General features: G+C 38.8%; 5 protein-coding genes across 6 annotated transcripts in view; 2 read left to right on the forward strand and 3 right to left on the reverse strand.

The window, feature by feature from the left end:
* Positions 1 to 21802: 21802 nt before the first annotated feature.
* On the reverse strand, positions 21803 to 34358 carry LOC134217744 (putative neutral sphingomyelinase). Of its 2 annotated transcripts, none has more exons than XM_062696553.1 (5): positions 34243 to 34358; positions 33984 to 34138; positions 33715 to 33888; positions 33461 to 33644; positions 21803 to 22940 (listed from the first exon to the last, which is right to left on the reverse strand). In XM_062696553.1, exons 2-5 carry the CDS (start codon positions 34019 to 34021, stop codon positions 22074 to 22076), a joined length of 1263 nt encoding a protein of 420 aa, XP_062552537.1. In that variant the 5' UTR covers positions 34022 to 34138; positions 34243 to 34358; the 3' UTR covers positions 21803 to 22073. The 2 variants fall into 2 exon arrangements, with proteins under 2 accessions (XP_062552537.1, XP_062552536.1); XM_062696552.1 differs by having other exon boundaries at positions 34203 to 34310.
* A 9285-nt stretch (positions 34359 to 43643) lies between these two features.
* On the reverse strand, positions 43644 to 44092 carry LOC134217746 (ejaculatory bulb-specific protein 3-like). The gene has a single exon (XM_062696554.1). It carries the CDS (start codon positions 44055 to 44057, stop codon positions 43680 to 43682), a length of 378 nt encoding a protein of 125 aa, XP_062552538.1. The 5' UTR covers positions 44058 to 44092; the 3' UTR covers positions 43644 to 43679.
* A 342-nt stretch (positions 44093 to 44434) lies between these two features.
* LOC134217747 (ejaculatory bulb-specific protein 3-like) lies at positions 44435 to 44812 on the forward strand. The gene has a single exon (XM_062696555.1). It carries the CDS (start codon positions 44435 to 44437, stop codon positions 44810 to 44812), a length of 378 nt encoding a protein of 125 aa, XP_062552539.1.
* A 9903-nt stretch (positions 44813 to 54715) lies between these two features.
* On the reverse strand, positions 54716 to 55214 carry LOC134217748 (ejaculatory bulb-specific protein 3-like). Its single transcript, XM_062696556.1, has one exon. It carries the CDS (start codon positions 55161 to 55163, stop codon positions 54780 to 54782), a length of 384 nt encoding a protein of 127 aa, XP_062552540.1. The 5' UTR covers positions 55164 to 55214; the 3' UTR covers positions 54716 to 54779.
* Positions 55215 to 71582: 16368 nt separating this feature from the next.
* The window catches only part of LOC134217749 (ejaculatory bulb-specific protein 3-like), a 575-nt gene continuing 68 nt past the window's right edge, over positions 71583 to 72089 (forward strand). Inside the window, exon 1 of the mRNA XM_062696557.1 lies at positions 71583 to 72089. This exon is cut by the window's right edge and continues 68 nt beyond it. Coding sequence (XP_062552541.1) covers positions 71664 to 72050 — 387 coding nt within the window. The 5' untranslated portion in view covers positions 71583 to 71663 and the 3' untranslated portion in view covers positions 72051 to 72089.

The following is a 72089-nucleotide window of genomic DNA, read 5'->3' on the forward strand; positions in this document are numbered from 1 at the left end:
ATTCAAAGTGATAAACATTAACTCGCACACACGATTTCGGTTCATCAGGAATTCAAACCCGTGAGTGTAGTGAGAACTTGACGTCATTCGAGCAAATAATGTTTGTTTTCTCTGCGCAAACGCACGAGAGTTTTTCGCCCGATCGCACATTTAAGTCTCCGGGAAAAAGTCGGTGTTTGTGCACCGCCCGGATTCGGTGTGTTGTTCTGCCCGCCTGTAGAAGATCATCAAAAATGTTGACTGAGGTGATGATCTCAAAAGGGCATTGGACGCGTGCTGGTGGCCGTGCCCCATTAGCCTAATCCGCTAGCGGGCAGCTGAGGTTAAAATTAAATTTTATTATCTTCTGATTACGCAAGGCATTATTTGGGATTTCAGTCTCAACCTTAGCTGTGAAACGCAACTTTTTCCAGGAGGCAATGATTCTTATTTTTATTACTGGCTAAGGGCCAATGACTTTACATCCGCCTAAGATTTATCTTTCCATAGAATAAGAAACATTCGGAAACTTCTTTTCTACAGTTCTTCACTAAGGTTCCACCAAATTCATAAGCTTAATAACTCAATAACTTAAATAATAGAATTTGTGCTTTTACTGTCCTCTATTCCAGAAATAACACTGAGTATTTTATCATTACTCTTGATTTGTGCTAATTCTATTGTAATTTGACATGTATGTGGGAATTAATAGGGAAATAATCATTTTCGCAAAACAACAATCCGTGAGGTCACTGTTTTGAGTCAGTTTGTGCTCATCATCAGACAACGAATGTTAGAGAAATATTTGAATGCCACAGGTATTTCAATCAGATGAAAATATTTTTTTTTGTTTTGGAAATTTCAAATCTTGATCATCTGTATATATAACAGGATGGCATTATCAATCAATTAAAGGAAAAACTAATCTGTTTTCCTTCCAGATTATTACCAAACTGCAAAAAAATTAAAAATCATTTTGTAGAACTAATTTTTTTTTCTAGATAAATTGTGTAACGCAACAAATTGTATCAGAAAATTGATCAATTTTTAGCGAGACAAAGTTTGCCGGGTCAGCTAGTTATATAATAATTATTTTTTTACTGAATTTTAGCTGTATAGCTAAGACATTACCGCCTCGTAGCATCGTTCACAATTATCAACTACGAAGTTTCTAAGCGAAGAACTATTTATGCATGCATATGGATAACAACAGTCTCGTACCTTGTGAAGTAGATAAAATTTCCCACCGCAAATTTTCTAGACCAGATTGAGGGTCCAGTCCTGCCACCTTCCGCTTGATAGCCGTGATTCTTACCGCTGAGCTACAAAAGGATCCAATGTAGCAGCTACGTGATACTAAGCCACATTTATATTTCAATTACATATGCTTATATTTCCTATTCAGACTCGTTCAGCAAAGTGAATAATAATAAGGTGTGAACTATGATTAGAGGTAGACTGTACGCAAATAAAGTCTAAAAATCCCCTACAGATGATTCATGTATAATTGTGTCGAAAGAAATTGTTTATGAGAAAAACTGAATGTTTGCTGCCACAGATATCACACAATGATGTGAAGACAGTAGTGGAATCAATCCTATACACAATTTGGAAAGCTTACACACAACAGTCTTCAGCAGCCAAAATACGTCCCCACGCCATCAACGATATTGATACGAAATTTTGAACAGGCAGCCCTGACTTTGTACCGTTAAATGCGCAAAAACGATCAATAAATTTTTTTAGAAAAACGATCCACAAATAACATCTGAATGTTCTATAAAACGCTACCATAAATCCATAATGAATAATTTCAAGATCCAAACCTATGCTAAAACTCAGCCATTTAAAGGAAAATATGTAACGTTAGACACATGACACAATGTATAGATCATCATTACCACTAAAATTGCACAAATTTGAAGTTTTATGGATCAAAATATAGTTTTTATGGATCATTTTTCTAAGATTTATGGATCATTTGTCCTACGTTCGTGGGAAAATAGCAAGAATGTTATTGTTTTACTTGATTTTGTCTAACGGAACATATTTTCCTTTTAATCGCCAAATTTTAGCTTAGTTTTGGATCTTGAAATTATTCTTTATGGGGGTTCCCAAACTATTCTCTAGACTTTTGGTATCGTTTTACTAAAAAATCTGGTGTTATTTACGGATAGTTTTTCATGTTTTTTATGGAACATTCTTTATTACTTTATTTAAACACAAGAGGACTGCTAACCAAATTGGACGACGTTTATCTCGCTGCACTCGATGGCGAATACGATGTGTATGTGTTCACTGAGACCTGGCTGGACGAGAGGATTAATTCCGTTCAAATGTTTGGTACCTCCTTCAGTGTGTACCGAGTCGATCGAAACAGTTCTAACTGTTGATGTTTGCAGACGATCTCAAATTATACATCGTTATTCGAAACCTGGCGGACTGCCAAGAATTGCAGAAGCTCCTGGATTTATTCAAATGTTGGTGTGAGCGTAATATGATGCTCCTGGCTGTTTCAAAGTGTTACGTAATAAGCTTTCATCGCACTGCCGAAACCGTGGTTTTCGATTATAGTATCGCAGGAACAACTTTACAACGTGTGGATCATGTTAAAGATCTAGGCGTCGTGTTGGATGACAGGCTAACTTTCAGACGCCATTTTTCAACTACGATCGACAAAGCGAATCGCCAGCTTGGTTTTATTTTTAAAATCTCAAATGAATTCCGCGATCCTTTATGCTACAAAGCCTTGTACTGCTCATTGGTACGCTCTCAACTCGAATTTGCTTCTGCTGTCTGGAATCCATATCAAGCTGTTTGGACTGCTCGGTTCGAAGCTGTGGAACGCAAGTTCGTACGATATGCCCTGCGCCATCTCCCATGGACGGACCCGCTGAATTTACCACCGTATGCTGATCGCTGTAGTCTGCTGGGGCTAGATGCTCTTGATAAGCGGAGAAACGTGGCGCAAGCCGTTTTCATCGCCAAACTTCTATTATCCGAGTACGACGTGCCAGATTTGTTGGAAAAAAATCCATTGTATGCACCCTCACGATCCCTTCGACCTCGAGATTTGCTCTTTGAAGAAAGGCATAACACTAATTATGCTGCCAATAGCTGCTTTGTCGCTATGATCCGCCATTTCAACGAGGTGTCGGACCAATTCGACTTCAACATCAGTTCATCCGCGTTTCGTCAACGGCTAAACAGATTTTTTATCAACTGACCTTTAGTTTTAAGTTTTCATGTAGACGACACAGTCAGATGAAATAAGCAAAATAAATAAATAAATAAATAAATTACTTATATACAAAAGTATGTTTTGTCTTTTGAAGACATAGGGTAGAATACGGCATTGGCAGGGTGCGACAGTTGTTGGCACCCTCAACAATATTTGCGTTTTCCAGCAAACATACACTATTTATGAACATAATCTTGATTCAATCACACAATTTCAAGTCTAGGCTTTCATTTGAATAAGTTGTTTGTGTAAAAGTAGCAAGATTTGATGTGCTAATCACCGAAACAAATTTGCACCTACGAAATTCTTGCCATTATTGTATTGCCAAAGAAAGCAGCGCACGAAAAGCAAACTGTTACTTACCTTTTTTGGATCGCCTGTTCTCCTCTTAATTGCGTATGACATGACAAATTAAGTACGTAAACTACTTTTTACACTTTATCACCACTTGATTATCACCACAAAGAGCAAATTTAAGCAATATTTGCTCTATGTTTCACTAAATAAAATCGGGACTGTTCGTTTTCTTTGACAGCAGCACACTTCGGAATAGAGCGAGAGAATGTGTTTGTGAGCATATCAAACACACGCTAAGGAGATACCACGCACAATTCTATGTGAGTAGATTTTAGCAAAAATACAAAGAAAATATCCGGCGATGGCATTTACTTAAAAAAGTGTTAAAATACAAATGCTTCATATTTTTTACGCAAACCATGCATTATATCAAAAGTGATAGTAACACCGTAGTATTTTAACCCTTATGTGGCTGACAGGACCGTTTTCCTTTTGCAACTTCAATACTTTCCAAGCTCATCAAAAAAATCATAACCATTCCCGTTCCTACATAGCGCATTTCAACCATAAATAATTGCCTACTTTTAGGGTATTATCTATTATTCAACTGTGAAACGTAGTGTAAGAATGGGGTGGCTCCAGCGTCTGGATAGGACAGTGCTGCCCATTATTCAACATATGAAGACTTACTTACTTATATTCTACTATTGTTAAGGTGAAGCGTGGTGACACTCAAATTGCTATGTGATTGTGTCATAAAAATCATCAACCATGGATTTGTAGTGGTGGAAACTTCCAATACCAATTCAGTAAGCATACACGTGGGATTTATTTTTTGTTAACATCCGACAACAGTAAACATTGCACGCATTCGGAAGAATTCAGCTCAATTTATGAGCAGTATTAATCAATACAGACTAAGCATAGGTTTAACTGATGGAATTTGTCAGAAAAGCATCAGTTTTTCATTGGTTTAGGTGAATATTTATGAATTATGTTTCCACGATGCTGGCTGTTTATGTTTACATCCTCAACCGTTGTTGCCAGCTGCAGCTCAAACGCACCAATAACAAGATCATTTTTTCATCGATTTTTCAATTTTCACAATGCACCCCAAAACAGAATCAATAAGATATTATTATTGCATCAGTACATAATGCGTTAGGAAAAGATTGATTAATTAAATCGATATTTTACATGTTTTCGCTATGATTTCACAATAGTTCATGTCGACATCACTGTCTGCTGCTGATTAATGATTGCTTGCATACGACGCTACCGACAACGTGCAGAGTGTTGAAACCGGCGTCGTCGTTGGCATAGTGCGTTACTGGGGGAATTTTTTCACTTTGTTCACTTGCTTATATATCTTCCCTAAATTAGCGCTATGTGATAATATCATCATACCGCCGCATAGATTGAACTTAGAACTAAGTCCAGATTTACTTTTTTAGTGAGAAGATGGTCAGGTATGTAGGTAATGTATGAATTAAATTTATCTGTGCATATCGGGGTGGGTGGGGTGGTTGATTGTTTGACTGTGTTGGTAAGCCGCAAGGCAGCCATTCTGAATGACATGTCATGAAGCCTTAATATACTATACTACCAGAACCGACGAGCTTCGTTTCACCTAAAATTGATTAATTATATATTTTTTACATTATTTAAAAGAAGTATTCGAAATATGCAAATTTGGATTCCATTTTTTAGATTAATTTTCGATTACAGCAGAAATTTGTACTTTATTTGTATGGGAGTCCCCCCTCCAGAAGATGAGGGGTCTAATACCATCATAAGAATCTTTATCGTTCCCAAAAACCTGTACATACAAATGTTCATGCCGTTTCGTGATCTATAAGGGCAGACAGACAAAAATTAATTCTTATGTGTATAGATTTGGTTTTAAGTAGTTTACGTCGAGCGGTCGTGTCTTGTACACAACCACCAAGATTTTTTTTGATGAAACAAACATATCACGTAAGGACCGCAAAGAGCAAGTTGTATATTTGAAACTGGTTGATAGACTTTTGCTTACGACTCTAAGGCATTACAAAAGACAAAAGATGTAAATCTTGGCAGCGGACAAAAAGCATATAAGTTCCCTTCTCCAAAATGGCCAACATTATTCAAATATGTTGAAAATGGTAAAAGTTATGGAAATGTCAATATCTGAATACACTAGTACCCTATCTGCCATTCACGTCTTTTTTTTGTTGGCTTCATAAGGGTCAAATTTGTTTTACAATGTGTTTAAATGCTTTTGCCTATCTGTCTACATGACATAAAATTGATGCCAAGGCTAAAAATTCATGTTTTGTTTTAAGCCAGTTTTGATAAATAATAAAGTTTGTTCCAAAATTGAGTGAAGCGAGATGAGCGTGCGGCCGATTAATATGAATGAATTTTACTACTGGAGGATATAAACAAACAGCATTTGGCACCAATACATTACCACTTTTCTACTTCCATGTCTAGCTGCTAAAGGGAGCAAACTCATTGCTAATAATAGAAATTGCTATGCCAATAGAAGAAACGTTGACCTGTTACTTTATATTAAATTTACTGAGTTTGTGGTAAAAGCTGCTATATTTAGTGAATACCAATCTTAAAAGAAAGAGCATTCAAATGTATACCAGTTAAACTGTACCTGTTTTTTAGTGTAATTATTGATTATTTTTATCATTCAATTTGGTGAATGTCTCAGACTGCCAAGAATATGTATTTTCTCCTATTATAAAAATTAGATTTATACTAACCGTTGTGATTATTTACACCATAGCTTCCATGGACCATGTTTGTCTTATTGAACATCTATTGATTTTTTTTTTTCACTTAACGATTTTATTTATTTTGATATGATATATAGGATGGCTTAGACTGTCCGTGCCCATATGAAGACAAAACGCCCTCTAACGCCCAAAACCGTCTTTTGACAGAGTAGTTTAATTACTGTTTGAAATTTTCATTGATCAGATTTCGAATAGTTTTTGATGTCGATCAATAATATAAACTTCAACCCATGTTGCCTGGAATCCAAAACTAAATTCACTCGCGTTTTAAAGGGCACACCACTTAATACGGAAGCAACGTACAAGTCATACTTTTATTCCAGTTTTGCTGCCAAAGGCAATAAAAATGACATTTATCCATTGCTCTCGTATTGAGTGGTGTGCTCTTCAAACGCGAGTGGAATAAGTCTTGGATTCCGGAAGGCTTGTCCTTAAATGTGGTTCAAAGCGAAGATAAAGTGGTCTTCGGTTCGAAGTTAATTTTTAAAATTGTACACTTCATGAAAAATTATTTAAAATTGAGTAATTTTTTGTTCTTCCATGTTTCCGCTCGTATACCTTTGTGTGAAATATTTTTCAGTTTAGTAGACGGCAATAGTAGTGTACGATACACTCTGCAATATTTATCCAACTTCTAATACGGATAATAAAAAATAACCCTGAAAATTTAAAATAAATAGCAATAAATCAACATTGAATGGGAATTTTTAAACTATGTATAAATTTGTTGGAAATTAAAAAAAAGATGCATAGATTCAAGAAACTATTTTATTGGATGAAAAACTCAAAATACAAAATTCTAAAAATCAAAATGTGAAATTGTTGAAATCGCGAATTAAAAATTTAAAAAAGATAAACAGATTTAATAAATTATTTTATTGCTTAGTTTAGCTTTTAGCTTTGACTGACTGTACATATCTATGGTTGCTACTCCGTGATTGACCAGTATCAGTGAATGAAATTGCACAAAGAACCAACTGAACGGCTGACTGGGATTAGTCAATCATTCTCACTGTGCAAGTTTCACTAACTCTATAAATACAAAAGTCAATAACGGCGCCAGCCACGTCCTTACAGTCACGACATCCCAAACGTTTAAGAAAGTCAAAATCATGTTTATCTATTCTTTGAAGTGAAATATTTAGCATATTTCTAGTCATATCTTAGATACTTACAGGAAAAACTAAAAAAAAGTATTTTATCAATACAAACTTATTTATTAATGTTACTGTTATGGGGAAGGGTCATTTGGCCGAAACCCATTCGGTCGAAATCCATTTGGCCGAATGCCGTTAGGCCGACCAAGCCATTAGGCCGAATCCCATCGGGCGGAAAGGGTCGTTTGGCCGAAAGGGTCATTTGGGCGAATGGGTCATTTGGCCGAATGGGTCGTTTGGCCGAATGGGTCATTTTTCCGAAAAGGTCATTTGGCCGAATGGGTAATTTGGCCGAATGGGTTATTTGGCCGAAAGGGTCATTTGGCCGAAAGAATCATTTGGCCGGAAGGGGTCATTTAGCTGAAAAGTTCATTTGGCCGAAAGGGTCATTTGGCCGAAAGGGTCATTTGGCCGAAAGGGTCATTTGGCCGAAAGGATCTTTTAGCCGAAAGGGTCATTTGGCCGACAGGGTCGTTTGGCCGAAAGGGTCATTTGGCCGAATAGGACATTTGGCCGAATAGGTCATTTAACCGAATAGTTTATTGAAAAGTGAGAAATTAGGAATAAGCAGAGAGACGTCTCACTACTCACTTTGCGCGTCTCACTTTTAACAGCGAGAAATGGAAAATTAGGAGTAAGAAGTGAGACGTCTCATTTCCCTTTCCTCATTTCTCACTGTGAAAAGTGAATAGTGAGAAGTCAGTAATGAGACGTCTCACTGCTCACTTCGCGCTTCTTACTTTTGACAGCGAGAAGTGAGAAGTGAGACGTCTAATTTCTCATTCCTCATTTCTTGCTTCTCGCTGTTCAAAGTAAGAAGAGAAACATTAAGAGTGAGAAATGAGACGTCTCACTTCTCACCTCTCATTTGTCACTTCTCGCTGTAAAAAGTGAGTAGTGAGACGTCTCACTACTCACTTTACGCTCCTCTTTTTTCTAGTGAGAAGTGAAAAATGAGGAGTGATAAGTGAGACATCTCACTTCTCACTCCTCATTTATCACATCTCACTGTAAAAAGTGAGAAGCGTGAAGTGAGTAGTTAGACGTAGCACTACTCATTTCGCGCTTTTTACAAGAATTGATAAATGAGGAATGAGAACAAAGAAGTCTCACTTCTCTTTCCTCGTACAAAGTTGGTAGTGAGACGTCTCTTTTCTAATTCCTAATTTCTCACTTTTCAAAATGACATAGGCAAATGACTTTCGGCCTAATGGTCTGTTCGGCCAAATGGTATATTCGGCCAAACAACTTTCGGCCTAGTGGATTCGGTCAAATGACTTTCGGCTGAATGGGTTTCGGACAAAAGACCCTTCCCCCTTTTTTTAATACATCTGATTTTATTACTGATGACAGACATTTTGAAGTAATATGACACCAGAGGCTGCGATGCGGTGATCAGCATAGCATTTTAGGCAATGGCAAACCTACCATTGAAGTATTTCATACACAATAGAGCTAGAAAAAATAGCAAACACATTTTACATAGCAGGTGACAACCTAGGGGATCCTTCTGATGCCATTTTTAGGAAACCCTTCATTTTAAATGGAGGTTTTTCATTTTAAGTGGAAAGAAACGAGACTCATTACCGGCCGCGCAATGCAGAACACAAAATTTCGGCAAATCGCGTGATCGTTCTGCCGTCCGAAACAAGAACCAACTCGCACTGAACTGATTAACTTTATTACCGGCCGCACAATCAAGTTCCTTCTTCTTTAATTCTGAAAAAAAAATCCCCTCAGTTAATTTTTCAAAATTCCTTCTTCAGGAATTCTGGGAAACTCATATTACAAGAATACAGAGTTATTCTTTTCTAGAAATTCTGGCGTATTTCATGACAGTAGTTCTAAGGATTTACCCTATTAGAAATTATGGATATGTTTAGGATTTAAGGATACTTCGCCTTTTTTCGAATTCTCGGAAAACTGGGTTTCCAAGCATTCTGGGTTCTTCCATCTCCAGGAACTCTGGGTAAATCTTTCCTTTGGAGTTCTGAGGACTTACTCCTGCAGGAAATATGCGGAATTCTTCCACCAAAAAATCTAAAGAACTTCAGTCTACCCTCCTTCCTTAACACAGGATTTCCTTTCTCTCGAATTCTCATGAAACTCCAGATTTTCTGAAAAATTTCTACTTCACAAATTATGTGCAGTCGTTCTACAAAAATTGTGGAACATTCTTGCTTAAAGATTTTTGTAGAATTTCTCCTCCAGAAACTCTTGGAAATCCCTCCTTCAAGAATTCTTTCTACAGAAGTTTAGGGCACGAATTTTGGGGGATCACTCTCCCAGAACTCAAGAGAAATTCCTTCTTCAGAAATTAGAACACGCTTAAAATCAATAACACAGAGATGTGTTTGCATCACACAAAACGGACCTAATGCGGAACATCTTTTAGATGAGCGACAGTTACACAGACACAAAAATGGTTGTTTAGCAAAATTGATTGGAATAAGCTGCGCTACAACTTTGTAGAACATAACATGTCAATATTCCGATAAATAAAAAAAAATATTTTCTAATTTTTTTTATATGATGGGCCACCCTATTTTTTGGTAAAACCATAATGATGGCCTTACTATTTCGAACAATTTTGTAGAACAACAGTTTTTTCTAAAAAATATAGTTTTGGCGTAAAATTCATCTTTCCGCGTAAATCTGTATCCTGGACCATAGTGCACTGGCTGATCATCTGAAAATTCCTCCGGGAGTTCCACCAGTAGTTTCTCCGGGAATTCATTCAGTCTTTCTTTCAGGAACTCATTTAGGCTTTCTTACGGAAGTTCATTTGGGAGTTCATCCAGGAGTTCTTACGAGAGTTCCTCCAGGATTTCCTCCGGAAATTCTTCCTATAGTTCTTCAAGAAATTCCTCCAGAAGTTCCACCGGCAGTTCCTCCGAGAATTCCTCTGATAATTTCTCCGAGAATTCCTCCAGAAATTCCTCCGGGAGTTCCTCCGGAAATTACTCTGGAAGTTTCTCCTCAGAGGAACACCCGGGGGAACTGCCTGTGAAACTCCCTGAGGAACTCCCGAAAGAACTGCCGGAGGAGCTCCCGTAAGAACTCCCAGAGGTATTTCAGGAGGAACTCCTAAAAGAATTTCTAGAGGAGCTCCCGGAGGAATTCCCAGAGAAACTACCGGAAGAACTTTGGGAGAAATTTCCAGCTAAGTTTCTGAGGAAAGCCCAAATGATTTACTCAAAAAAAGCCTGAATGATTTCCTGGAAGAGCTACTGGTGGAACACCCGGAGGAATTCTCGGATAAACTCCCGGATAAATTTCCGGTGGAATTCCCGGAGGAACTCTCGGAGGAATTCTCCAAGGAATATTCGAAGGAATTTCCCGGCGGAAATTCTGGAGAAATTCCCGGAAGAATTTTCATAGGAACTGCCGATAGAACTATATATATTCTGGAGGAATTCTTGGAGGAACTGCCGGTGGAACTCCTGGAAGAATTCCCGGAGAAACTCCCGGAGCAATTATCGGAGATACTCCTGGAGGATCTCCCAGTGGAAATCTTGAAGTTTCCACCGGCATTCTTTAAGGATTTCTTTGGGAATTAATCTAGAAATTCCTCCGAAAATTCCATTGTTAATTTCATTTTCGGTATAATTTCTGTATAAATTTTCGGTGGAATTCCTAGAGAAATTCTTTGAAATTTTTACAAGAAATTATTCGAAACTTTCACGGAAAATTTTACGGAATTAACACCAGAAATTCGAAGATTTTTCGCGAAATTCTTAGGAATGTTTACTGGCAGTTCTGCGGAATTTCCACGGAATATTCTTAGAAATTCCACTGTGCAATTTTTCATAATTTTTTTATCAGAAACAGCACGAAAGAATTATCTGAAGAATTCCTGCAGACCCTGTAAACGAATTCGTGGAAATTTTCGGATCAATTCTCGGCGAAATTGATGGTGGAATTCCTGAAGACATTGCCGAAGAAGTTGCTGGAGGCATTCACAAAGAATCCCTAATAGAATTCCTGATAGAATGCCTGGAGCAATTGTCGAAGGAATTCCTGGAGAAAGCTTGCAGAATATAAAATCGGCTATAACAATTATTATAAAAATCCTGCATTCTTCCATAGTTTTAGAAAACTAGAACCATACATCTCAATTTCTAAACAAATCCTCTCTGAAATAATATTTATTATAAAATAGGCAGAAAAAACAATATTTCTGCCTATTTTATAATAAATATTATTACGAAGATCTGGAAATGCCCACGGCCACGACTCTGCCATGCTGCACATTTATTTTGCAAAAAGTTAAAAAACATCACAAAATTTCAAATTTTCTTAAGGGCTGTATGCATATTTAGTTGATTAGCCGAATATTGACTGTTATATGGAGCAACTTTGTGTGCATGCTTTTAGGTGAGACTCAAATAGTTGTATGAATGTGTAAAGTTGCACATTTTGTTTTCCTTAAGATAACCCAGAAATTGAGTAAATAGTACTATTCGTTTTCTGCAAGGGCCCCATACGCCTGTCACTGGCGAACAAAGCTCGTGTACTCTGCATCGAAGCTTAGAACTAGTGTTAGGGCGCAATCGTTAATGCGAACGTTTTTATATTCGGTTAGTTACTGCAAATAAATGCTTTTTCTAGTCCCTTTAATCAAGCAGGCAACTCAAGCATACCACATCGTTATATTGCTGCATGATTGAGTGTTTAATTTTGATAAAATATCGAAAACAAAAGTGTGTATAAAAATTGCCACGCCATAACAAAAAGGTGGTAGAGAATTAACACTGTTGTTTACATTTTAGAACCAGCACATGTCGGGGTAGGGATTCAGTGCTCCGCCTTCTCCCCCTGGTTTTCTGTTAAATATTTCTAACGAAACACTGAAGACGTTTTAATGGAAGAAAACTAAATTCGTGGGCGTTAATATAATTCCGCGGAATTTCGTTTCGAACCACCTGAACCGAATTTTTTTGAAATACCGCGTATGCTAACTAGTGGCGCTGTAGCCATTTAAATTATTTTGCCAAGTTATGTTTAAACAAGTTTCATTTGGCCATAATTTATGCATCATGTTGTAGTGTATGTTTGGTTTCATCACAATCATCGGTTTGACACTTGTAGTACCGGTACTTTGGCTGCCAGCTCGAAGAAACTTAGATGTTAGTCACGCGAACAGGAACGACATACTTTTGAATTACTTTTGAATACTTTTTGTCCTAAAGGAAACGATTATAAAGGTTCCCCCAAACACATGCGACGCGACAATCACGACGCGATTCTATCGCTTGGCGACTGCGATTATGTCACTTTAGGTATGGAAGCGTAAGTGGAACATTGCCTGCAGGTCTGGGGGAGCCTTAAAGGGGTTGGTAGGGTCATTCGGAATGGCGTTTTGGGTTAAGTATTAGTTAGAAAACGTATTCAGTATAACTTCTGAAGCCCATAACCGATTTACACCAATATTGGAACACATATTCTCTATCCTTAGCCGACGATTATAGATGGGGTTGGACGGTCATTGAGAAAAGGGAGAGGTGTGTAAAAGACATTTGGTAAAACGGTCATTTTAGAAATTAGACGTTTATCGCTAATAAGGCAACGGTGGCTTTGATCCCTGCTTTAAAAGTAAGTGTTTGTTCGGCATCAGGCGGCGGAAATTGTGATTTCTTCTTCGGAAGTAGACGTTTGCCTGCAATAAGTTATTGATGGATTATTTGGAAGTAGTTCTGCCGTTTCGTTCGTCCGTATTTCCAAAAAATGCCTACTATCAATCTATATATATCAAAATATATCATCGATTTAATTTATCTATGCGAAAAACACATCAAATGACCCTTTCTGTTTCATGCTGCTATTCGAACATATGCGTTAGTGCACGGATGCTGGTAGCGGCGCGGTAGGAAACCAGCCACTGTTAGTGATTTGTTGAAACATGCAAGTCACGTGTCGTGGAACAGAAACAACTCCTATGCAACAGCATGGAAGTCCCACAAATCTTAAAGGTAATAGCTGCTCGCTTTTGCTCTGCAAACAACTTACAGCGAACCGGCGCGGCAGTTTAATGCTCCAGAAAAGCGGTTATTCCGATGACTCACCTTATGCCACTTCATCACGGATGAGTGCGATTTTTCACACAATCGTTTCCATCGCCGGCACAGACGGCCCTTTGAGCGTACTTGACCTGTTCTTGTTTATCTAATTCCGCAAGATTTCAAGTCTGTATTTGTGACAAAAAGTCTGTTAATTGCCAACCAGGCTATGCAAAACACTAATGCCGGTCGCGGTAACGAGTAGACGGCGGTGTAGTTTACACGTGTCAAGACAGGCAGTACTTAGTATGACAATTTGCCACTATCTGGAACGATAATCGCTTTAACAAATTAGATGGTTACTCTCGTGTTGTCGAAGCCATTGTCATTGAGAATGACCCTATCTGATGCGATTCTTTTAAGGATGGGTATGCGGACGTTTAGACGATGTTTATGGCTTCACACAAAATGTAAACCGAAGGGCTTAGTTCATTATCGTCAAGGACGGGGAATGACCAAACCTCTCAAAATCATTAACAAGATCGACACTACATACATTACTTGTGAACGATCAAAAAAGGTATGATCAATCCATTTCGCGATTGCAATGGAATAATTGTAATAATCTGTTCATCACAGTTGTTTGTCAGCTGCTTATTCGGAAGTTGAACCGGTTCTTGAAATCTCGGTACCTTATTGTGGAGTCAAGAGCCAGTATTGCCCATGTACCAAGAAGTGCTTTTTAATAGTGGTAATAAAACGTAGCGCACTGATTGACTTCACAACATTGCCGTACTATTCACTACAAGTACACAGAAATGGGACAAGGACGTATGGGGTCGTTCAAAAATGACGTCACTTGTTTTAGGGAGAGGTCTAAGATTTTGTAACAGTATACTATGTATAGGGGAAACTGGACACACATGCCCCCCCCCTGTTTTCTTGGAAATTAATCACATTTTTATACCAGTGATATGTGCAAACGAATCCGTTAGATAGATTATTGAATCTGAGTAACATTTGATATTAGTTACTTTATGTATATGGGTTTTAGAGATGTTTTATTATTTAAGCATTCTCAATCCTTTTTGTCTTCAAAGGAGAAAAGTTTAATAACTTTGAATATGTCCAACCAAAACGTACCAAATTTTTACTGGACAACGTTTTATTATTGTAGAATTGAATAAATTCATTCAATTAACTATTGCTTATTTTCCATTGAATACAAAAAACAAAACAAGATAAATACTCAACATGGACACACTTGATTCCCCACAGTTTGGACACACTTGATCCCGATATTGCATATATTAAGGCGTTTGTGGTATACCGTCGCATATTATTGTATTATATGTAACTAATTGATCTGTTAAAATTCTTTTGCATTTAAAAAGTATAGATAAATTTAATTTCTCTTTAATTTTGTCAATCAGACAATACACGCGCAATTTGAATTTCTCAATAGCCTTATTTCATTAACCAGAACAAAGTGTAGTTGAACATACTTAGTTTTGATGAATTTTATTAAATGCATTTTAACATTATTTTCAATGAAAAAGAGTGTAAATCAAGCTTTGAAAATACTCAACAAATCACAGGGCTTAAACTCAGTATTGTTCGATCTGGTATTATTTTTTTTTCGTCTGAGCTAGGAGAAGTTTGTTTACAATCACCATTTATTTGTAAATCTTCTTAAAGATTTTTTAATAATAGGCTCATTCAACATCTTTTGGTCAGTCGTTTAAGAGAAATCGCATTTGTGTAATAATACCACGAACTACAAAAATGATGATGCGTGATAGTACCATATTGATGTATGAAATTATCATCCTGGTATGATCACGGTTGTGGTATTGGTAGTAGTCTGGCGATCTCGATGTACCGTCGTCGGAGGAAACAATGGGTCAAATAGGGGTGAGAATGGGTCACTGTTTCAGCTACTTAGAATACTTGTAGAATAGATTGAATGCATCTGAGGGCAAGAAGACCAAAATATGAGAGACCTTTTTGAACAATTTTGTTCTACTACCACTAAACTGCCGGTGAGAACGATGATCCATTCTCACCCCCAGACCCATTGTAACCCCCGATGGCGGTATCACAGTCTTTTTTCTCTTGCGAACATCATGGTTGTCGTGATATGATCACTGTCTTTGAATGGAGTAAATGGTTTGCAGATAAATCATCATCGCCATGCCAATTTTGTTGCTATAGCAGACATTCTATCTGTCAGTATTAGTCTATTCGAGAATCAAAAATTACCTTTGCTTAATACAAACAATATTGAATTTTCGCACGACTGATATTACGGCAGACTATGAAGAATTATTAGGATTTGAGGCTAGACCAAATCAACCTTTCATTAGACTTGCAAGACCCTAAACATGTTCAGCTCATAAAGGGATCAATTTCCCCCTATATGGGGATCAAGTCTCCCGCAAGTTTTGAAAATGTCAAATTTTCTATCTTTCGGCAAAATCGATTTTTTGGTAACTTTCATGAACAAATAATTGCTTCCAATGACGTTTTTGAATAGCTTATTAAATTCTTTATCAAGTTCATCAAGAAGCGTGCAAATCTGTGCATGTTACTTTGAGAAATATCCTAAACAAAAAGTGGAGATCATGTGTGTCCAGTTTCCCCTATGAATAAGCGTGACAAAGGAGGAAGGAGGGTCTAGAAATCTAAAAAAGTGTACGTCATAGTTGAAGCCCCCCAGCATGCCGAGTAAACTGAACTTGTAAAAAAAAAGCTGGCATCGATTTCAAATATTAGGTATTATATTTTGAAAACAATTACATTTATATAATAACATGTGTTTTTTTTTAATTTTCATTCCTACAATACTACTTCTCCGAGCAAAATTCGACATCAATCGATAAACAACTTTAGTCATATGAACTTTTCGTCATTCATCGACGGACACCCTCAAAAACCTCGTATTAAAATTTCATCCAAGAATCACAGAACACATCACAAGCTCAAGTCCAAAGAAGAGACACTTAAAAATTTTTTCTTCGTGTATTTTAATGGGGTGGGATTCACAGGTCATTGGCATGCAAAAACAAACTCCTGTTTTATTTCAAACACAGCTCATCGTTATTTGTCACCACAATTCGTTTGCCCTGTCTTGTGTGGGGTAGGGCGGAAATTTAAATTGACCCGGCAGAAACTTTTGGTGCACTTTTCTATTTGGCGCAGAGTAAAAGTTCAAAGCGTGAATCTTCTTGTCCAACGTCGTGGTTGTGGACGTCTTGGTTTTTTTTGTTCGGGATGAACCACTGCGTCCATTTCATTGAACTTTTGTAGTATACCCGTGTCATTTGTTTAGTGCATGCCTTTCTGCTCCATTTCTATTGAGATTTTTGAGTCATTTTTTATTCATATATTTCTCAAGCTTAAGGTAAGGCCTCTTTAGATTAAGGTACCGCTATTTATACCCTTCGAAAAATGGCTTATGCCAACTCTCAAAGGCGCGCCCCTCAATCAGTTTCGGCTCAACAATAAGTGGGATAATACTAATTTTGACCATGCATCGGTTAAAAAATATTTTTGCTTCTTCTTATGAGTTCCGAATTCGTTTTTGTATAGAGATCTGATTTCATTGCGTTTGGCATTTCCGAATCTCACCTTTACACAGAGCTCTAATCAGCAGATCCACCAAATTCGTATCCGCTTCTTTCCTAATTAATCAGCGCTCTGGAGCTTGGAGATTCATGTCGTCGGCTTCGAAAACCAGCCTAAGGTTGAGTTACGTTTTTACAATTTACTCCATTGACTCCATCCAAAAGGAGCAAAAAATGGGTCATCTAATAGCAAATTATAGTCGTTCCATACTCTTCCGACCATTACTCATAAGTATTAACAAAAATAGTAAAAACTAGAGCACAGTGTGGTAGATCTTACTCCGTAATGCAACACGAAGAGTGTCTACCCAGCATTACAGGCTCCGTTAACTGCCTGGCTAATTGTTTCACCTCCCAGGCCATTCATCCCCTCGGCACGGGTCGCCTGACACCTTGAGATTCTGGGTTAGGGACGTCATATTGTCAGCTTCAGTGTTGTACCGAGCCTGGCGATATGACCGGATTTACACCGTTACGCACTACAAATGAGGTTGATTGGAGTGATTGGAAGAACACGTCACGATATGGACATACCTCCATAAGTGGTAGTGTGAATTCCACAAAAACCTGCCGAGACCGATAGAACTTAATGTGAAACAGCACAGCACATGGGGAAATCGTTGCCTGGATCTTTTTACCTGTCTTGGCACGGTGATTTCCATACCATTAACCAAGCCGTTCACAACCAGGACGTTAGGCAAGAAGATTCACGCTTTGATTGTTGTGCTGTTCAATAGATGGTCTTCAAACCTTCCTTTTAGATTATCTACTCCCTCATACTTTGAGTAGAACCACCGATAAAGCCGATAAAGAAATCATTTATTTCAATAACGGTCGTAAAGTCTATTCGAATTATAAAAATAAATAGGGACACGGCAGGTATTTCCGTCCATCGTCGTAGGGGCTTAAACCCACGATAGTAACGTCCATTTGCTAGAACTTCACTATAGCAGAACGCTTCTTCTGAGCTTACGATTACGGATGAGATTGGCAAAAAATTGTCTCTTTTATTGGTTTTCAAGACTATGACGAAAAGACGAAAATACCTGCCTCAACCCTATGAATTGATGAAAATAGTATCCAGCATTTTACGTGCGCTAATGGCCGCCACAATTTTACTCATGTTCTGGTGGGGTACAATCGATTTGACGTTTGGCTTGTGTCGTTTGACATCGCAGCGATCATCATCATCATGATTTAATCATTTTGATGATGGAAACTTATCGTTTTTGTGTCAAACGACACAAGCCAAACTTCAAATTGTTTCCACCCCACCAAAAACTGAGCTTGAGTGTGGCGGCCATTAGCGCTCGTGAAATGCTGGATATCCTCCTAAAGTGCTATTATGTGTGTGTGTATTTTGTTTTTATTTTCATAAAGCGCGAGAGAAGGAATCGTTTGGCTGAAAACCGTTCGGCAGAATGTCACTTGGCCGAAAGTTATTTGGCCGAACAGATCATTTGGCCGGACAGATAATTTGGCTGAACAGGTCATTTAGTCGATTAGGTCATTTAGCCGAATGGGTCATTTGGCCGAATAAGTCATTTGACGTCTCACTTCTTACTTCTCAGTCATCATTTCTCAGAAGAGAGACAACTTTCTTCTTACTTCACTCTTCCCACGTTTCACAGTGAGAAGTGATAAGTGGGAAACAAGGAGTGAGAAATGAGAATTGAGACGTCTCATTTCTCACTGTAAAAAGTGGGTAAAGCGAAATAAGAAGTAAGACGTCTCACTATTCACTTTTCACAGTGAGAAGTGAGAAATGAGTAGTGAGAAGTGAGATAATTTTTTTCTCACTTCGCACTAATCATTTTCACTTCTTACTGTTAAAATAAAAAGTGCGAAGTGAGTAGTGAGACGACTCACTACTCACTTCGCGCCTCTCACTTTTTTCAAAAAGTAAGAAGTGAGATATAAGAAGTGCAAGGTGAGAAATATTATTTTATTCTTTTATTCAGACTAAGGCCGAAGTGGCCTGTGCGGTATATAAGAGTCTGCTCCATTCGGCTCGGTCCATGGCTACACGTCGCCAACCACGCAGTCTACGGAGGGTCCGCAAGTCATCTTCCACCTGATCGATCCACCTTGCCCGCTGCGCACCTCGCCTACTTGTGCCCGTCGGATCGTTGTCGAGAACCATTTTCACCGGGTTGCTGTCCGACATTCTGGCTACGTACCCGGTCCACCGCAGTCGTCCGATTTTCGCGGTGTGAACGATGGATGGTTCTCCCAGCAGCTCAGGCAACTCGTGGTTCATTCGCCTCCTCCACGTACCGTCCGCCATCTGCATCCCACCGTAGATGGGACGCAGCACTTTCCTTTCGAAAACTTCAAGTGCGCGTTGGTCCTCCACGAGCATCGTCCAGGTCACGTGTCCGTAGAGGACTACCGGTCTAATGAGCGTTTTGTAGATTGTCAGTTTGGTACGGCGGCGAACTCTTTTCGATCGGAGCGTCTTGCGGAGTCCAAAGTACGTACGATTTCCAGCCACTATACGTCTACGAATTTCTCTGCTGGTTTCCGCTTGGCTTCCCTCTTCAGTCTGATGTAGGCTTCCTCCATCTTCTCAAAGTTACGTGCCATAATATCTATGTCGTCGGTGAAGCCAAATAGCTGGACGGACTTATTGAAAATTGTACCACTCGTGTTAATCCCTGCTCTTCGTATTACCCCTTCCAAAGCGATGTTGAATAGTAGACACGAAAGACCATCACCTTGCCGTAACCCTCTGCGCGTTTCGAAGGGACTCGAGAATGCCCCTGAAACTCGAACTACGAACATCACCCGATCCATCATCGCTTTGATCAACCGTGTCAGTTTAACCAGAAATCCGTGTTCGTGCATTAGTTGCCATAGCTGGTCTCGATCGATTGTATCATATGCGGCTTTGAAGTCGATAAATAGATGATGTGTGGGCACGTTGTATTCGCGGCATTTCTGCAGTACTTGGCGAATGGCGAACACCTGGTCTGTGGTGGAGCGTTCGCCCATAAAACCCGCCTGGTACTGTCCCACGAACTCACTAGCAATTGGTGCTAGTCGACGGCATAAAATTTGGGAGAGTACCTTGTAGGTAGGTGAGGAGTAAGAAGTCTCAATTCTCACTTCTCACTAACAATTTTTTACTTCTCACATCCCACTGTAAAAAGCGAGAAGTGCGAAGTGAGTCGCGGACGTCCCACTTCTCACTTCGCACTACCTATTTTTCACAGTGAGAAGTTAGAAATGAGAAGTCAGAAATGAAAAATGAAAAATGAAAAATTCTCACTTCTCACTTCTCGCTGCGAAGCGCAGAGTGTGCCTGGGTATGCCAACTCAACGATGCCGGGGAGCGTGTTCACCTCGTATATCAGAGTATAATAGAATTTGTCTCTCAGTCCCAGGATCTCAAGCTTCATGTGGCGTGCCTCATTGGCAAGTTGTGCCAATTTACCCTGCTGGACTAGGGTTAAAACGTTCCATGTTCCTATTCGTGTCCGTTATTTAGCCGTTGCCGTGAAATCAGTCCGTATTCTTTCATTATCGGATTCTCGAACAAATTGATTTTTCGGGAACAGTAGGTTGTTGTCCCAAGGTTCCCTATCCACCGGGATGGGGCTGCCATCTTAGGTATAGCTTCCGGGGAATAGCATTTCATACTCAGCCCCTGGATGCCAGAACAGACGCTGTTGGAGCCTCACCTCCTTGGTGAACAAACGCTCGATCAGTCGGGTCGAATTTGTTATATCCAGAAGATGTCCAAAGTTTTTTGATGACCAAAAGCTCTTGCAGAACAACAAATTCGAGTATAGAGAATAAGGACTTTGAAAAATTGATCAATCTTGAAAAAATAATTAACGATATGAAGAAGCATAATGTACATAACGGAAAAATAAATGTTGTTGCAGACCTTTAAGAACCATCAAAGACTTTTTCAGACATTCACAGACTTTTCGTAGCTTTACAAAGTTTTGCAAACCGTCATAGACTTCCATAGACCTACACGGATCTTCATGAACCATCAACCCTCGATTAATTACGTAGCCCTTCACAGACTTTCCTGAGCCCTCCACGAGCCTTGCAGACCTTAGTAGACCTCCGTAGATTTCTACGGTTCTTCGCGGACCTTCTTGGAGCTTTGACAACCTTCAGAGACTTTTGCTAAACTTCTCATACTTTTACGGATCAACGCGGAGCTTTTCAAATCTTCATGAATCTAGGCGAGCACTGCTTACACTTTTATATCTTATGTTTTTATTCCATGGAGTTCATGCATAATTGGAGTAAACAAATTTTCATCACCTACTTATATGGAGACGCCGTAGTGTGGCGTAGCGTCGTGCTCGAGATATAGTTCGTCAGAAATCATCTTCCGGATGGTCAGTATCTGTCTTATTGACACACAGAATAATAAGACAGAGACTAAAAAACTGAGAAAGACATAAATATAGAAGTATTAGACTTTGATGTCAGACGAACAAATAAAGACATAGATGGCCTGCATATAAACTACATTGAGATCCCTCGTAGGTTCACCTCAGGCCACAAGGTTATTCAATGTTACTCTCTGGAGCATCATTTTCCAAGCAGTACCAAACCACATGATCGATGTCATTGTAATCGGCTCCACACCTACATTATGTGTACATATGTAGTTCATCATTACGCTAGACTAAACATCCCCGAAGACAATATTATTGAGGTTTTCTTCCAAAAATAATAAAAATTAAAATCTATTTCGACTGTTTATTCCCACAACATTAAAATTTTCAGGGCATGATTAGAGCAATGATACGTATCAGGTTTAAGATTCAATTAGGTCTTTCGAAGACGGAATTTAGCTCGTAATATATTTCTAATAGAACAGTGTAAAGTTAATTTAAATAAATACCCTACAAGCATACAAAAATGATTCAAAACCACTGCTAAAAAATCAAATGCAATATTCTACATTTGAAATACTACTTTGTCCCTTGTAATGATTACGATCTCTCGCTAATACATCAATTATGAGCAATATCCGCACCAGTTCCCCGGAGTCCGGTCAATCCCAGATCTTTAAAACCTTTCAGTGCAATCTCCATCGATAGCTTCCCGGCCAGAATCCCATGCTTCTCCATCACATTCCAAATGGTTGCCATAAATATGAAGAAAATGACGAACCCACACAGCAGGAACTTCAGCAGTAAATACGCACTCTTCAGACCATAGGGAGCTTCCAGTTCGAGCATGTTGAGCAAAACGATGATCACTCCAATCGCCATCAGCGTGTAGCTACGCCTGTGCGATTCCAACTGTTTCAAGCTTTCATTACAAATAACGACACTTTCCCTCAGCGCCAGAACCGCTTCCTGATCGTTATTCTCGCATTTCCCGTGCCCTTCGCCGCTGCCACATGCCATCAGATGCTGAATGGCCGAAGAGCTCGCCTTTTTCAAGATGATCTTGGCGTATACCGCCTCATGATCGGAGTAGCTGATATCCTTCCCAGGAATACGGTCCGGCAGTGGAAGACGATGTTCCAGCAGACGGCCCTCGGAATGATCGCCAAATCGGTACATAATATAGTCGATTCGTTTTCCCTGAGGACACGTTTTGGCCGCTTCCGGATCGGTGTAACAGTTGCTGCCGATTTCGTTCGTGCCCAGGTTGCCGGTGGCATACATTTTCTTGTCGACCGTATCGGTTAGTTTGGAATTGGTTTGAAGCACTCGATAGGCCAGATCACCCGGTTCGGTGTTCAAATCCCCGGCCAGTATTTGCAGAACGGCATTGCCCCGGGTGCTTTCAATGAACTGAGCGGTATCGAACGCTTGGATCACTCGATGGGCCATATAGTCGTCACATTTTCTGTCGTACTCGGCGTGCAACTGAAAGGGGAGAGGGAAAATCAATTCTTGTTTGTTAAATACGATTAGATGCTTAAAACTTATAATGATAAAACGGAAATTTTCTAGTAGAATGTACTTCCAAATCTAGGAAAAAATTGAATGCGTTCAAACAGAAGAGAACCAATTTATCTATTCTGTATCTGTGTGGCCCCAAATGTCGGTACGAAATGCGATAACAGCAGCTCTCCGTGAGTGCGAAGATGTGACAAGAAGTGGCTGAGTCATTGCTTTGTGCTCATCGATTGACACCGATTGTATAATCACACGCTGATGGTTACTTAAACAAACCCTACATGCCCCTTCTTCACTCACAAAAAAAAAGACAAAAAAATCCTCTAACATAGGACGCAATGATTTTGACGTAGGACTTACGTCTTTCTTTACTATACTGGGTGTCATTTAGATTTTTGGAAATCGAGAGCGTTACGCTGAAAGGGAAGATTTCGAACGTTACTAGCGCCTTTATCTTTCGATGGATTTTTAAAATTTATACATCAATCGACTCGGACACTCTCCAGCAATTTTCCAACTTCATTGAAACTTAAGGTTTTCAACGATAAGCTATGGGAGAGCTCCCGGTGGGTCTGCGAGTGTGCATGAAAGAAGAGGGCGCATTTTTTGCCATTCTATGCATGATGATGGTCGGATGCAGTGGTGTCGGTTACGATCGATGCAATCGCCCTCATTAATGCAAAAGTTAAATGTAGATACGTTACGATTATTCAAGTCCTACGTCTACTCGCGGTTATGTTTAAAACATTACCCATTACTTTTTTTTCTGAGTAATTTGCGCGAGACGAAAATGAACCACAATCCATTTTCCAGCAGTCTTCCAGACGCGCTTTATGATTTGTCAAACCACAAACACAGACGCGTTTTATGATTTTCCAAGCCATAAACCATTCTCCAGCACTCTTCGGAACGCGGTTTGTGATTTTCCAAACCACAATCGATTTTCCGACGGTCTTCCAGACGCGCTTTGTGATTTTTTACACCAGAAACCATTTTCCAGACGCGATTATTGATTTTCCAAACCACAACCACAGACGCGCTTTATGATTTTTCAAATCACAAACCATTCTCCAGCGGTCTTTCAAACGCGCTTTGTGATTTTCCGAGCCACAATCCAACTTCCAGACGCGGTTTGTGATTTTCCAAATCACAATCCATTTTTCAGCAGTCTTCCAAACGCGCTTTGTGATTTTCCAAACCACAATCCATTTTCCAGCGGTCTTCCAAACGCGCTTTGTGATTTTCCAAACCACAATTCATTTTCCAGCTGTCTTCCAGACGCGCTTTATGATTTGCCAAACCACAAACACAGACGCGTTTTATGATTTTCCAAGCCACAATCCATTCTCCAGCACTCCCTTTATGATTTTTCAAATCACAAACCATTCTCCAGCGGTCTTTCAAACGCGCTTTGTGATTTTCCGAGCCACAATCTATTTTCCAGCGGACTTCCAGACGCGCTTTATGATTTTCCAAACCACAAACACAGAAGCGTTTTATGATTTTCCAAACCACAATCCATTCTCCAGCACTCTTCCGAACGCGCTTTGTGATTTTCCATACCACAATCCATTTTCCAGCAGTCTTCCAAACGCGCTTTGTGATTTTCCAAACCACAATCCATGTTCCCGCGGACTTCCAGACGCGCTTTGTGATTTTCCAAACCACAATCTATTTCCAGCACTACCACACAGCAGTCTTCCAAACGTGCTTTGTGATTCTCCAAACCACAAACACAGACGCGTTTTATGATTTTCCAAGCCACAATCCATTCTCCAGCACTCCCTTTATGATTTTTCAAATCACAAACCATTCTCCGCGGTCTTTCAAACGCGCTTTGTGATTTTTCGAGCCACAATCCATTTTCCAGCGGACTTCCAGACGCGCTTTATGATTTGCCAAACCACAATCCATTTTCCAGCGGTCTTCCAAACGCGCTTTGTGATTTTCCAAGCCACAATCCATTCTCTAGCACTCTTCTGAACGCGCTTTATGATTTTCCAAACCACAATCCATTTTCCAGCGGACTACCAGACGCGCTTTGTGATTTTCCAAACCACAATCCATTTTCCAGCGGTCTTCCAAACGCGCTTTGTGATTTTCCAAACCACAATCCATTTTCCAGCAGTCTTCCAAACGCGCTTTGTGATTTTCCGAACCACAATCCATTTTCCTGCGGACTTCCAAACGCGCTTTGTGATTTTCCAAACCACAATCCATTTTCCAGTGGTCTTCCAGACGCGTTCTATGATTTTCCAAATCACAATCCATTTTCCAACAGTCTTCCAAACGCGCTTTGTGATTTTCCAAACCACAATCCATTTTCCAATAGTCTTTCAGACGCGCTTTGTGATTTTCCAAAACCAAAATCCATTTTCCAACAGTCTTCCAAACGCGCTTTGTGATTTTCCAAACCACAATCCAATTTCCCGCGGACTTCCAGACGCGCTTTGTGATTTTCCAAACCACAATCTATTTCCAGCAGTCTTCCAAACATGCTTTGTGATTTTCCAAACCACAAACACAGACGCGTTTTATGATTTTCCAAACCACAATCCATTCTCCAGCACTCTTCCGAACGCGCTTTGTGATTTTCCATACCACAATCCATTTTCCAGCAGTCTTCCAAACGCGCTTTGTGATTTTCCAAACCACAATCCATTTTCCAGCAGTCTTCCAAACGCGCTTTGTGATTTTCCAAACCACAAACACAGATGCGTTTTATGATTTTCCAAGCCACAATCCATTCTCCAGCACTCTTCCGAACGCGCTTTGTGATTTTCCATACCACAATCCATTTTGCAGCAGTCTTCCAAACGCGCTGTGTGATTCTCCAAACCACAATCCATTTTCCCGCGGACTTCCAGACGCGCTTTGTGATTTTCCAAACCACAATCTATTTCCAGCAGTCTTCCAAACGTGCTTTGTGATTTTCCAAACCACAATCCATTTTCCTGCGGACTTCCAAACGCGCTTTGTGATTTTCTAAACCACAATCCAGTTTCCAGTGGTCTTCCAAACGCGTTCTATGATTTTCCAAACCACAATCCATTTTCCAATAGTCTTTCAGACGCGCTTTGTGATTTTCCAAAACCACAATCCATTTTCCAGCAGTCTTCCAAACGCGCTTTGTGATTTTCCAAACCACAATCCATTTTCCAGCGGACTTTCAGACGCGCTTTGTGAGTTTCCTAACCACAAAAACACAGACGCGTTTTATGATTTTCAAAGGCACAATCCATTCTCCAGCACTCTTCCGAACGCGCTTTGTGATTTTCCATACCACAATCCTTTTTCCAGCAGTCTTCCAAACGCGCTTTGTGATTTTCCGAGCCACAATCCATTTTCCTGCGGACTTCCAGACGCGCTTTGTGATTTTCCAAACCACAATCCAATTTCCAGTGGTCTTCCAGACGCGTTCTATGATTTTCCAAATCACAATCAATTTTACAATAGTCTTTCAGACGCGCTTTGTGATTTTCCAAAATCACAATCCATTTTCTAGCAGTCTTCCAAACGCGCTTTGTGATTTTCCAAACCACAATCCATTTTCCCGCGGACGCGCTTTGTGATTTTTCAAAATCACAATCCATTTTCTAGCAGTCTTCCAAACACGCTTTTTGATTTTCCAAAACACAAACACAGACGCGTTTTATGATTTTCCAAACCACAATCCATTCTCCAGCACTCTTCCGAACGCGCTTTGTGATTTTCCATACCACAATCCAGCAGCAGTCTTCCAAACGCGCTTTGTGATTTTCCAAACCACAATCCATTTTCCAGCGATCTTCTAGATTCGCTTTATGATTTTCCAAACCGCAATTAATTTTCCAGGGATCTGATTTTTCAAACCAAAATCCTTTTTCAAGAGGTCTTTTAAACAGGCTTTGCAGCAACACAAACCACCTGCCTTGTGATGTTTTAAGCCATTAAATAGTATTCTTCGCACGTTCAACTAAACTTTTAAAATCAGCACCAGGATCCAAAAAATAACCTGGCAGGATCGCCAAAATGTGTGACCCCAAATGCCGGTGCGAAGTGCGTTGACAGCAGCTCTCTGTGAGTGCGTGTGCACCGTGTGCACGCCACGGATATCTGTCAAGAAGGCGCTAAAGCCCCAAACACAATGTCAGCGGAAAGTCGACGGCAACGGCAAATTTGACATTTAGCCCATATATTTTCTGTCAAATTTGCCGTTTCCGTTCCGCTAACATTGTGTTCGGAGCACAAGTCATGACTTGCTGCACACCGATTTGCCGACATCGACACTGCCATAGTTGCATAAATTCGATCACAAATTGTTGCACGACTATCCAACACCAACGTCACTAGCTAAAGAAATAACGAAACGTTTCGTTTTGATATGTAAGTCCCCAACCCCCATTTTATGGTAAAACCCCAAATTATGCGGCTCAGTCGATTTCCAACGGATTTTCAAGCAATCTTCTGGAATCGATCTCAAAATTTCTGTAGATTGAGGAACCGAGGTAAACTTTTGTAGAATGACCATGGTTTCGGATATATTTGGGGGCATACTAGGGCTACTCCCTCCCAGAAGAAGTACCCATTTGCAAATCGGCTACGAAATCCATCTTGCGACATGTCAATCTTGATTTTATAAAACAAGTACACTCGAGTACATTTCGACGGTTTTCGATCTAATTGGCCAGCCTCTTGGAACTCATCTTGTGACACGCTAACGGAGACGTACTGGATCTGTCGAAATGCACTCCAGTGTACTTATTTAGTAAAATCATGAAATATGACATGCTGAAAAACGGCTTTCAAAATGAAATAAAAGGTGGCTACATCTCTAACAGAACCTGGTCCCGGAAGTCGCCGTCAAGGTAGTTAATTCGATCAATAACCCTCGGAATGGAAGTGAGGTCTGAGCTTGACGACCGACTGGCAAATAGCTTACACAACCTCACTTGATCAGTACAGATGCTGATGAAGAATGTGTACAGCCGCCAGGGCCAGACATACTAAATACTCAGGCTCCTTTAATGTGAACGCGTACTATACACATGTGGGAATGTTGGCTTGAGAAATGGATTGCGAGTGGTTCGACTATGCGTCCAATTTGAGAATCTCGAGCTCGTTCAGTAGCCGCTAGGTTGCGAAGGCCGACGGAGGTCCTTCGTAGCTTAGTTGGTTAAAGCACCAGTCTAGCGTACTGTAAGGTCATGGGTTCGAGTCCCATCGAAGGGAAAGTGGTTACCTCCAATATATTTTCCAAATCAATATCTTCCACATAACGTACATATTCACATATGAGTTTTCACTAGGTTTTCTAACCTTAGAGGAATGGAAGAAGCAATGGAAGGCTGTTCAACACGACACTCGAGCGTTACAGATAGGAGTAATGGGCGCGCAGAACAATGGAACTATACAGTAGCAAATGATTTTTTGTTTTCCTTGTTGGGTATTTTAATCACTGCGACCATTTGTTAGATCTATTGTGATATATGCCCCATTTGATCTAACTTTGTCAAGTTGACGCATCATTACTATTTAGAGCAATTGAATTACCTTAACTACCAGCGTTATCCCAATGCGGTATTATGGTTCTGATGAATCGTACTACCATATTGGGACTTGTTCTCCAAACTTCTGAGGGTTCTATCAGCCCTTTGTTGAAAAACTGTAATCTCTTTCTAAAAGTTGCCGGACAATGGCATAACAGATGTTCCGAGTCTTCTACATGTATGCCGCAAAAACAACATACATCATCTTGAAGTTTTCCTAACAGCTTCAAGTGATATCGACTCGGGCAATGGCCTGTTATAAGGCCGGTGTATGTGTTAAGATCTTTTTTTGAAGGATCTAAAATTTTGCGAGTGATAGATACGTTTGGTGTGATGAAACGTTTAGACTGCCTTGCAATCAATGTGCTTTTCCAAATGTCCTCTAGTTTAGAATGTTCCCAAGATTTGAGTTCCATTCGAAGAGAACACGCAGATACACCACAAAATGGTTCGGACCTATGAATTGTCGAGATGAACCAAGTCTGGCCAACATATCAGCTTGTTCATTGCCTTCAATGCCACAATGACCAGGAACCCAATACAGGTTTACTTTGTTACGACTACCCAAGGTTTGGAGTGATTGAACACATTCCCAAACGAGTTTAGATCTACATATTGCTGATTTCAAAGCATTCAATGCTGCTTGACTGTCAGACATTATGCAAATATTTGAATGCCTATAATTTCTGCGTAAGCATAAGTTAGAGCATTCAAGAATAGCCTGAACTTCAGCTTGGAAAACAGTTGGCCATTTGCCGATGGGAATCGAAATATTTATCCCCGGACCAGTAACGCCTGCCCCTACTTGATTGTTCAGCTTTGAACCATCGGTGTAAAATACAATTGATCCTGAGCGAAGATTTGGTCAAATGATGCTGGTCTTAGCAGATTCCGGTCTCTTCGGAATCGGGCAGGCCAGTATTGGTCTAGTGCTCTTGGTGCTGCATTTGTGTTGAAAAGGAATATATTAATTCTCGCGCTTAGTTTCATAGGGGCGTAACTGTATTGATCGATTTCTCTCAATCGATTTTATATTTTGTTAGTATCTCAATTGTTTTAAAAGCTACAACCGTGATTATTGATTCTGGTGCAAGATACAATCATCCTTTATCACACCAAATCAATAAACCATCGACAAACAAGTGCAATTCGGTACAATAATAAAAAACCCAGATTAATCCACCTAGCGGTGATGGTGCCTTTCTCGACCTTCGTAAAATGTGTTTGCTTGAAAGTAGATGAGCTAGTAGCTAGGAGTAAAAAAGAAAAACTTCTTTGTCCGTTCTATGAAAATCGGATTATTTCAAGCAAAGATATTGTAAATCCAGTTGAAAACGCGAGATCTTGGTTCGGTTTTTAACCTGATCTACAATATGCTAATAAGAATTTCGACATTTTTTTTTACTTTTCCAATCTTTTTGATGTAAATACCCCTGTTTTATTTTACCCAGTTATATATTTTAAGGATATGACATTTGGATGTTTGTTAAACTGAAGCTCTGACTACACAAAAAGAAAACGAAAATGTCATTCCCATCAAGCGAGCGGAGGGCAATATTTGTTATGATATAAATCTCATGACCGTCCTTCTGCCAAACTCCCGTATGAAGAGGGAGGGAAGTGTATCAGTGTGGAAGCATTCGATAGTTCGTTTTCGGAGAGAAATTATAGCCTTTCGGTACAACTTTGTAGCACAAGAAAGGCAAAAAGTATTTTGGCCATAATTTCTAAGGTCCAAGCTGGCCAATTATCAATAGAAAATAATAGAATAGGATTCCGCGTTCAATGCAATTTGTTGTGAGTAAATCGATTGAGGGTAAGTGCATTAAAAATAAGCTAGACTTTTTTACGCGCTTTTTTATAACATAAAGTATTTTGGCCATAATTTTTGTGCCCATAGTCCGATCTTCCAAATTTTCAATAGAAAACAATACGACAGGATCCCGCGTCGAATGATACTTGTTGCAAGTAAACCGGTTGAGGATAAGTACCAAAAAAGTGAGCTAAACTTTTCGCACTTTTGGTGCGCGCACACACATAGATACACACACACAGAGACATCATCTCAGTTCGTCGAGCTGAGTTGATTGGTATATAACACTATGGGTCTCCAGGCCTTCTGTAAAAGTTTGGTTTTGGAGCGAACATATAGCCTTTTCGTATAATTTGTAGACAAAAGGCAAAAATGGTGTTTTGGCCATAACCTCCGATCCCATGGTCCAATGCACCGAGTTCATCATTGACGTTTGAGACGGGCGCTGTTTACTAAGAATGAATACTTTTTCATTCATCGAGTTCATGCAAGTGTTCATTTTTAGTAAACAGCGCCCGTCTCAAACGTCATTGTGTTCATTCGGTGCATTGGACCATTGAGATTCTCACGTCCGAATGTGTGAGTGGCGATAAAAGGAAAACAAACACTCCTTGATGGTGCAACTCAGCAACGATTGGGTAAAAATGAGTATATTTCCATATATTTTTTGACTCTTTTGAAATCATTGTGATGACCCGATCATTTTTGAGGTTATGAGCAGAAGGAAAACAAACATGTATTTACACATGACGAATTGCACATTAATGTGCGAGCGCTAAACGTCACTCATCTCTATATTTCGATCTGGCCAATGTTCAATAGGACACATTGGGACAGGATTATGCGTCGAATGCAACTTGTTGCGAGCAAATAATCTGAAGATAAATGCCTAAAAATAAGTGACATTCTTTACGCAATTTTTTCGTAAAAGTTTGCATTTTAGCCATAACCGGCCAATTTTAAATAGGAAACAATGGGACAGGAATCTGCGTCGAATGCAACTTGTTGCGTGTAAATCGATCAAGGTTAGGTGTCCGAAAAATAGGTGACATTTTTTTGTGATTTTTCTATTAAAAGAAAGGTAGTTTGGCCATAACTTCCGATCCCATAGTCCGACCTGGTCAATTTTCAATAGGAAACAATGGAAAAGGATTCTGCGTCGAATGCAATTTGTTGCGAGCAAATCGGTTGAGGATAAGTGCCCGAAAAATGAGTAACATTTTTTACGCGATTTTTACGTATAAATTTGTGTTTTGGCCATAACTTCCGATCCCATAGTCCGACCTGGCCAATTTTCAATAGGAAACAATGGGAAACGATTCTGCGTCGAATGCAATTTGTTGCATTGCAACCGCGAGCAAATCGGTTGAGGATAAGTGCCTGAAAAATGAGTGACATTTTTTGCGTCGTTTTGTGCGCACACACACACACACATACACACACACAGACATCACCTCAATTCGTCGAACTGAGTCGATTGGTATATAACACTATGGGTCTCCGGGCCTTCTATAAAAAGTTTGGTTTTGGAGCGATCATATAGCCTTTACCGTATACTTAGTATACGAGAAAGGCAAAAAGGCAAAAAAATAAACTTTGGTCATATCTGTTTAATACCGATCTGTTTAATTTTCAATACGAAACAATGGAACAAGATTCTGCGTCGAATGCAACTTGTTGCAGGCAAATCGGCTAAAAGTAAGTGCCTAAAAAATGAGTGAGAATTTTTCTTGTCAACAAATGTATTTTGGCCATTACTTCGAATCCCATAGTTCGATTCGACCAATTTTCAATACGAAACAATGGGACAGGATTTCGCGTCGAACGAAACTTGTTGCGAGCAAATCGGTTAATGATAAGTGCCTGAAAAATGAGTGAGATTATTTTGCGCACACACATACACACACACATACACACACACATACACACACACATACACACAGACATCACTTCAATTCGTCGAGCTGAGTCGATTGGTATATAACACTATGGGTCTCCGGGACTCCTATAAAAAGTTCGTTTTTGGAGCGAACATATAGCCTTTACGTATACTTTGTATACGAGAAAGGCAAAAAACATCAACGAAGAGAAATCGATCTATACAGTTACGCCCCTATGAAACTAAGCACGAGAATTCATTTTAATTTATTTATTTCAGCCTTCGAAAATATTAGAAAATCGCACAGACTGGAAACTTAAGAATTAATCTCAGATCTAAACACATTTTTTGACATAGCAAAATCACTCGGTGTGAACGGTGACTACACTCATGTAGCGAATTATTTTGTCCATAAAGAGTCCGATGCGCTACACGACTAAGAATATCAAATGTCCGTTGAAACGCAGTTTTTCCAAGAGCTCATAACAGTCAATATTGCATCGGAACAGGTCAAAAATCAGAAAACGTTGGAGAAGCTCACGTCACTGCTGAAGCGTTGGTAGATGAATCAAGAAACATCGTTGTTGGTAGTGGAAAAAACTCTCGTGTGCGGATGACGAAGTGCATATCGTATGAAAGCCTTCTGGACTCGTTCCAGACGAGCGATTTGCAAGCGACATGATACGGTGCCCAGATAGTAACACCATATTCCAAAATACTTCGAACAAGCGAGACGTATAACGATTTGAGACAATAAACGTTTGTAAGATCCTCGTGTTACCAGAAAGTCTTAGCTTTGCTATCGAGCGAAATACCCTTGTCCATGACGACTGCAACTCGTTCCAGAATGATATTAAAATTGTTTTCAATTATCTGGATTATCTTAATTTTAGAGCATAAATCAATTAATTGATCTGTCTTCCAGGAGTCCCCTGTGCCTTTTATTAAGTCGCATTTAGTTAAATGTATAAATAAAATTCTTAATAAATAAAGGGTCTCCAGTTAGCGTTTCAAGCAAAGATTTTGAATTCGATGTTCGGCCCTGCTTACTGGGCATAGCGCATTCATTGCACTTGCCACACAAGATACATATTAATACAATTGGCGGGCAAATAGAAGCTTTCAATTAATAACTGTGGAAGTGCTAAGAGAAGCAGGTCAAGTTCTAATTGGAATGTAGAGCCATTGAAGAGGATTTTTTTTATACTTTGCACATTTTGAATTCTAAAAACTAAAAATGCAGTAATCCATAATCCAGAATACTTACATGTGCAGCATACACATTCACCAACTGATCGTTGACGGCTATCTTTGCGAAACCTACTCCCTTTCCACCGAACCAATCACCATGCTGAATGCGATGCACGTACCCGTTGACCGACCACGCATGAAACAATGCTGACACGATCGGATATTTGGAGAACAATGCCAAACCGGACCCGACTACCCCGCTAAAACAAAAATAACATTTGTTAATCGATTTGGAATCATCATATAAGTTATTCCCTGCAGCACACTTACCTGTAAAAATAATGAGCAAATGGAAGAACACCTTCGACACGCTTCTTCAAATACTGATAATCACTATCGGACCAAACCTCCTGCAGCGATACGATATCATAGTTACCGCTGGCCAACACATCTCCGATGGCCTCTACTCGCACGGGACGGTCCTTTGACACGTATGGGATTCCCCTGGTTATAGAACAGAACATTTGTACACGTACAAATGGTTTAATGATTCCACTCAGCACCAAACGAAAAATACTCCATCAAATTTAATTACTCACCAAATATTCAGAGTTAATACGCTCAATTCTAAAGCCATTGCCACATCGTTGCTCGGCGGTGAAGTATCAATTATTTCTAATTGCTAAACATCTACTATTGGCTCTGAACTAATCGGAAACCGTAATCACACGATCGACCAATCGATCGTCGTAGACTGTGAATGATAATGTATGAAAATCAATTTTTCATCTCGGCCACCCAGAACTATGTCAACGCACCACCAGACAACGGGCAGCGCACAAGCAAGCATATACGCACCGAAAACAGTACACGACTGAAGTTGTTTTTGTTTTCCCCCAGCTCGAGTTGGACAGACAGCACACTGCTGATTGACAGTTTGAAAGTCGGAACAGTCGGAACGGCAGTCAGTGGCCGAGAGTGGATCAAGAAATGAGTGGTGCTTGTTGATGGCACTCACAATACGGTTTACAGTGAACGCAAGGTTGAACATTTCAAATGGAACGTTAAAATTATGATGGAATTTGGAACATATACTCTACAAGTGATAGCGTTTGCGCAATACGCGTCAAAGCACGTGGCAGCAAGAAATGCGATGTAAACTGATTTGCCGTGTGCAACCGAAACTGTAAAATGTAAAATCTAAATTGCTTTGAGAATGGGTCGTATGTGCAAAAGAGAGACTCTTTTTGCTTGCGCTCTAGATTAAGCTAGTTTTACATTTTGATAAGAAAATTATTTTGAGCTTTTTAGTGGAATGTCTTCACTTGTCATAAGACGAGTTTATACAATCCCATTGAATTCCACCACTTAATCATGGGATTGTATGAACTCGTCTTATGACAAGAGTAGTTTTACATATTTTGTTACATTTTAACTTCAGCACGCTAGACAAAGCTATAGTCTTCAGATATCTTAATGTAAAATTATATGTTTGATAAAATATACTTCGACGATTTTAATAGAAAGTATGTATGCCTTGAAAATGGAGATTACATTTTTTTCCTTCAAATAGATATTAAATTTTATGCAACAAGTTGTAAAAAGATTATTTTTTCAACACGAGTATTAAGCCTCAAACACAGTTCAGCAGTACGGTGACGGAAACGGAAAATTTGATAGAAAATATATAGGCTAACTGTCAAATCTGGCGTTCCGCTGTATTGCGTGGGGGGCTTTACGTTTACGTACATATATGTAATGAGACATGTTGAAGACATCATGTCTAAGAACTTGATTTGATTGACGTTACTCGAATGCCCAAAAATATGTTTAAATGAGTTTTTTGCAATTTCTGATCATAATACCTGGTTTACAGTTTTTCTCTGAGTGATAAAACGGTCTACTTTTCCATGCAAACGAAATGGGTGCTTTAATGACCATTATGCAACTCAAATGAGTTGCATAATAGTAGTTTGTGCAACAAGTTGCAAAAAGATGATTTTATAAGCACGAGTTGTACGTACGAGTGCTGAAAAAAAAATAGTTTTGCAACGAGTTGCACACACTATTTTTTGCAATGACGAATTACGCGACGCAGAGAATACACTATTTGAACACTATAATTAGGAAAGCTTTGATCACCGCGTGACTTTATAGAAATTAATTTATTTGCTTTTTTCGGTGATAATTATACTACTCAAAGCGAAAGGGAGTAGATGAAAGTTATGCAGATGCAGATTCGATTGACACCGCAAACGAGCGGCAAGTGTGAAATGAATAGAAACTGAAGATTAGCAGAGGGCCATATGAGAGAACAAGCATTGTTGAAATCGCTGTTATTCTGCCTAACCCAGGAACGGCTTAGATAGTGACGTGATGATCACTGTACCAAGACAGGCCTTTCGTCATTGCAATACTCGATTTTCTCAGCACTCGTAATAATTGTCCAACTCGGCAAGCCTCATTGCATAAACGTACAACTCGTGCAGAAAAAAATATTTTTTTGCAACTAGTTGTACAAACTTTTTTTTTTGCAATATCGTTTCCTGGTTTTACAGTTCGTGTTTAAGTGATACCTACTTTTCCATTATAGCGAGTTTTTAATTGTGCAACTAATTGCAAAAAGATGATTTTTTTGCAGTAGGTACGTGTAAGCTACTTCCGAGTAACGAAAAGCGGGGACAGTGCTCACCTGTTGCGTCCGGCCTATTCCGCTAATACAGGGGTAGTCTGCTTTTCGACCAGGATACTACACATGGATCACTTTTACAGGGCTAATAACTTGAAAACGTATTTAATTTAACAATTGGTGAAGGAACTAATTTTAAAACAGCGTCTTACACAACAGAAACATGAGAGTGAAAACATATTTCAAATCGTCAAAACCCCTACCGCGATGTTCCACACTCGCCTACTTCGATGTGCGCCGTCGTCATAGTAACAATGGTCACATAGTCTGCCACGCATAACTATCCCATGTACATAGGAATCCCAGTAAACATGGGATAAATATAAGTATGACCAGGGTTTGCAGAAATCGCTCTCAATAGATAACGAACAACGATAAAAGAAAGGCAAAAACTGTTCCGAATAATAACAAGCCATGATAACAAATTTATCAAACTTGTATCTTCTTCATTCTTCATATTGGCATTACATCCCCACACTGGGACAGAGCCGCCTCGCAGCTTAGTGTTCATTAAGCACTTCCACAGTTATTAACTGCGAGGTTTCTAAGCCAGGTTACCATTTTTGCATTCGTATATCATGAGGCTAGCACGATGATACTTTTATGCCCAGGGAAGTCGAGACAATTTCCAATCCGAAAATTGCCTAGACCGGCACCGGGAATCGAACCCAGCCACCCTCAGCATGGTCTTGCTTTGTAGCTGCGCGTCTTACCGCACGGCTAAGGAGGGCCCCTCAAACTTGTATACAAGTGCGAAAAAACAGAATCGGATAGGCAGCCCCCACAGAAAAATGGTGATTCTCGCTTTGTTTTCGCTCCTTTCGTGTTATTTTCTGCACAGCTGTGTAGAACAAGTTGAAATGCATCATCAGAGCCAGTGCTCCCCGAATTTGGAGCTCTCTAAAAGAAATTTATCATGGGGTATAGCATCCCGAATCAGTTCTCTATCATGACAGCTTGCGAAAAAAGTCTCTCGCGGTATGCTATACATATCGTATATGTATACAGAGACGATAAGTGAGAGACTTGTTCTTTCTCTTTAGGATTCAATCCCTGAGTATGACGTATCTTAATGTTCTCACAGACACTTGTTCTAACTTTCAACCTGGACCTTTATACACTGCTTCGACTTTGCCTTTCATCCAACTTCTTCGATGAAAAGCTTCATCAATCATAATTATCGTTAATAAAGATAGACATTCGGCTGGAAGCAACTGGACCGAAATATGTTTGACCAAATATGCCATTTGGTCGAACAAATCATTATGCCGAAACCCATCTGGCCGAAAGTCATTTTGCCAAAGTGGACATACGAGATCGTCATTTGGCGGAACGGGTCATACGGCACACAATATCGTTTGACCGTAATTTGGCCGTTTAGTCGAAATGGTGGTTTGGCAGAAAAGGCCATTTGGCCGATCGGGTTATAAAACCGAAAATGTTGTTTGCCTGAAAGAGTTATTTGGCAGAAAAAGTCGTTTGGTCGAATAGGTCATTTGGGCGAAAATGCCGTTAGGTCGAAGTAGTCGTTTAGCAGAAAGGGTCAAAGTGAGAAATGAGGAGTAAGAAGTTTAACACTTTCTTCTTACTTCTCATTTCTCGTTTCTCATTTTCCACTGCTCACTTTCCACTATGAAAAGTGAGAAGTGCGAAGTAAGAAGTGAAAAATGATAAGCGATAAATGAGCATAAATGAAAAGTGAGAAGAGAGACATTTAACTTCTATCTTCTGGCCTCGGGCTAAAAGTCTCCTTAATAAAGCCAATAATATTCTATCTTCTTGCTCATTTTTCACTATGAAAAATGTGAAGTTCCACTTTCCACTTCCTACTTCTCGCTCTTAATTTTTCATTTCATATTTCTTAATATTTACTTCACACTTCTCACTTGCTACTGTGAAAGTGAGCAACCTCCAAGTTGCGGTGGGCCAGTCTGGATGAACTTCAATTCAATTTCTCTTCACTCAGCGAATCCACCAGTGAAAGTGTAAAAACAGCACAAATTTTTTAAATTTTTTTTATTTCAACACGAATCTCAGCTGGATTCCATGAATATCTACGAGGCGACCTAGTGGACGTCACACTGACCCCCGAGAGTCAATTAGTTAAGGCTCACAGACTCATCCCATCAGTATTCATCGTACTTCCGGAAATGTTCACCCAAAAGCCTGCAAATCAGTATGCATTCATTTTCCTGAAGGATGTCAGTCATTCATCACTGACGGATCTCATCCAGTCAATGTGCTGTGGGGAGGTGAACGTGAAGCTGATTGTAACTTTGTTGTCTTGTACTTGACTCGACGTAAGGTGACATAAGTTGTTTTTTTGCCCGTGATTAAATGATCAAGTTTTTACCAGAAAAACAAAACCTTCAAATCAGAAATCACGAAAAATTACATCAAATAAAAATGTTTAGTATAACTGTCTTTATGCTGTATGTTTCGTTTTGTTTTCGATGATCCTTGAGGGATCGCTCTGCTTACTGAGCGGATAGTTATGCACAAACAATACGAAGTACACCGTAACAACGCTAACGCAAATATCACTTTTAAAACCCGCTGTATTTCTACTTCCCTCGCGTTGAAGAAATGGTTACGTGGGCGCTTCATATCAAAAACAAAAGAACAATCGCTAGTTTGAGCGATTGATTGATCAATCTTGAACAATATACTCATACATGTATTTAGTTTTACAAATCGTTCGCCAAAACGATCCCAACAGCAATCCTTTCTCAATTCCAAACGCCCAATAATAACTCGTGAGAGTGCAGAGGATTCCTCGGCTATCATCCAATCCAGTTTCATTACATCAAATTTCTTCCCAATCCCCAATTGACCTGCACTCGGACGCAGCCGGCGCCAGTATTTCCTTTCGTAGAATATAGGAATACCAGTAGAATATAGAATTTAGGATTACACACTGAGGATGTTTACTGTACCCGAGTATCACCTGCTGGTTCTTTGTGTAACTTCAGCTAATTCAGCAATAATGGAGTAACAACCGCGAGCGGTCAATCATGCTCATGCTCATGCTCACTGTGGGTAGGTGGACGTAAAACAAGATGCCCTGCCCGCGTTTATTGAAAACATTCAACACACTTTAAGACACTTTTGAAAATCGGTAAACTAAAGAAACCCGTATCGCAAGCACAGACATCAAAATCGTGCAACTTACGGGCTGGGCTCTAACCCTCAATCAATTCAATCAAGTTTTCACGGAGAGCGGACACGAAGACCGCACAGTACTGTCGCAACGATGAGACCGATCAGGCCGTCGCCAACAGCAACAGCACTCAAAGCAAATTTCCACGCAATGTTCGGACCATCGTTTAGTTGCTGCTAGTGTTAGAAAGGCGATTTGTGAAAAGAAAATCGGAACTTTTCGGGACCAACATTTTAAGAAAAGAAAGTATTGATGACAAATAATTGAAAGGAATTGTGTACGTACCATTTCTAAGTGTTCTGTGTTTGAGCCTGGCCAATGCCACTTGTCCTAAGACGAGTTTATACCATCCCATTGAATTCCACCACTTAATTGTATCTTGACAGATACGTATTTCGACCTCAACAGTAAGGCCGTCTTCAGTGTCTCGTACTTGACTCGACTTAGTCGAGTCAAGTACGAGACACTGAAGACGGCCTTACTGTTGAGGTCGAAATACGTATCTGTCAAGATACAATTAAGTGGTGGAATTCAATGGGATGGTATAAACTCGTCTTAGGACAAGTGACGACATTCCACTAAAAAGCTCAAAATAATTTTCTTATCACTGGCCAATGGACCAAAACCTTATTAGGAAACACGTCATATCTCACAATGGGCAACACATTGAACCCTTCTCTCGGGCACAGAGAAAGTTATTTTAATTTGTTAGCTCTTCGGAGGGAGATGCTGCAAAAATGTATTCGCATGGATAACGTCTCAAATCATCAATAGACTGACGTTGGCGTCAGTAACAGCCAAGTAAAGTTTTTTTTCTGTAGAATCTGAATTCGGCTACAAATATTTTTCAAAGAACAAATTACAATCACTTGGCGATGCGTTGCGTTGTAACGGAGTATTTCGTAGATTGCATACTAATAGCTGTCATGTATATTATTTAAATTTTGTACCCCAACTGCTTATGGATTACTATTTGGAATTATTTAGTAACCCAATTGGAAGTAAATTACAATCACTTGGCGATGGCAGAAATTCTCAATCGGTAGCAGCGCAAGCACTCGTCGGAAGGAGACGCTGCAAAAATTTATTCGCATGGATGATGTCTCAAGCTATCGAGCTGTTGACGTTGGCGTCAGTAGCAGTCAAGTGAAATTTTGTCTATAGATAGAATCTATAGATTCTGATTTCATTTTTTTTTGCTTTTTGTGGTTGGAAAGGCGCACTAATAAAAACAAATCGAAATGAAATTTTCTCAAAAGATTCTGACTTTAATTTTGCTGTTAATGGTATAATGCGCCTTTTATTGGAAGTGAAGCGATCCTTTTTCGAACTATTCCACATATGCAAGACAAAGTTAAAGGGTTTTTTCTCTAAATCACAAAACACAAACACAATTCGCATGGTACGCCTGATGACTGCAGTACAATCGCAACGGTAACAACAGCCTTTCCTCTCAAACTCACCTAGTGTTTGATAGCCTCCATACTTTTAAGATTGCCATTTAACATAGTTCAATATACCGAACTGTCTGGGAAGGGGATGCCCTCCGAATGGCCATGCCTGCTCGTCAAAAAAATAATTAGCATATTACAAATATTGTAAGTTTTTACATTTTTTATGATAAACTGGTGGTCTATCAATAGATTAGCATATGCAGGTTTGATATGAGGGGCCCTCCTTAGCCGTGCAGTAAGATGCGCGGCTACAAATCAAGACCATGCTGAGGGTGGCTGGGTTCGATTCCCGATGCCGGTCTAGGCAATTTTCGGATTGGAAATTGTTTCGACTTCCCTGGGCATAAAAGTATCCTCGTGTTACCCTCATGATATACGAATGCAAAAATGGTAACCAGGCTTAGAAGCCTTGCAGTTAATAACTGTGGAAGTGCTTAATGAACACTAAGCTGCGAGGCGACTCTGTCCCAGTGTGGGAATGTAATGCCAATAAGAAGAAGAAGAAGAAGAAGAAGGTTTGATATGGATGATATCACAAATAGACCTATAATTATAGTCGTGCTGAGCCTCCCAAATAAAAAGAAAACATTTATTTCGTTTATAATATTTGACAATAAGTTGCACTTTCGATTTCACACTAAAGACTGCCTGAATTTCCCTAACGAAGAACCTTTTATTAATTAAATCTACTTAGTCAGCATAATCGGTCTCGGTACGAAGTCCCCGTCGATATCGTTCGATCCGTTGTTGTCCGCGTCAGCTGTTTCCTCGTTGCTAGCCGGATGGGTGGCTACCTGTCTCCTCCGTTGTCCTCCTTCTCCTGTACATCGTGCGCTGGGTCGGTCGATGTGGCATGTTGGGTGGCTACATAAAAAATCACGTTAATAAAGGAAAAAAAATTCAATCATAGACGCAATAAAAATGTTATGAAGTTTTTTCCCGATTTTGGCAACATAAATATCCGTTTGTGTTGACAAAATCGGGATGGGACTTATTAATCTACTAAAATAGGAGTTTGGGAAGGAAACAGTGGCTTACTTTCCTTATTTATTTTTTTTTCCAATTCAATTTACAGTGTTGAATTTATCTAAAAAAATATCCTCTTTAAAATTGATATATGACAATATATTTTAATGATCAAAAATATAAAATAAAATAAATAATTAGAAAATGAAAAAAACTGCAATTACTCATGCCCTTTCAAAACTTTTTAGCAGTTAATTGTGAATGACGTCAATTACAAATAGGTCGATCTTATCTTCATTAGAGTACGAAGACTGGGAACAAAATTTAACAATCAACACCTACAACCTCACAGTGAAGTACTTGGCACATCGAAACCGTATGAAAATATCATTGTACTCTGTCTGTTGGTTATTTTAAACAAATTTCTGTTGAATTTCAAGTGGAGTTTTTGTAACAGAATCTAAAATAATGTACTGACCATGTTACAGATAAGGTGAACTGGAAATCTGAAAAGTGCCAAATTTCTTATTTCGGTGGTCCAATATCATGTTTCTAATGATTCTTCTAAAATACAATACGTTGAAAACCAATTCATGAGAAATAACTCATCAATATTTCAAAATTGTTTAATCCCAACTGATTTTAATTTTAAGATAAAATAACACATATTAAGGTGCGTGCGGATTCCTGATTTTCCGATCAACAAATATAGACCACATTCAGAGCCGAATGAATGCTACTCAAATTAAACAAACTACAATGAAACTTAATTATGTTTGCGTGTTGTTACACACCAAATTTAGGATTGAGGTATATGAGTATGAGGTATATGAGTATGAGCATGAAGATAGCGCATTTCGCACGTGCTACTCCGTGATTAGCCAGAGCAATCGCAATTGTACAAGGAACCAAAGGATGGAAGCATGGGATTTGCTCTCCAGCCTCGATGTGCACAGTCCGAGAGCTCTAGTATTTAAATGGTCGATAACGGCGCTGGCTACGTCCTCGCGGTCTATCGGAGATGCATGCTCTGGAAAAATATCTGCACGAAACATTTTTGTCAAATGTGAGATTCCAAAATATAATCTCCTTCAATTTTTTTCTGTAAGAAAACTGACTATTTTTTAGTAATTCTAGGTCGTTCAATAATGTCTCCAACCGATTTCAACACTCCAACATAATATATTTTAGGAATTGATGTAATCACTCATCAGTGGCTTAGACCACCTACGATTGAATTGTATGTCAGTGATTTTGATTTTTCATTGCTCGTTCTGTTTTTGAATTTCAACGATACAGACAATATCCTTCCTACAGCGTTGAAAATCAGTGACAATAGGAAAAAAAATAACAAATTCAACTAATTTCCTTAGAAAAATGTCATTATCATTCACTAAAAACACAACAATAATTATTTTCAAACTAAGGTTAGCACCGTAAACCAATTAAAAATTTAAGTTTTTAAACAAATCTACAAGGATTTATTGTTTTTATTGTCTTTATTAATTTTAAAGACTTGCAGCCCTTTGGCTGGCTCATCTCTGGATTGACCCGTTAAGAAATCTTTATAAATTAAAGTAACGCTTCGGGAGTGGAGAAGATTGCGAGAAGTGTGACGGACCACACAAAATGTTCTTATAAAAAAGTGTAACGCAGAAGGAATCCCTATACCAACTCAACAACTTATGATCAAGTTTCAACGTAATTTACCCCAATGTGCACCGGCTTTGTTGCAATAAATCAACCGATATCTGGTAGCTGCCATGGAACCGTACTTCATGCGCACTTCATAGGCCGCTAACCCCACTAAGTTTCGCGTTTTCGGAACAAACGATGCTTGGGCAAGTAGCGGCGAAGCTGCGAGCGAGCAAGCAGATAATTGTAACTGCCGAAAGATGTACATTGACGTCAGTCGCAACTAATTTAGATCTAGCACTAGGATGGGTTGGTTTGATTAGGAAGACGTATTGAAAAGTACGGTAGGTGCATTTTGAAAATTCATCATATTTAATCACGATAAACCATATTACAGAGTAATCCCAGCCTTGGCAGCCGTCTCCCTGTAACGCTCGGTCAGTTTGTTTTCCGGATCGTATTTGCTCTTCAGCGTATTCCACTCCGTCGGACGGTTCTCGATCAACCACGCGATGACTTTGTTTCCGGTTTCTCGTTGCTTCTCGGTACACTTGGCGCATCCAGTTTCCAGCGCATCAGGCAGGTACTTCTTCAGATCGTTTCCTTCCGGACTGCATGGACCAGCGTCCAACAAGCAGTTGAAGTAGTTTTTGAAGAGGCGATCCGATTTCAGGATCTCATCAACATCGATATTGTCGTATCGGTTATTATATGTGGTTTCCTGAGCAGCAGCCACGACGAGCAAGGCGAACGCGATGAATAGTTTCATTGCTGGTTGAGTACTGGTTCGGGTTAATTTTTGAGGATATAGGCAAATAGAAGTGCAATCTCGACTATGATCCAGTACGGTCGATGCGCTTCTTTATATACATATGCGCCAAAATGCAAGTTGTATAAGCTTCCGTCATTGCGATGATGTTTTAATATCAGATTGGTTATTTTTCCCCTTCAAAGCTGATTCGTAACCTATTTGATAAATGTTAGTGCATTTTTTTTTAATTGGAGGGTGCAAAAATTTAGAAGAATGAGATTTGCGGATGCATCGAATACAAATATTTGGCGGACCTATAAATATAATTCCAAAAGCTAAAATCGCAACAGTTATCATTCTGCTAAGAAACTAAGATCATCTAATCCCAACTCAAAATGAAGTTTATCGTTTTGTGTACACTTCTTGTTGCGGCCGCTGCTCAGGAGTCCACTTACAATAACCGATACGATAATATCGATGTAGATGAGATTCTTAAATCGGATCGCCTGTTCAAAAACTACTTCAACTGCCTGATGGATGCCGGTCCGTGTACTCCGGAAGGAAACGACTTGAAGAAATACCTGCCGGATGCGTTGGAAACTGGATGCAGCAAGTGTACCGAAAAGCAAAGAGAAACCGGAAACAAAGTCATCGCCTGGCTGATCGAGAACCGCCCAACGGAGTGGACCATGCTGAAGAGCAAATACGACCCGGATAACAAGCTGACCGAACGATACCGGGAAATCGCTGCTGAGGCTGGGATTGCGCTTTGAAAGGAATTTATTCACGATGAATGTTCATCAGTCTGTAATGTTTGCTTGAGGATTTGACTAAATATATTATGAGCAGAGCTGTATAAATGGATTTACACTGTTTCATCATTTGCCAATATGTCTCTTTGAAGAGTCGAAATCATCAACAAATAAGAGTAAATATTTATTTCTATACGCAGTCTGCGCAGTCAAATCATCCTCCACCTGATCGATCCACCTTGCTAGCTGCGCATCTCTTCTTCTTGTGCCCGTCGGATCGTTATTGAGAACCATTTTCATCGAGTTATTGTTCGATATTCTGGCTACCTGCCCGGCCTACCACAGTCCTTCGATTTTCGCGGTGTGAACGATGGATGGTTTTCCCAACAACTGTTGCAACTCGTGGTTCATTCGCCTCCTCCATGTACTGTCTTCCATCTGTACCCCGCCATAGATAGTACGCAATATTTTCCTCTTGAAAACTCCAAGTGCGCGTTGGTCCTAATGCGTTGGCAGATAATGTCCGAACATGGTTTTCCGGCGAAACTGATTAGACTGATACGTCCAACACTAGATGGCTTGAAATCAAGTATTCGGATTGCAGACGAAGTGTCCTTAGACGGCTTGAAACAGGGTGATGCACTTTCGAATTTATTGTTCAACATTGCACTCGAGGGCGCTATTGGGAGATCTGGCGTGCAGAGGAACGGCACTATCATCATACAGTCGCATATGAGCTTTGCGGACGACAGCGACCTCATTGGATTCGATTGCAGAGCAGTAATGGAGGCTTTTGTCCCACTGAAAAGGGAGACGGCTAGGATAGGCTTAACCATTAACTCTACCAAGACAAAGTACATATTGGCAGGTAGAGATAGAGCTAGTGGAGTTGGTGCAGAGGTAGTGCTTGATCGGGATGTGTTTGAAGTTGCTGAAGAATTTGTTTACCTTGGAACGCTTGTGAAATGTGATAATGACGTTTCCCGTGCAGTGAAAAGATGTATTGCTGCTTCAAATAGAGCCTTCTACGGAGTACGTAACAGCTTAGATCCCGCAACATGCAGACGGAAACGAAATTTGCTTTATATAAAACTCTGATTCTACCAGTGACCCTTTATGGACATGAAGCATGGACGTTAAAAGATTATGATATATTTCGGCTATGCAGTCGGGGCGAAAAGTGCTGCGAACAATATTCAGAGGGAAACTAGAAAATGGTGTGCGGCGCAGACGCATGAATCATGAGCTGTATTAAGTATACAAAGAAAAAATAATGTGAATCGTATAAAATACGCCAGACTTCAGTGGGCTGATCGCTTAGTGCGAATGTAGGAAATAAGAATAGCGAAAATGATATTCAACAGAGAACCGGATGGAGGCCGGTGACTTCATGGAAGGCCATGAACACGCTGGCTGCACGCGGTTAAATCGGACCTGGTGACCCTGAACGTTCGGAGAAACTAGAGGAACATCGCTAAAGACCGACGATTATGCAGCTCTACAATACCCCAGGCATAGGTGTATCGACGCTGTAGTAAACCAGATATCCAGGTAGGAGTCGATGTTATACGTCGACTTATCGCGGTGCGGATCGCTCGTATTCCGCAACACCTTGGCTCGTAATAAGTTACCGTTAAACAGCCGCCTTAATACTCTGCAGAACGCCCATCCACTTTGCCACTTTGACTGCAGGTCTCTGAAATACTTCTGATGCTGTTTGGACGTCAACCTTCCATACCTGACCGTCACTCGCTGTATGGACTTTCAAAACACGGCCTCGTAACCAGCTTTCACGAGTCATGATGACAGCAGTCTTTCTAACTCGGTGGTGCCAAAACGAATAGAACCGAAACCTGTCTCACAGTTCGGCCCAGGCATTTGTTATTAAACGACGCTTCCATAAGTGCCGCGTCGCCTTCGAGTTCGCCCATGGGCAGGCTTGCCTGGTCGAAGTATTATGTATCAACAATCGCCCTCGGAAGTAGTTCGTCGAGTAGTGCCACTCATGTTACTGGTCGCACAGGCAGCTGTACCAAATCTTCACGACGGCCTGTTGAGGTCGGCCATCTGAACTCGGAATCTTACGGATGATTCGTCCTCGCTCTCATCTGTTGCGTTTCGCAGGATCCGCGATCATCACCAGATCTCCCTCTATCAGCGGTCTGGTTTCATCAAACCACTTCGGTTGACAACAAATCACCGACAAATATTCGTTTACAGAAAGTATTGAGCAGACATAGTATTTGCTCCCAGGACCTTCCAAGGATCTCTGGTGCAAGTGGGATGGATTAAGTGTCTGTTTCTTAGGAATCGAGCGGAAGATCGTCAGAAGCCTTGAGTTTTAACCATGTGCTTGACATCCACGACCAGCGACTGCAGTTCCTCGTCGTTGAGTTTTCCATCTGAGTATGCTTCAGTCATCGCAGTTTTGTTCGATCATTCCAGGCGTTAATAAGCTCCGCCCATGTGCGGTACTCCCAGAGGTAGAAAATTCTGTTTAGAATCAGCGCTGGCAAATCTTTCTGACACTCCTGGCAAATTATTCTGAACTAAATTAGCCCCCCCCCCCCTAGAATTTTTAGCCACCTTGCATGAATATTGTACTTATCTAGCTCTCTGATCATTTTTAGGCGTAACTGCCAGGAATTTTCTTCATTCACATCTCTCTCTATACGAAACATTGAATCTATTTTAACAAATTTTCGAACTTCGAACAATATTGTTATATCTTAAGACACACGAAAAATAGTACGCTCTCTTGATTCTCCAGCGCCAGATATCATTACTTTAGGAAATTGGAGTAAAAACATTGGTTCCATGTAATGCTGATTGAATGAATAATAGAAGCAACAGACTAAGAAAACAAATAAAATTTCTAAAATTTTGATTGGATAAAGAAAGTTCTAGTGGCATACTGAACTGTCTGTATGGTCTTAATATCGACACAGCATGAAATTTTGGACTAATTGTTTAAGGAACACAGGATACTTAGCTTATCAGCATATTTCTAAAAAATCCTGATTTAAAATTGGTTTTCTCAGCAAGTATTTATTCTTTAAATATTTTAAAGCTTTTAAAGAGTTTTGCGAGTATATTAAATTAAACCTAGCGTGTTCATAGTTCTAAAAGACGCATGGCCTTTCTGAAAGAATTATCAAAAGAATCCTTCCGGGAAAGTGAGAGCCTAATACTACGTATCATATGTCTGTATCGATCCAGATATTTTGAAAGCATTTGTTTCTGTAGCTTTGAATGGTAATTTGGGGGATTTTTCTGCTATTTCCAGAAAATCAATTAAAAGATTCCAGAGAGGCAAAATCTAAAGTTTTCAAGGAGAGGTAACAAAAATTTAAATGAGAAAGAAATTGGAGTTCTTTCGGATGGATAAAACTTCACAGGCGTTTTACTACCCAGCTAACAATTTAAGTTGAATAAACTAGTTTTTTAGCTGAACAAGCCAAATTATGGCGAAATAAGCTCTTTATCAGCCTCTAAAGCTTGTTGGGTAAGCTCATATGTCTTTCTAATCGCATAAAGTTTTTCTGGAATCTAACGACAGAAAATTCATCACTCAACCTCCTGTGAAATGATGGTTCTGAGACGAACCGACAATGCGCCTTTCCAATCACAGGCAAAATCATAACTGTGAAAAAAAAATCTTTTGTCTACTCTGACATTAATGTCAGATGATTTGCCATCTATGGAGAAAAAACTTCTGCAGCGTCGCCAAGCGATTATGATTTGCACTTTGAAGTATGTTCGTCTCGGCTCAACCTCCTCTAGCGTATCTGAGAAACCGATTTGTTTTCAATAATGTTTCTTTCCAATTAGGGTAACCGTACCCTTAGTGGAGGTAGCACCAATAGTGGAGGTAGTGGGGTTTTAATGAGATTTGTCGTATTTATACATTTTACGATGGTTTCAGTTGATGCGTCGTACTTTAAATATCCGGTTAAATGCAACTTATCTTAAGATTTCGCTTGAAAAGCTATTGAAAACAATGATTTTCCTTAACAAAATTGACTCCCTTGCACCTATAGTGGTGCAACTGTACCAATAGTGGCGAGTCTCATAAGAAACCAATGGATAGCACCACTATGGGAACCAAAATTAATTTTTACCGCCAATAAAGGAACAGTGTACCCATAGTGGTGCAAGCAATATTTGGAAATTGTTGATGTTAAATGACATCTATCTCATTTTTATTAGCAAATTTATTAGTTTAACTATTGACTAAGAAATTAAAACTGTAAATTTCCCATAATTATCAATTTTAAAAAAATATTTTCTTTTGTGGATCTACTAATACCTCCACTATTGGTACCGTTACCCTACAAACAGAAATAAAATCTAAATTTTGAATATCACTTGACTGCTACTGACGCCAACGTTTCTGCAGCGTTGCTCTCCAACGAGTGTTTGTGATTCTGATACTGACGGAAACTTCATTCAGTCCATTGTTTGCTATCAACCATTTCTTTTCATAAATGGTCCTGAAAAAAGTCGATTTCAATCCACAATGCGTCTTTCAAATCACTCACAACAATCAAACGTTAATCTGAACAATGTGTTAAAAATTCACTGCTGCTGCTGTCCGACGGCCGCTCGATGGTTTCCCGCTAAGACGCTAAGAATAAAAGTTCAGCACCGCCACTGATATCCCGAGACCGTAATCGACTCCTAAGAAGAACAGATTTTCTTTCCACAAAGCGCTTTTCTAATCACTGATAGAAGCGAAACGATAGTCTTGTGATGCTGGATAGCTGGGTTCCTAATCCTACTATCGCATCTGAGACAGAATTCAAGGTTTCCACAGCCCCTATCTTCGACAAACCTGAACAGTTCCCACATCAGCTTTCTTTTGCTCTGCAACGTACCTTAGTGTGACCAAAGGATGAACACTAGAAGTAGTGTAAGACGGTATAATATGTCCCCCATAAGGCAACTCCTTGATAACTTTTTACTTTTCAACGCAATTTATGCAAACTTTGTGTTATTTGGTAGTTTACAAATGCATTTCCCGTGAGTAGTCATATAAAAATATTACAGATAACAACACGTAATCAAGCTTTTTGAAAAGTCGTGAAAAAATGGAATTCAAAAAGTGCCTGGGAAATACACCCCACTTTAACCAAAGACGTTTCATAGACCTTCATTAGTATTTTAACAATCCCATAAAAAACAGGTTACAAATCCTTATGTGCCTGACATTGAAAATCCAACATAAGTCCATTTCAGCAATTCTAAATTACCTTTCAATAGTTTCCATATAATATGGAAGCAACTGCTGCAAGCTTGCCGCGCTTGTGACCAATTGGTAAGGGCATATCGTCCTGTCTACACTGGGGCGGTTTGACCAGTGAAACATATTTTTGAAAAACGTTACATTTTTGAAGATGGAAGCAATTTTATATAACATTAACCACCGATTAAAGTTATTTTGTTGCCCAACTGAGTGTTCCAGTGCAAATTTTGCGGACAGTATGCTAGCATCGTCGCTCCAGATTGTTGAGCAAAATAAAACATTGAAAGTTACATCAAAACTGTTACTTTTTATATTTTGCAAATATTTTCATTATGTAATACAAAAAACTTGCACATTCACATAGTATGATGGTTTATCAATTATTTATAGGTACCAACTGATTTTGACTTTTAGTTAGTTGTTAGATATAGTTTTCTAGAAATCAAAGGGGGACGTTTTGGCCAGGTGGGGTGCGTTATACCGTATTACTCTACTCATTACCCTAGCTTCCCAAACTTGGGGGGTCGCGACCCCCTTGCATAAGATTTACACAGGCTGGGGGGTCGCGACCCACCACTTTGGGAAACTACTCGATCAAGAATGCATAACAAAATTATAACAAGGGGAGTTATTTATTTCAGAAAAATAATGTAACAAAATATGTTATAAAATTGTAACCAGCCAAAAAAAAATAACAAAAATTATATCAAAATTCCCTCTAGCCATAACATAATTATATCAGAGGTTGTTACCTTCATTTCAACATTATAACAACCGTTGATATGATTATGAGGTACAAAAATCTACTTTCATGGTAATTGCCTACATCACGTACAAAAATGTGGTACGCTGCAACGCCAGTTTTCCATCCATAATGTACACAGATAGAAAAATCCACTGAAATTTACGCTAAAGATGATGCACATAAATGGAACACCATTATTAGCTTAATTCCACGCGTGATTTAGCCTAAATGTATACAATATTTGACGTGAATCGTCAATATTGCTTGCAAGTTGTAAGCAAACTTGTTAGGAAGAGGTCCATTTCCGCGTAGAATAGTGTAAATTTCCGCATCTCAAGTTTTACGCGCTGTTTACTTTTCATTATTTATTTCTGTGTAGGCAATTAACTCTGTACTAGCTACATCTAGAGATGTCGCAAATTAATCGATTACTTCGATTAATCGATTCATCGTTGTGATAATCGATTAATTTTGAATCGATTATTACCCAACGATTAATCGATTCAATAATCGAGATGAATCGTGAGTAATCGATTAGTTACTAATCGATTAATCAGAATTTTACGACATCATAAGGATGTCGAAAATTAATTGATTATTACAGGGTTGTTACGACTACGCGGATTTCGCGATTTTCGCGGATTTCGCGGTTTTCGCGGATTTGGCGCGGATTTACATAACGATTTTAGAACTTCGCGCGGATTTGGCGCGGATTAAGTTTAAGATGAAAATTCAATAAATAAAATGCAAGATCTCAGGATTCTTTGTACGTTTATTTAAAAATTAGTTTTATGGCGCATCTAGAGCTTCATTTTCGTTAGCAAAAGTTATTGAAAACAAAACTTACGGATGCAGTCAATTACTCACATTATTTTTCGGATGTTTACAAGTTTTTATTGAATGCCATGATTACACACTTGAGCATTTATTAACCTAATGTTATGCATTGTATTCTGAAAAATGACGCATTCAAAACATGTCTGTTTAAGGACATGAACCCTTATTTTTTATCTCGGCAATTTTGTCGTAATTCCAAGCTATTTTCGGTTTCTTATTGATTATTCCTTTTACGATGAATCACATAGCATGATATGTAATTTTTCGTCAGGAATTCTCCCATTGTGTAGAATATTTTATATCACTTTCAAAGCATTCATCCAGAGCCAAAAAGATTTGTGCCTCATTTTAATACCGTTTCGACTCAAATCCCGAATATGACTCATATTCCGAACACTGGCGTTTTAGCGCCCTAACACTAAAATTTCCATCGGTTTTCCGATGGTGATGATTACAAACGAATTCAAGCTCTATGGATAAAAATACACGAATAAAGCCTAAATGGCTTTTTTTAAAACGAGTGTTCGGAATATGAGTCACGTTGGAATTTAAGTCAAAACGGTAAGTGCTTCCGCAGAAATTTGTTCAGATATTAAAAGGTGATCTTCAAAAGATATTCCTGTTAAAAAACGCGGTAATTTCATGAGTATTTTTTGCAATATTTTTGGATAACTCCGATGATATTTTCACAGGAATACCCACAGAAAAATTACGAAACCTCCTAAGAAGTTTTGACAAGGATTCTATGAAGAATTTAATAAATAAATGTCTATAGCCTGCAGCATTTATAATCCGAGAAATTATAAAATAAAATTTGGGGGAATTTCTGCGGAAATTCTTGAAGCGCTGACCGCAGCAATTACTGTAAAAAAGTTTGCAGTAAATGTTGTATTGAATTTACGAAAGAATTCCCGGAATGTTGTCCACCGGTATTCACCAAAGGAAGTCTTCAGAAATTTTCAAGCCGATTTGCACAGGAATTCATGAAGGAAATTCTGAATGTATTTCCGGAAGATTTTCCCAGATTCCTACAGAAATTTCCGCAAGAATTCACGTTGCGATTTTCTCAAACATTTTGTTAGCGGTAATCACAGGAATATCTGTAAACAAAACCTTACAAATTGCGACTCGAATTTAAAAGCTAAAGTTAAAAGTTTTTACGCAGCAAGTCACCGCAGTCAATTTCTGCATGAATTTCCAAACCGTTTTCCGCAGGAATTAATGAAGGGATGTCCGCATGTAGTATCTAAAGATTTTCCGCAGATTGTTTTTGAATAATTTACTTGAATTTTCAACAAATTATTATATTCAATTTGTAACAAAATTCTAGAATGAATTTCCGCATAAGTTCCCTGGGGAACTCGGGGGAACTCTTAAAAATTGCAATGGATGATGGGTGTCCGAAATTTAACGTGGACAGGCTTTAGCTTCAGTATTTCTAGTGGTGAAAACTTAGATGGTCGTTGAGGGTTGTTAAATTAACTGCGATTTTCTTTATTTTATTTTGAATTTGGTACAAACATGTGCAAAATTGAAGCTTTTAATCATGTTTAAAATAAGGAATATTTGAAAAACGACCTCAAAGAGAAGACGTTTAGTAGATTGTGATAACAAAAATTGATATTTCGCGTGTATTTGCTTAAAATTTTGTTCTAGGTCGTGCAGATTTGGCGCGAAATGGATTTCATGTCGCGCGGAAATGGCGCAGATTCGATTTTAGTCGGCGCGGATTTGGCGCGGAAAATATTTCAGGATCTCCGTAACAACCCTGTTATTAAGATTAATCGATTCATCGTTGTGATAATCGATTAATTTTAAATCGATTACTATACAATGATTAATCGATTCAATAATCGACAGGAATCAAGAGTAATCGATTAGTAACTAATCGATTAATCGGGATTTTACGACATCTCTAGCTACATCGAACATAGATTCAAGTTATACTGGAGGTGATTACCTCCGCTTTTTGCCTTTCTCGTACAACAAAGTTGTACCGAAAGGCTATCATTTCACTCCAAAATCGAACTTTTTATAGAACTCTCGGAGACCCATGATGTTATATACCAATCAATTCAGTTCGTCGAACTGAACAAATGTCTGTCTGTCCGTGTGTATGTGTGTGTGTGTGTGCACACGAAAACCGAAAAACATTAGCCACTTTTTCATATAGTAATTCTTAACCGATTTTCTCGCAATAAGTTGCATTTGGCAGGGGGCAAAGCCTTGTTGATCACTATTGAATTTGATAACGATCGACCATTGCGTTTAAAAGTTATAAATAAAATGGAATCGAACTATATAAGCACCATATAAGGTTGGTGTCTTGGCTAAATGCGAGAAAGGCAGTATCACCACTCGGTGAATTAAGTTGGGTTTTTCCAATATCAAAAAATGTAGGCAATTATTTTGTGTAAATATACATAACCCAATATTGTTATAATTTTGATATGAAATAAAACTGGCCGAAGACACATTTTTATCGAATTATCTAATTATAACACATGTTGTTTTAAATAACAACCATTGATAGAATTGAGTTATAATTTTGTTATGGATTCCTGATCGGGTATGCCCTACTGCATTGGTGTGAGGTAAAAGACTCGAATGGGGCACTTAAAAAACAAAGAAAAGGTGCTCGGATCTTAAGGCCCCGCAAATGATGCAGACTAAGAGGGAAATGTTTTTTCTCTGCTCACCAACCTTCCTGTGCATATAAATTACCTTATGATCGACTAACTTTTTTTCAAATTCATTTTATCGATTAAAATTACAGTAGTACACAACGCATTGAGCTTAGTCCTCTGGGAAAAAATATTTCCTTTTTAATCATACGAAGATTTTGTCAAAAAAATATTCAGTATAAATACATATTGTCAAAAATACATATCATAAACCACAAATTTTATAGTGGTCACATTGTCTTTCATTATTCGAACATCATTCCTCCCATAAAATATAGGCAAACACCACCGGGTTCATTAGTATTTGCATGAAAAAAATACAACCTAATTTCACGGCATATATTCTCATGTTTTATGATTAAGTCTTCAAGGAACTGTGAAAATTGGGAAATGAACAAAGTTTCTCTGACAAGTATAATAATCACCTCCGTAATCTATATAAGGTCCAAGAATTATTTCACAGACATCACCACCATTTCAAACAGTCACCGCCAATCCCTGCTTCTCGGCATCCCGGACGTACTGGTCGACGTACTTGTTCTCCGGATCGAACCGGGCCCGCAGTGCCTTGAACTCCTCAGGGCGCTTCTCGCTCAGGTGCTTGATGGCACGGACCCCAGCACTACGTTGCTTCTCGCTGCACTTGGCGCAGGCTGTTTCCAGTGCATTCGGCAGGACGCGCTTCAGCTCGTTACCTTCCGGAGTGCAGCGCCCTTCGTCCAACAGGCACTGGAAGTAGCTCTTGAACAGTCGATCCGAATTCAGGATTTCATCCACGTCGATGTTATCAAACTTGGTGGTGTACGAGTCCTGGGCGGCCACTACGGCAAACAGGGCTAGAGCTGCGACGAAAGTTTTCATTGTGGCTTTAAAATTTGAAGCGTACCCTGTCGAACTGAAATGCAATGCTGGACTGTTTTGGTTGGTTCCATCTGTTCGATTATATACATATCGTAACGGTTATTTTTGTCCAGAACAAACATTTCAGTATCAGATTAAAGTTATGCGGAAATAAATGCACGGCAATAATTGTACCTTACTGAACCATTTTATATTATAACATACAATTGTGCGTGAAGTCGGGAAATCTTAAACCTGATGTGCCTCCAAAATCTTTCAAATAAATTGATTCGGTCAAAGAGCGTTGAAGCGGGTAGGAGAACAAGCGCGATAATTTATATAATTGGCGGAACATCGCCGTGTTTATGAGTCATGATACGTTAAGCATGATTTAATGGATTAATTATTCATAATGAGATAATTTGACATCGTACTTAGTTGCTGTGATGTATGCTTTTTAATAAGCCGTACTTCAATCATGTTGATAGGTTCATGGAGAGTTGTCGAAGTGGCCCGAATCCTAACGCTTGAGCTACTCTTGAAACTGATTGTTGAGCGCTGGTCCATGCACTTGGGATGGAAATGACCGGAATATGTACCTAATCTGAAAATCTAAGGAATGAATCATGATGTCACGCCATGAATCATTCCATAATTATGATAAAATCAAAATGCAACTATCCATAAAATGTATAAAACCTTCATCACTGTAAATAAGAAATATAGAACCAATGTGCTTGTAGAACAGTTTATATTTCGTTCATATTTGTCCTTCAGTTCAAAGGTACAATAATAATTAAGCTTGATGTCATGATATTTATAACCAAAGTCACGTTGCTTCTGGCTACAATTTCAGTTACCCAGTATTTATTACAGGACACGCTTCACTTATCCTAAACGTTCTATCTAGGTTGATGTTCTCAAACTTGCCTTCACAGGCAGCAGTCCAGTTAAGATTGTTGCGTCTTAAGGATATACGATGAATGATTTAGTTTCAGGTGAGTCAAAACGAAATTACGCCTAAATCCACCGAATTCTATATTGGGACAATGATATTGTCTTACTTGAATTGAAAAAATCGGCCTGAAGTAAGGTGGATCTGATGAGCACAATAAGATAATGAAAAATAAGGAAGAACAGTATTTGGTGGAGCACTTTGAAAACAAATAATTTCAGGTAATTTTTTTAGCTTTTATCAAATGTCTCCGAATTATAACAGTTCATCTCGCCACTATTGGATTCCGCAAAACTCGGCTGAATTCCGTTTCAAATTATCTAAACTGGAATACAGCATACCCTTATTTCGCATATTATATGTTATATCTTTATGTATTAACATCTTATTCGAACTAGACAATCTGCTTACAGACAAAAAAGTGACTCTTGACTTACTCTTATGTACGTGATCTATTCGCATCGTTAGATGGCAAGCATGCATGAGCGCTTAAGCTCATTTCACATACATAGGTGCCAATTTGGCAAACTGATCGAAACCGGCTGAACTGCTGAAGCCGGCTTGCATGGTAGCCGATGTTGTATTGAAATTGAGGTACCACACCAATGGGATCCATGGTGTGATGCGATCGGGATCGGAGTTTGATGCACGGTAAGACTATGGCCTGTCTATCACAGTTAGTCAAGATGAGACATTGGTTCCAATTTGTGATCTGCATCTCATTTAGTTGATTCTTCCTCAAGCAAACTGCTTGAGTATAAAACATTGTATAAAACATTGTAATATTTTCGATAATTAATTCGTCAGTTTCAACCCTTTCCGTAAAGACTTGTCTCTGAATTAAAGCAGATTGCTTTCCTTGCAAGTTTAATTGGTCAAAGATGAGACATTTTTGTCATTTTTTTTCTTTTTTCTGGACAAAATTAATAAATTTTTGTAAAATAATCTACATTAGAAAAAAGTACGGCTTGGACAAAATTGCCCTATTTTACCGGTATTGACCAACCATCATGAAATTCTCCATATATAAAAATGAGTTTGCATTTCAGCATATAACTCATGAACGGGCTAATCGATTTGCAAGATTTTTTCACTACTCGATTCTTCTTCTATGTTTATATATACAAAATGTTGGTGCATTTGAGGGGGAAAGTTGGAAAACTGTCAAAATACAACGTTTTTATAAGTTCTGAAGATAGCCATTAACTCGAATTGAAATCAATCTAGAGTGCAATGCTGCAATCAAACAAACGATTGACAATAAGATAAAATAAAAAAATCGCGGGCAAAATCGGGCAGGTTCATCTAGTAATTACAATAATCACAATTTTGGGATAAAGGGCGCACAATTTGAAGGGCCGGGGTCTCACATGATTAGAAGCGGTGATTAAACAAATTCAAATTGAATATATCAGAAATCCAGTAAGAAGTTTCGAAGACAATATTATCGGGAACATATTGCTTGTTAAGTCCAACTTTGAAAGCATTCCCATCAAAAGTTATTGTAAGGCCTTTAGAACAGTTCGTCGAATGACATTTCGTTGAATGACTTATAGTCGAATGACATGTAGTCGAAAGGACATTTGGTCGAAAGGACATTTGGTCGAAAGGACATTTAGTCGAATGGATATTTAGCAGAATGGAAATTTAGTCGAATGTTGAAAACGAATCTCAGTCGGTAATAGTTAATTTAGTGAAATGAATATTTCGTCAAAAGATTTTTGTTTCAATTTGAATAAATAATCCACAAGATACATGGATGAACTGATTAGAGGAATTCAGTAGACGTGAGGAAGTTCAATCAGCAGCGGAAGAAACGAATACGGAAGCTAATGAGGATTTTTCACCTCAGCAAACGGAAACTTCTGGAGACCCCGGTGCCAGAGCCGTAGCGTGGACTCTCAGCGCCCTTGGCAAAACCATTGTTGGGCGCCCTTTAATTACAAAAAAGAAGTTTATATTTGAATCTATTGTAACAATTGATAATAGCTTAAAATTCCTAAAAAAAAAAACTCTTGATACTTTTACAAATTTCTCAAAGATTTAAAAACCATACGCAAAGAAAGAGATTTCGTGTCGATAAAAACCAATTCGGAAATGCATCGATCGAATCGCTAATAGACTCGACTCATTCCAGCTAATAAAAAACAACAACTCTGGACTTTTAGGCCTATCGGAAGTTCTGAACCACTATTGGACCTAGTTGGGCCAATAAAATCCAACTCTGAAGTGAGATTGTCGATGCATGATGGTAAGAGTTGTTATTAGACCTAGTCGAGCTAGAGCTTGATTGACTGCTCGTAGTTGCTACTCAATTATGACCAGATCAACTGTTCTTGCACAGCGAACCAACAGATGTTTGCTTGGGACTAGCACACATCTTCAATGTACAAGTACTGGTGATCTCATTTGTTAAGTCATACTGGCGCCTGCCACGTCAGAATGCAAGTCAATGTAGGGTAGGGGGAGGAAATGATGATGCAATCACTCGCCCACTGCAAGCCGAATATACCTCTGCACTTGCCACGAGCTCATGCGAAATTTGTTGTTTTTTTTTTGGGTTAGGTTCGATAGGCAGAGGTCCGTCTTGGTTAACGAGCTGCCAATGTGATAGATCGGAGAAAGCAACAGATGGAATTTTCTAATTGGATGTAGGAAACGAGCTCTATAGTTCATTTCCAATTCTAGCAGATTACTGTTAGAATACTCAAGTTGAAGGTATAGGAATAGTAATGGAAACGGCATGGAAGTCCATTTCCAGTTCTAGCGATTGCTAGAACATGAGAAATATAGAGAAGACACAAAGTAGGAGAATGGAACGGACCTGGGATTGAACCTACGATATCCTGCGTATGAGGCAGAAGCAGTAGCCATATGACTACCAAGCCCGCTTTTAGAGTTGTTATTAGACCTAGTGGGATCAAAAACCCTGTGGCCGGAACCGCCTTATTGGTCCCAATGGAGAAGTCAAATTCTAATTATCACTGCTAATCTAATATTCAACGGCTTTACTTTGTTTTTTTACTACTGTGCTAGTTCGTCGGTGGTTCAAGTTTCTGGTTTGCTGCGGTCCAAAAAGTCGAAAAGTCAAATGCCCCCGAAATGATCAATTTAAAGATTTTCTGAATTAAACAAACAAACTTATCTTGAATCAGAGATGAGCAAGCCTAGGGCTGGTAGTCTCTATAATAAACATTTTCTGGTATTAGCTATTAGAGTAAAATGATGCTTTAGAATTTGGTTAACCAGCTGATCATTGGGGTGTAGTCCCTAAAAATCTACTGAGGAAATCTGAGTTATCTCAAATCAAATTGAGAATAAATTCTTCTCACTGCTGCATTATATTATGCATTCAATACATTCAAATAACAATTTAAAGATGATTCTTTCGGAATTTTTATTAAACTGATCCTTGTAATCGCTTTTGAAAGTCGTTGAAAAAACAGAATAGATGTTAAAACCTAAAAATCCACTACATATGACATGTGGAAGTGGAATTGATGAAATATTTTTATTTGCTCTACATTACTCACAATATCGAAATATAGATCTGTGGACTAAACCGTTTTCTTTTTTTTTTTTGCCCTTCAATTCATACAACTGTTTTCTTCTCATAATGTGATTCTTGATTTTGGCGCCCCCTAAAAGCCGGGTCCCTTGGCGGAGAATAACCTGGCCAACCGCACGCTACGGCGCTGCCTGGTGAATTATCCAAAAATAACAATCGTAAAATTCTCATCGTTCACTGATTTACTGGCCAATTTAAATAATCATTAGTTGGCCCATCGAGCCCTAGTGGCGCGCGCATCAGATTTGCTCTCAAATCCAATCCAAATCCAATCCAAATCCAATCCAAATCCAATCCAAATCCAATCCAAATCCAATCCAAATCCAATCCAAATCCAATCCAAATCCAATCCAAATCCAATCCAAATCCAATCCAAATCCAATCCAAATCCAATCCAAACCAATCCAATCCAAAACCAATCCAAATCCAATCCAAACACAATCCAAACCAATCCAAATCCAATCCAAATCGAATCCAAACCAATCCAAACCAATCCAATCCAATCCAAACCAATCAAACCAATCCAACCAAACCAATCCAAACCAATCCAAACCAACCAAACCAATCCAAACCAATCCAAACCAACCAAACCAATCCAAACCAACCAAACCAATCCAAACCAACCAAACCAATCCAAACCAATCCAAATCCAATCCAAACCAATCCAAACCAATCCAAACCAATCCAAACCAATCCAAACCAATCCAAACCAATCCAAACCAATCCAAACCAATCCAAACCAATCCAAACCAATCCAAACCAATCCAAACCAATCCAAACCAATCCAAACCAACCAAACCAATCCAAACCAATCCAAACCAATCCAAACCAACCAAACCAATCCAAACCAATCCAAACCAATCCAAACCAATCCAAACCAATCCAAACCAATCCAAACCAATCCAAACCAATCCAAACCAACCAAACCAATCCAAACCAACCAAACCAACCAAACCAATCCAAACCAATCCAAACCAATCCAAACCAATCCAAACCAACCAAACCAATCCAAACCAACCAATCCAAACCAATCCGAATCCAATCCAAACCAACCAAACCAACCAAACCAATCCAAACCAATCAAAATCCAACCAAACCAAACCAATCCAAACCAATCCAAACCAATCCAAACCAATTCAAATCCAAACCAAATCTAATCCAAACACAATCCAAACCAATCCAACCAATCCAATTCGAACCAAATCGAACCAAACCAATCCAAACCAAATCCAATCCAAACCAATCCAAACCAATCCAAACCAATCCAAACCAATCCAAACCAATCCAAACCAATCCAAACCTAATCCAAACCAATCCAAACCAATCCAAACCAACCAAACCAATCCAAACCAATCCAAACCAATCCAAACCAATCCAAACCAATCCAAACCAATCCAAACCAATCCAAACCAATCCAAACCAATCCAAACCAATCCAAACCAATCCAAACCAATCCAAACCAATCCAAACCAATCCAAACCAATCCAACCAATCCAAACCAATCCAAACCAATCCAAACCAATCCAAACCAATCCAAACCAATCCAAATCAAATCAAACCAATCCAAATCGAATCCAAACCAATCCAAACCAATCCAAACCAATCCAAATCCAATTCAAAACCAATCCAAAACATATTCAAATCCAATCCAAATCTAATCCAAAACCAATCCAAACCAATCCAATCCAAACCAAACCAATCCAAACCAATCCAAACCAATCCAAACCAATCCAAACCAATCCAAACCAATCCAAACCAATCCAAACCAATCCAAACCAATCCAAACCAATCCAAACCAATCCAAACCAATCCAAACCAATCCAAACCAATCCAAACCAATCCAAACCAATCCAAACCAATCCAAACCAATCCAAACCAACCAAACCAATCCAAACCAATCCAAACCAATCCAAACCAATCCAAACCAATCCAAACCAATCCAAACCAATCCAAACCAATCCAAACCAACCAAACCAATCCAAACCAATCCAAACCAATCCAAACCAATCCAAACCAACCAAACCAATCCAAACCAATCCAAACCAATCCAAACCAACCAAACCAATCCAAACCAACCAAACCAATCCAAACCAATCCAAACCAATCCAAACCAATCCAAACCAATCCAAACCAATCCAAACCAATCCAAACCAATCCAAACCAATCCAAACCAATCCAAACCAATCCAAACCAATCCAAACCAATCCAAACCAATCCAAACCAATCCAAACCAACCAAACCAATCCAAACCAATCCAAACCAATCCAAACCAATCCAAACCAATCCAAACCAATCCAAACCAACCAAACCAATCCAAACCAATCCAAACCAATCCAAACCAATCCAAACCAATCCAAACCAATCCAAACCAATCCAAACCAATCCAAACCAATCCAAACCAATCCAAACCAATCCAAACCAATCCAAACCAGTCTAAACCAATCTAAACCAATCCAAACCAATCCAAACCAATCCAAATCTAATCCAAACCAATCCAAACCAATCCAAATCCAATCCAAACCAATCCAAACCAATCCAATCCAAACCAACCAATCCAAACCAATTCAAATCCAATCCAATTCCAATCCAAATCCAATCCAATTCCAATCCAAATCCAATCCAAATACAATCCAAATACAATTCAAATACAATCCAAAGCCAATCCAAAGCCAATCCAAATCCAATTCAAATCCAATCCAAATCCAATCTAAATCCAATCCAAATCCAATCCAAATCCAATCCAAATCCAATCCAAATCCAATCCAAATCCAATCCAAATGGCGCGCGCATCGGATTTGCTCAAGTTTGACGTTTGCTCACTACCGCCATCTAGTTCGTGATTTGCCCAACATAGTGAAAACAACAGATCTCCTTAGTACTACGATGAATTTGATGAGTGAATGTTCAATGAGTTATGTCTGTTTGTCTGTGATCGAATATTAAAAGTGTTTAGTCGGTAATAGGTAATTATTCAAATGGATAATTTGTGAATAGATTTTTGGTTACATTTTAATAAATAATCCACGAAATACATGGATAAGCTGATTAGAGGAATTCAGTGGTAGGAAGTTCAATTAGCAGCGCGGAAGCCCGTGAGGGGTTTTCACCTGAGCTAACAGAAACTTCTGGAGACCCTGATTATAGAAAAATTGAAAACCTTCAGAAATAGCGAAATATTAGATACTGATGGTGAAATACCATCGATTCTATTTTTCGGCACATGGTCAAAAACCAATGACATCAATGTTAATTTTCCAATGCCTACTTCATCGTAGCTGGCTCTGGAACATTTCGCTGATTGACATTTATTCGATTGAAATTTGGTCAAATGCCATTTGACCAAAGGACGTCGAAGGGGCATATGGATGAATGGAAATAGATTTCTTATTCTTTTCATTGATACTCTTTCTTTCATTCAATATTTTACAATAATTAGTTCAGTATAAAATTGCCTTCCAACCATATTTCGTTAATTATTGGCCGAAAATATAATTCCGACAGTAATTGTGATTAATAATGAATGAATTAAATAAGCGTTTTTGATATTTCGTTATTAGTTTGGTTCCATTTTACTTATTTTGTTCTTTTCATTTTCTTCAATTGCTTGAATGATATAAACCTGGGAGGGAGAAACAGATTCAAAAAATGTGTGTGTCAAGCCGAGCCGAAATCTAGCTGTCATGACATGTCAGTGTGAGCCGAGAATAAAACTCTCGTCAAGAAAATTTTCCAAGGCGGTATAACAACAATAACACACAAAACAAAATTTAGTCTTTTCAGGTGGCGCCTACGTTGATTGTTTATTCTTTTTGAAAATTTGCTTGTAGCCTGACGACAGTATTTATTTATTTGATGTGTAGTATCGAGAGCTCCCTCCCAGATATAAACATTGAGAAATAAACTTTTTTTACCACGGAAAGCATCTTACAATAACCAATTCAAATTTCAAATCTTGTAATTACCCAATTGTAGATTGAATATTATTTTCTCCAGAACTACATCTAAGAATTTAGCAAAAGTTTATGCTATGCTATTTAATTGTTTTTGAATGCAGGACCTGTTCTTATCCCAACAACTTCCATATTCGGCCAACCGGTAAAATATTATTGTCTTATTTCCACACACTGAATTTATTTTATAATGTTCGGTGATTCCTGCCGTACTTCTTGCATCTGAATAGTAAGATAAATCTTTGGAAGATCAAATTTCACGTTTAGGAAATTTGGTTACAGATCCGTTTATATATTAAAATATCTTATAGGCTTTAATATTCATTTATTTTTAGAGAACGTTACATGATATGGTGGAGTTCCATAAATAATAAAATAATAATACCGGGCTCAATGTGAACGCACTGGAACTTTTGCTGAGATGTACCAAGTAAACTACAAGAGCAGCAGCCAATACCAGCTACCGCAGATAGGAAACCAAAGAGAATCTTCATAGTCCCCAAAATGGCAACAGTTAGGCATTGCGGCCACAGTTTAGATGGAAGTAAAGGAGGATGAGAAGTAACTTCGATGTCTTAATGAATATACTTGCTACGCCCTGTTCAAACCTGGAACTATTGAAGAACTGAACTGGTGAGCACGTTCCAATTAGTATACCTGGATTTCTTCAATCGCTATATAAAATTATAAATTCCTGAAATTGATCACTAAATACGCACAGGGCACTGTCTGCTTCTATTGCCGCGGATATTGTGGGAGTCCCAGATATCCGGTTCAAGCTTTAGCTAGCAACGGTGGCTCTTCTCGGCCTTCTATTCCCTGAGTAGCTATTACGAATAAGGGCGTCCTTGTGAAGTTTTGCTGTACCTGTTATGAACAACTAGTACATCCCATTCCCTACACTCACTAAAGAAACTTGCCTTTCTTCAGAAGTGAATCCTTTTTGTAGTACTAGTCTTCGTAACAAAAAGGGCACCATTACGGAGCATGAGATCTGATCAAATTATTCGTAGTACTACTTGACCAACACCCCCAGTCGGGTGAGGGGTAGAGGATGACTCACACACACACATTAGTTCAGTATAAAATTACCTTCCAACCATATTTCGTTAATTATTGGCCGAAAATATAATTCCGACCCAATGGTCTATTCGACTTCATGTCTAATGACGAAACAAAAAATCATTCGATTAAATGTCTTTTGACCAAGTTGGCTCGCCAAATGTTTTCGGAGTATTCGCCGTATTCGTATTATTTATTCTTTTTATGAACCCATCGTTCTTTGGGCAATATTGGAGCAATAATTATGTGACTCTTAGAAACACCGCAATAAATCATTCATTTTTAATTGTCATTGACTAATGTTCTTTTCTTTCATTTATCCATTCGACGGAACGTTTAGACTGAATGTACCAAGATTAATAATTCGAAAATCCGCTTTCGACCAAATGTCCTTTAGACCAAACGTCATTCGACCAAATGTACGAAGATTCTTCATTCTAAACTCTGATTTCGACTAAATGTCCATTCGACCAAATGTCCATTCGACGTAGTGTCCTTTCTACCAAACGTCTTTCGACCAAATGTCCTATGTCTCTAGTGGATTAAAAATTAATTTTCGACCAAGTGTCCCTTCGATCAAATGTCCATTCGACGTAATGCCCTTTCGACCAAATGTCCATTCGACGAAATGGTAAAGATTCAGTGAGGAGGAGTAGGCGGAACAAGTGATATTTGCATGCCCGCAATTCGATATTGAGCGAAACTACATGTTGCCTGTCACCGGCGTGGATTTGATCCCAAACAATCTTATTGAGAGGATGTGTCGGGGCCTGGGACGAGGATATTTGGAATACGGTGAACAACAGCAGCTCGGTTGTAGGACAAAAGGCCGAAGGTCAAATTTTTTCCTTCTTTTAGTCATAGGCTGTTTTTTTGAGATTCGCATGAATATATTTATGTGTGTTTCATCTGATGATATTTTATTGTTGATTTTTTCCTTCTTTCAATCATAGGCGTTTCTTTCGAGTTTCGCCCATTTATATTTATTTGTGTTCAACCTTATTTTCATTGCAAATTTTTTTTTTCGAGTTTCAAATTTTTATACAGCTTGTGAAATACCAATAACACCTGATAACATTTCATTCTAGAATTTTCCTTTTGTTCAATCATAAGGGTATTGTCAAATCAACATTTTTTATCAAAGTGTTGCTAGGCTTTATTAACTTAAATTGTAATTCCTGAAAATAGTTCTTCACTCATTTTCATCAAAATTATCATTCGAAATATATCATTTTAGCTTAACATACCATATTCTAATGACAGTAATTTTATTTTTATGTACTCAAAATACCTATTATACATTTTTGTTTATAAAATTTGTTTTTAAGTAACTACTAGCGAAAAATACCCAGCTTGCCCAGGTGTTTGTGTTGCAAATGTCATATAAGTACCGAACTATTTGCAGCACCGCACTCTAGATCAACTTCCGTCCCATTGATTCTTTTTCCTCAACCACGGACCCAAAGTTGTATTCCGCCGATTTTTTTCCTTTACCTTCTTTTTGTATATACAAACCTTACGTATCCCAAGACGAATCAATTAGGGAGAAAATTTTGCAAATCGGTCAACCCCTTTCTTGAGTTAAATCATCAGGAAGGAAATCTCAACTCATTTTTATTATATAGAAGAAGATATAAACGAATATAATAAGTTTTTTTTATTAGAAAACGTTACTAGGTATACGCTGTAAAGTAGAGCATGGAATTACTGAAATTTGCGTCACTTGATTTGTGAACGTTTGTGTTTCATTTTGAAGTCAACTAGTAACCCTCTTACGCCCAAGACCGCCTTTGATATTTTTTTTTGTAATTTTAATTGTTCAGATTTCAAAAAAGTGTTTGATGTCGGTCAATAATATAAACTTCAATGCTTGTTCAAATCTGGCTAAATATCAACCAAACTAGAAAAACAAAATTTTAAAAATGGGTAAGTGATGAAATTGCCTATTTGAATATATTGCCTAAAATGTGTTCAGATCGGTTTTAGAAAGCATAATAGTGATTTTGAGCAAAAACAAAAATTAAGGATAAAAGGATTAAGTAAACTAAAGAATAGCGCCTATTCAAAATATAAGGCATAGCTCGTTAAAAAAGTCTATGATTAATAAAATGAAACCTCCAATCTCTGTCTATTAGACTTTTTTTTCTGTCGACCTTTTTTCAACCTGTTCAACCTTCTATCATTTTTTCGACCCTTTGTCATTTTGACCTTTTATCCTTTCAAACTTGGAACTTTCGAACTTTTGACCTTCGACACTTTTGTCCTTTAGGTCTTTTGTCCTTTCAACCTTGTGTCCTTCGACCTTTTGACACAGGTTCAGTAGCTCAACAGATTATGTCGAAGCTGCAGCGCACTATAGGGGAGGAGAAGACCACCAGCTGTCATCCAGAGAAAAAGTAGAATCATTGAAGTTTCACACGGTGTGGTATAGGAAATGAAGTATATTTTTGTTATAAAACCAAAATTAAAGATGTTTTTCAAAAAAATCTTGATTTAAGGGGTTAGAATTTTAAAAGCACACAAAATAGACATGATATCTCGATTTTTATATTTCTTTCGAATAAGCAGTTAGTGCTTAAGATTTTTGAATTCCTAACCCCACAAACTAAAAATTGTGTGACCAAATTTTTTTTATAACGTTGTAGTCATTTTAAACCTCATTTTCTATATCATGCCATGTCATATTTCCATGATTCTACTTTTTCTCGAAACTTTTCCAGGTGGCAGCCCTGATGAAGGAACTGCCCCCATGGGGATTTAGGCGGACATTAATCGGAAAATCATTTTTTCACTATTTTTTGCGAAAAGGAAAATCCATTAATTATGAAAGGCAAAAATTGAACTTTTTCAACCCCCTCTCCCCCTATGTCACACTTTTTGTATGAAACTTCTGAAAATGTCGTATGGATCGTCACACTTCACTCAACCCCCCTCCTTCTCTAAGCGTTACGTAATTTGTGGACGTTCCCAAAGTATACACGAGATAAGAAAAACCCAAAATTTCAGGTCTCTACAAGTTATAGTATTTGAGATATTAGTTATCAAAGTTGAGAAAAGGTAAAAAAAAACGCGGCTTTTCTCTTCAAAATCTTGCTTCACTTCATACCAATTTTTTGAAAGGTTTTTTCTAATACGATACCAAGGTTTATATATATCATTGTAAAGAATAATTTAAAGAGCTTTCATATCGTACTATAATCGTGTCGGCTGTTCGGCCACATTGAGATTTGACGTAAAGTCAATGTCAACTTCTCTCCACGAACAGCCTAGATAGCCGTGTGGTGTCGGCAGCTGGTTATCTGGCTAAGAATAACATTACGGATTGCCTGTTCCAGTGGTAAAAGTCCATCATACAGGTGACCCCTAATTCTCGGTGTGATGCGGCTTTATGCTTACCGTGCCTACGAATGAATGGTTAGAGGGGTCTAATAAGAACCTAACCGCAAACGGAGCCTGTGAAGCACCAGGGCCCCTTCACAGTATTTAGCCCTCGCTGCGCTAACCGGAGCTATGGCGTAGTTGACTTTTTACTTCTCCGAGATAATCGGCTACTCTTATTCAACCTCATCGTGAGGTTAAATAAGAGTGGGGTTATGAATATGTGTTTTACTTAGTTTTCAACAAATTGTCACCTATATGGATTCGCATTATGCGTTTTTCACAGTGTACTCTGTGTCTCGTCTTTGACGTTCGGCTTTGGCTATTCTTGTTCAATCTCAACGTGAGTTTGGGGTTATGAATATGTGTTTTACTTAGTTTTTCAACAAACCTCCACCTATATGGATTCGCATTATGCATTTTTTTTACAATGTACTTTGTGTTTGTCACCTATATGGATTCGCATTATGCGCTTTTCACAGTGTACTCTGTGTTTCGTCTTTGACGTTCGGCTTCAGCTACTCTTGTTTAATCTCAACTTTAGGATGAATATGGGTGGGGTTATGAAAATGTTTTTTTTTACTTAGTTTTTTTTTCAACAAATTGTCACCTATATGGATTCGCATTATGCGTTTTTTTTACAATGTACTTTGTGTATGTTACCTATATGGATTCGCATTATGCGTTTTTCACAGTGTACTCTGTGTCTCGTCCTTGACGTTTGGCTTCGGCTACTCTTGTTCAATCTCAACGCGAGGTTAAATAAGAGTGGGGTTATGAATATGTGTTTTACTTAGTTTTCAACAAATTGTCACCTATATGGATTCGCATTATGCGTTTTTTTAACAATGTACTTTGTGTAGGGGAACAGGTGGTAAAATGTACACGTTAAGGAAACGCGTTGAATTCAATTATAAAACAAGGATAATTTGACAGTTTATCCACTTGGCCCAACAATTTAACTCATATTCTTATTGCACTGAACAATTTTTTTGCTAATAATCATTGTTTTATATAGTTTTTCTTCGAAATGAAAAACATCGAAATTTCGCATGTTCAAAAATAGTGCGGGTAAAATGAACACTGCCTGGTGGTAAAATGAACATCGCTTCTAAAACCCTTTTGAAACATTTAATTATCTTTTTTTAACTCTAGCACTGTATATACAACTAATTGAGATCACGAGAACGTTTTGAAAAATCTGGTATATCTTTTGAAAAGCTCTTAATCATCAATATAATAAAAAGAAGGAAAAAAGTTTTAAAATATCATTTATTTTAAAATTAAATTACCATATTCAAAGTTTTATCTTGGTTATTTGATATGGTTTGTTTCTTCAACTTCCGCTTCACAATTGCACAACTTTTATCATAAATTTCTGTAAGTTTGATACAAGTGTTCATTTTACCCGCATACATGCCATGTGATAAAAAACTCTTCGTATAACGATACAAACCAATAATTTTACTATTTACCCCTGCAACATCTTTGTGAAGGTTGTCCTATTTGCCACTGTAGTTTGTACAGGTTTGAACCAATGTTATGATGAACTTATTAAGAATTAAAGCTTGCGGAAAAATAGTTGAAAATTACATCAGGCCCAATTTTTACGGCTTCGTTTGATATTTTGGATAGTAACAGCTATTCGTTCGGTCTCAAAACCAAGGTACCAAGGTACCTTATTTTATTTCAAAGAAAACGTGTGCATGGTTAACAAACGCCTAAATAGTGTTTTAATATAAATATAGCCAACTGTTCATTTTACCACCCCTGTTCATTTTACCACCTCTTCCCCTATGTTACCTATATGGATTCGCATTATGCGTTTTTCACAGTGTACTCTGTGTCACGTCCTTGACGTACGGCTTCGGATACTCTTGTTCAATCTCAACGTGAGGTTCAATAAGAATGGGGTTATGAATGTGTTTTACTTAGTTTTCAACAAATTGCCACCTATATGGATTCGCATTATGAGATTTTTACAATGTACTTTGTGATTGTCACCTATAAGGATTCGCATTATGCGTTTTTCACAGTGCACTCTGTGTTTCGTCTTTGACGTTCGTCCATTGTTACGTCCTCTGTGTTTTTGTGACACCTCTCTTTAGTCCCTAGCTGAATGCGTGTTAGTCTACATAATTGGCTTTCCTATAAATGGTTCCCTCCTTAGCCGTGCGGTAAGACGCGCGGTTACAAAGCAAGACCATGCTGAGGGTGGCTGGGTTCGATTCCCGGTGCCGGTCTAGGCAATTTTCGGATTGGAAATTGTCTCGACTTCCCTGGGCATAAAAGTATCATCGTGTTAGCCTCATGATATACGAATGCAAAAATGGTAACCTGGCTAAGAAATCTCGCAATTAATAACTGTGGAAGTGCTTAATGAACACTAAGCTGTGAGGCGGCTCTGTCCCAGTGTGGGATGTAATGCCAATAAGAAGAAGAAGAAGAATAAATGGTTCCATTCTCCTTTACAACTCCACTTCCTCTTCCTTTCCCCTTTTCACTTCCTTTTCCGTCAGGTAAATGATGAGAAAGGCCAGTGAAGGCGATGGCACAAATCTCCCAAATTGAGGGTAACGTGCCTCCTGAGCCGACGTTCTGATACCTGATACTTGATATAGTATTTGAGATATTAGTTATCAAAGATGAGAAATGGTAAAAAAAACGCGGCTTTTCTCTTCAAAATCTTGCTTCACTTCATACCAATTTTTGAAAGGTTTTTTCTAATACGATATCAAGGTTTATATATATATCATTGTAAAGAATAATTTAAAGAGCTTTCATATCGTACTATAATCGTGATTTCATGAAAAAAAAAATTAAAAAAAAATCAAAATACGAACAAAACATTGAAAAATAGAGGTATTTTCAACTTCAAAATTCAGCCACTTTTTCCCCCTATTTCCCCGCGGAGATATTTAGTTGGGGATCATATTTGGGATGTGTACTTTCAGATTCCCACGAAAGATCTTGTGAAAACTTGCGCCATTTTGAGAAAACGCGATTTGATGTCAATGCGTGAATTTAATATATCTGTCGCAAAATCGAATTTATAAACAATCATCGAGGTTCATATTTGTTTTTTAGAAACAAATAAATAGGACTAAAAAGAATACGTTATTCAATCAAAAGTAGATGACCCCACTCCATCGGTTTCGCAATACGCATCCATGCAATTATTTTGTTTCGCATCTTTCAATCGATCAATTTGCCTCCTCCCTCAGCTTGGCTTCGGATCTTTTCGCGTTACCTATTTCGAATTTGCATACCCTCCAGTAGCTAGACGAGTAAATGATTTTTCGCACATATGGACCAACCAGTTCAATGTCAACTCTTTCGCTACGAACAATTGGACAAAAACCACCAAATGAGGGGGTTACATAGGGTCGTGAGCTTGGAGGCTCGGCGCCAGACACGATCCGAAGGAAGAAAGTCTACAATGCACCGTAATGAAGATGATTATATATAGCTGAGTAAGCATCGGAGAAGTGCATAGTTCATTCTCGGCATCGATACAAGGTACACATCAAAAAGTATTCGAACCCTGTCTATCATTTAGCCTCATTTTGGTGCATCGTCTTATAGATTCTTGAGCCAATTCAATCACCATGAAGTTCTTCATCACTATCGCACTGGCACTGTTTGCCGTTGCTGCTGCCCAGGACGAAAACATGTACACCAGCAAGTACGACAACATCAACCTGGATGAGATTCTGATGTCCGACCGTCTGTTCAAGAACTACTACAACTGCCTGACCGACGCCGGTCCGTGCACTCCCGAAGGCAACGAGCTGAAACGGGTTCTGCCGGAAGCGTTGGAGCAGTCCTGTGCCAAGTGCAGCCAGAAGCAGCGTGATTCGGGTGTACGGGCCATCAAATACGTGACCGAGAACCGCCCGGACGAGTGGAAGATTCTGCTGGCCCGTTTCGATCCGGAGAACAAGTACGTCGCCCAGTACCTGGCCGAAGCCGAGAAGGAGGGAATCAAGCTGTGATGTGGGTGTTAGGAACTGATTAGATACAAAAATAGTTGA

Source organism: Armigeres subalbatus, chromosome 2 (genome assembly GCF_024139115.2).
Source record: "Armigeres subalbatus isolate Guangzhou_Male chromosome 2, GZ_Asu_2, whole genome shotgun sequence".
In the NCBI taxonomy this organism is placed as follows: domain Eukaryota; kingdom Metazoa; phylum Arthropoda; class Insecta; order Diptera; family Culicidae; genus Armigeres; species Armigeres subalbatus.

Bases quoted from the DNA above. Each gene is read 5' to 3' on its own strand.
- LOC134217747 (XM_062696555.1), top strand. From the start codon at position 44,435: ATGAAGTTTATCGTTTTGTGTACACTTCTTGTTGCGGCCGCTGCTCAG.
- LOC134217748 (XM_062696556.1), bottom strand. From the start codon at position 55,163: ATGAAAACTTTCGTCGCAGCTCTAGCCCTGTTTGCCGTAGTGGCCGCC.
- LOC134217746 (XM_062696554.1), bottom strand. From the start codon at position 44,057: ATGAAACTATTCATCGCGTTCGCCTTGCTCGTCGTGGCTGCTGCTCAG.
- LOC134217744 (XM_062696553.1), bottom strand. From the start codon at position 34,021: ATGGCTTTAGAATTGAGCGTATTAACTCTGAATATTTG. The intron at 33,645-33,714 runs GTAAGTGTGCTG...TTTTTGTTTTAG, and splicing joins TTTGCTCATTATTTTTACAG to CGGGGTAGTCGGGTCCGGTT. The intron at 22,941-33,460 runs GTAAGTATTCTG...CTCCCCTTTCAG, and splicing joins TGAATGTGTATGCTGCACAT to TTGCACGCCGAGTACGACAG.